This window comes from Schistocerca cancellata, chromosome 3 (genome assembly GCF_023864275.1).
Source record: "Schistocerca cancellata isolate TAMUIC-IGC-003103 chromosome 3, iqSchCanc2.1, whole genome shotgun sequence".
NCBI lineage: Eukaryota > Metazoa > Arthropoda > Insecta > Orthoptera > Acrididae > Schistocerca > Schistocerca cancellata.
Genome location: NC_064628.1, coordinates 125,947,469 through 126,019,557, shown reverse-complemented (window position 1 = coordinate 126,019,557; position 72,089 = coordinate 125,947,469).

The window sequence follows — 72,089 nt, the reverse complement described above, 5'->3', positions numbered from 1 at the left end:
TAAAGGTAGCCTCTGAATTATCTCCTTATTTAAGAAGTGTTCAGATATACCAATAATTTCAGAGTCAACATCTATAAGCAGTTCACTAACTTTATCTCTGATACCTTGTATATTTTGATGAAATATACTAATTCCCTCATTAATCGGATACCTAAGCTTTGTCGAAAGTGGTTTCTTTGTTAGAGAGACTTCCCTTAAGCAGGAATATCTATCAGCTGACTTCAGTCTAAAAAAGGTGCAGTTGTAACACCCACAACTACTGGAATTTTCCCATGAGTGCTCCCACCACCCCCACCTATGCTGTCACCTATAAGCTTTGCCAACCTCCCCTTTCCATACCTGTTGAGGTGCAGGCCATGTCTAGTGAAACCCATCCTGCTGATAGACTCCACCATCACCACTGAAATGTGACTCATGCCTTCTGTCATCAGCGCGCCCCCAAGTCTCATGTTATTATGCCTGACGGCTGTATTAAGATGAGGCCGATCGTGACGCTGAAACAGTTCCACAAAATGCAGATTCGTGTTGCCAGTCTGAGTGGCTATCTTTTCCAGGTCACCATCTATGTCATACTCCCCATCCCTGTCAATACTATTACCAGCCCCACCCACAATCACTACCTGATCCTCTTTAGTAAAATCCCTACATAACCTCCCTATGTTAACAGTCACCTGAGCCAATCCTGCATTAGGCTTCACAATTCTGGTGACCTGGTACTCACTCCCCAACACTTCCTGCAACTGCTGGCCCACACCTCTACCATGAGAACTACCTAACAGCAGAACCTTCTTCTTTCTCTTAGACTTTGCAACTGGCCTAGCCACTGTAACTGCTGAGGTCTGCTGCATACTTCCTACATCTAGAGCTACTAGAGATTCCTCTCCACTAGACTCTGACAGTTGGTCATATCTATTGCAAACACCAATAGTAAAACTATCTGCAAATCTCCTTCTCCTAGCATATCTCTTGCCAACAGCCAGCTCCCATTCCCCAACCCCCTTCTCCCTCCTCATCCTATCCAGCTCTTCCTGTGTGTTTTTCAACTGCACCTGAAGGGCACACATCTTACGCTCCTGCTCCTCTATTAATTTACTCTTGCTACATAACCTGCAGTTCCAGGAGAGGATCTCACCAGAATGACCACTGGCTTCCCCACTGCATTCCCCCCAGTGAAAGTACTTCGAACAAGTCTCACACCGCAATCCACTACTCACAAACCTACGGCAAAGCCCACACTTCTCACTCATGGTAAAATTTTACAGTTATTGAAACAAGAAAACAACTTCATCTAAGTTCCACTACTACAATAATAAGATGTTAAAAACTGATTACAATAATCACAAACTTGCTCTACAAGGGAAGTAACTACTATTATTGACAGTATTAATCAGCAACAAATGAGAATATAACAAAAGACTAACACAGAAAGAAAATCAAAAGTCTAATGACACAGTAATGAAACTGAAAGCAGTTCTCAAAAATTTCTTCTGAAATTATTTCACCAGAAAACACCAAGAACACCGTTTGAAGACTACTAAAGTTCCTAAGTAAATCACTATACACAAACAATTAATTATTACTTAGCTTTCGATGCGCCGCTACAGCTGCAACTGGTCAGCGCAGAATGTAAACACAGGTAAGAGGTTAAGTTGCTCGATACGAAACACTCACAAATATCAGGTCACAACACAAGAAAGGCAGAGGTGAATGAACAAACCACTAATAAGTCACTTATATAGTAAATATTATCACAAAAACCATTAAAATATATATATCTGAAACCTAAAAATATATGAAAACTTAGAGAGCAATCTCACACGCAGTCATGCGCTTATTTTAGCAAATAATTTGAAAACTATTGAGTTAATGTTTTTTATATGAAACTGAGGCTACATACAAATTTTCATCTTTCTGAGTTTAATATTTGGTGCCTTCAATTTTTCGTAAAAATACCAATTTCTACCAAAATATTGCACCGGTCAAGTTGAGCTTTTGATTGTGACATACATTTGCACATTCTGAACAATTTTTAGCTTTCTAGCTACATTATTTAGTGCCACCTATTTTTTTCTTAAAATCACATATTTAGAAACATTTATATATCTTATCATCCTGAAGTATATAAACTGAATAAACTGAAGCATATACTGACAAAGTTAGAAAAAGCTATTTCAATTTTTAATTTCACTCGTAGATTATGGTGCAATACTTTGTAGGCTATGCTCTGGCATGTTATGATGACATGGCACTAGTAAAAGTGAACTGGGTAAGTCCTGGCACACTTGCTTGCCTCTGTATCTCTCACAATGTTATAGCACTCGTTTCATCACAACGTAGCATACACCTTACGCCATGTGTTGCCAAACTGCTTTGGAACATCTTGAGATGTGTGCATATTTTTGATCTTAATACTTACATAATTACAATAGTATTTTTAGAGAAAAATATTTTTTACATATGTAAAACTGAGCCCTATTTACAGTACATTACTATTTGTTATACAGCTTTATAACGAACGCTGCTACTTGCTGTATATCTAACAGATATATATCTAATATCTAACAGATATTTTCAATCCCTGAATCTAGATTTCAGATAGATTCTCTATTCTTGCTTTGTGTCAGGTGGGAACTCATTGAATTTCTTACCACAAGAGCATATAACTCGAGACGTAAACCTGGACAAGGAGGCAATGTGTACATGAAAATTATTTTTGTATCTTGTATTTTGACTGTGCATAACACTGTTCAGCTGAAACTGATTTTTGTCATCAGCAACAATAACCAAGATGCAGTAAGTATATTGGTAAGTGAGTGCGAAAATTTCAGTGTCTTCGAAAAGGCTTAGATGCAAGGTGTTCAGTTACCTATTTATCACAGAATTCTTACTGCTTGCTTCCAATGAATAAATGGTTTGTTTACTTTAGGTGCAGTGCCCCAGAACTATCATGACATCAGATTTAGGTGAGAAACCATTACAGTTTTTACTGTACAATTACAGCTACCGAATGAACGTAAGCTGTATTTGCATAAATTGCCATCAGTTTAAACTTTGTGTTTCCACAATGCAGACATATTACAATGTATGAATCACAATCAGAAACCTACACTGCAAGCTATAAAGACTATCATTTAAGTAGCAGGTACTTTCAAAATAACATTATGACCATACTAAATATTAAACATGGTAAGGTTTCATCCTATATGTTCTAAAATGACACCCACAAAGTTATGGCATCTGGTAGAGGCTCACTATTCCTTCTAAAGCAATGTTTACATAGCAGGATCTTCAGCCATTGTAAAACTGTATGTCATCAATTTCAGACTTTTGGTACAATATGTGACCGATTAGCAAGGTTACCATTTCATCTGATAAAACAACTATACATTATGTGAGTTTTCAGTGGAGCCACATGAGATCAACCATACACAATTAGCAAAGTGCTGACACCCTACAGTTGCATGAAATCTTTCAACTGCACACACCTTTTGACACATCCAAATCTTCTGTCAAGTGATGTCTCTCTTTCAATAGAAAATTAAATGAGCTGCACTTGTTGCCAACAAGTCAACTTATTCTTCCACCCACATTTGATGACTGTTAGTTCTTAGTTTGTGACAATGTTATGAAAAGGATAGTTGCTACTCACCATATAGCAGAGATGCTGAGTCGCAGATAGGTACAACAAAAAGTCCGTCAGAAAATTAGTGTCTCTCTCTCTCTCTCTCTCTCTCTCTCTCTCTCTCTCTCTGATGCAAACGCAACTCACACGCACATGACCACAGTCTCTCGCTGCTGAGGCCTGTCTGTCTACCTGTGACTCAGCATCTCCAGTATATGGTGAGTAGCAACTGTCCTTTTCATAATATTGTTACATTCATCCCGGATTTTCCTTAGTTCTTAGTTTGTTATCTCAATGTGCAACCAATTACAAATTACTATAATCTGACACTATAAACAGAAACCAAAGACATGCAATTACTCACCAGTAGATAACTGATTTGTGGTCCACAAGTATACAGTGGAAATATCTGATGTCACAAGCTTTTAAGCTATTGTAGCATATAAGTCCTAGATGAGACTGACACTTGCACACCTCAACTGAAACATGAAACTGTTTGTTTTGTGTGACAAAAGCAGGAACTGTGTCTCAAGTACTATAACATTAATTTTTCTTTTTCTTTCTTTACATTAAATCCCAGAATGGGTGACTGAGGGTGTAAAAGACAACATTACACAGCAAAGATAAGTTATCTGAAGAAGGATGGCACAGACTGTGGAGCTGTGGATACTTTTGATATACCGGGTGATCAAAAAGTCAGTATAAATTTGAAAACTGAATGAATCACGGAATAATGTAGATAGAGTGGTACAAATTGACACACATGCTTGGAATTACATGGGGTTTTATTAGAACAAAAAAAATACTAAAGTTCAAAAATGTCCGACAGATGGCACTTCATCTGATCAGAATAGCAATAATTAGCATAACAAAGTAAGACAAAGCAAAGATGATGTTCTTTACAGGAAATGCTCAATATATCCACAATTATTCCTCAACAATAGCTGTAGTCAAGGAATAATGTTGTGAACAGCAATGTAAAGCATGTTCGGAGTTATGGTGAGGCATTGGCGTCGGATGTTGTCTTTCAGCATCCCTAGAGATGTCGGTCAATCACGATACACTTGTGACTTCAGGTAACCCCAATGCCAATAATCGCACAAACTGAGGTCTGGGGACCTGGGAGGCCAAGCATGACGAACTTGGCGGCTGAGCACACGATCATCACCAAACGATGCATGCAAGAGATCTTTCACGCTTCTAGCAATATGGGGTGGAGCGTCATCCTGCATAAACATCGTACGTTCAAGGAGGTGTTTATCAGCCAGGCTGGGGACGATGCGATTCTGTAACATATCGGCGTACCTCTCACCTGTCACGGTAGCAGTTCCTGACATTTTGCTGTCCAGTGCCATCTGTCGAACATTTTGTAAACTTTGTTTTTCTCTTGTTCTAATAAAACCCCATGGCATTCGAAGCATGTGTGTCAATTTTTTCCTCTCTGTCTACATTATTCCGTGGTTTATTAAGTTTTCAAATGTATACTGACTTCTTGATCACCCGGTATAATTTATCCAGAAACTTGCTTAATGATTCTTGCCTACATATTGTGCCAGCTACAGAAACAGTTTAGACCTATAACCCAGGAATTCTCAATCATATATCTCATAAGACTCTTCTTGTTTTGCACACTCTGGCCAAGACTGGAGATTTTGTTACAGTACAGAGCTATAAAACAGCAAGAGCTGGACAGATAACTGGAACAATACAAAAACTTGGTATGCTAATGATAGGTGCTTACAGAAACACAAAACTTCATAATTGACACCATTGTTGCCCAAAATGCTACACCAAATATTGATAAATGTATTGTTACATCAAAAGTACATAAAATATTTGTGTTGTAGATCTCATGCCATCAGTGAACAATGCACCTTTTTGATGGCCAAATGTTAGCTCCTCATTTATTTGTTTTCGGATATGTAAAACACCTTTCTGTAATGAATAGATAGTACACACATTTCACAACCAGTTGTATTTATACCTGATGCACGATGTTTATCCTGTCACCATCCACAGATGGTAACTTTCACCAGTCACTTATGTCATATTCACACATTTAATGAATTCCACAGAAAACATTAACAAACAAACACAAAGTATTAAATGTCATGGAGAATCAAGGCTTTGTGGTGATATGAGCAGGTGCAAGTTGTGACTAGCACATCTCATGATGAGTATTTGTTTTCTCTACTGACTCATAAATGTTTTATAAATCTCAGAAGTGAATACCAGTCACTTTATGCCAAATGTTTTCATTGGTTGAGGGTAACACTATTCTCACTAGTTGACTGCACTGTTAGGATTTTTCTTTGGAATGGCATCTATTTTACATCCACAAAATAATCAATAATGGAAATAACTTTGTGTCAATGTTCCTGTCCTTTAAGATCGATAGACTGATACTACTTCATGTTGATTCGGTTGTACAGTTGCTCACACAGCACATTCAAAATGCTCAAGAAGTCTATAGCCCCAAGAAATGAGTAGGTATACCGGCTACAACACTGTGAAGCATAGAGCCATTGCACTTAAGGCCAAGGCTTAGGGCCCCAGGAAGAATGTTGAGAATGTGCCAGTGTTTAATAAGACAGAAAGCAGGAAGAAGTAGATCACAAACAGAAAAGGTGAAATTAGTACAGAAAAACTGTAAAGAAGAGTATAAAAGTGTTGTCTGAAGCAATGTGGATACACTAGTATAAATACATGTGGGGAAAAATTCTGTTTGATGTATGTCGGCAACCCTATACGTTGATTACAGAGTAAGCTCAGGGTCCAACAGCTCTGTCTGCCATGAGAAGAGCAGATCGTAGTATAACAACAGGTTCGACAGATTCAGAAGTGTTTCTGCTTGGCTTGCTTCTTCCTGATGAAGTTAATACTGCCAATGATGTAAGACTCAGGGAAGCATTAGTGCTGGATTATAATAGGCCAACTATGATAACACCATTAGCGCAAGATGTTGTAGCAAATACAAGCATGAAATTAAAGAACTCATGAAATTAAAAAACTGTAAGTCACCAGGTTCAGACAAAATATACCCTATTGTTAACCATTCCCTTCAATAAGGGCTTACTACAGGGAAGGATCCCCACAACCTGGAAAGTATGATAAGTGATAATACTAAGCAAGTATCCAGATAAGGATCTGCCTGCTCCTGAGAACTACAGACTGATATGCCTGTCGAACACTCTGGATAAGCTTCAGGAGCATCACCTATGCAATCGGTAGCAGATCCACAGGAGCCAATATGGCTTCTGAAAAGCAAGCAATAGAGCCCTTTAAATTGTGAAAATTGTCAGTGGTTCCAGAACTATGTACATAATAGGTATCATTCTTGACACCATGGGTACTTTCACAGAGGCGCCGACTTATAAAAAATATTGGGGGGGGGGTTCTTGCCCTGGGAAATTTCCTAAATTTTAGGTGAAAAATTGTGTTTTAAAGTTATTTTTAAGCATTTTAGAGTCATATGATCAACATTAGAACCCCAAAAACTGCATTCTTGATAACTCGACACTCCGGGAAACTCGACTAGTCCGACACATTTTTTGGCTTTGAAAAAAGAAACGAAACATAAACAAGCATAGTATTTTCATAAAAAGCTAATTTAATTTACAGTAATAATCATGCTTATAGGCTATTACAGAGCAGTGAATATATAGCTCTGAAAAGACTGAAATTATATTTAAATAAATCCTAAACTATCATTAAAAGAATAAAGTATTGCTGTCACACAGTAATAGCACTTTGATTAATAACTGAAATAGATAATTTAGCCCAGGGTTCATTAAATAAAAACAATATATCAAAGTTAATGCTTTAATACAGTGAATAAAGTTAATACAGTATGACTAATACTTTCAGTCAAAAAGTATGTAAATAGCGGGTTTTAATTGGGTCTTACACCATAAAAATATTTAATTTTTTGAAAATAACTAATACAGTATTATAGTAATATAAAATACAGTACTAAACTAGTACTAATATTTCGAAACTGAAAATTTAACATTATGTATGTATTTAATTCTGTATTTTATAAAGATTTTTAATATTGCCCTAAATTTATTTATTTATTTTATTTATTTATATACTTGTTCCATAGATCTGTACATGTGAGCAAGTCACTCAGATGTGGAACATGTCAATGTACATAATAAAATACATAGAATAACGACATTTTTATAGTATTAATAACAGTGCACAAAAGTCATACTTATTAGCTTAAAAACTAGTTAACATAAATGTGAAGATAGCAGTTTCATATTTAGGGCATTATTGCATCTATTTTAACCTTGAACAGTAATCAAAACTTCCCACTTTGGGTTTAAAAGTGACCCAAAAATGGAAATGAGCAAAACAGGAATTTTTACATTAGGGCATTATTACATTAGTTTAACAGTAAACAGTGTCAAAAAATTTAAAAACATCTTTCCAATCTGGGTTTTACTTATTTCTCTGAAAGAATTCCTCTAGTGAATAAAGTAAGGTCTCAAGTAAATAATTTTTCAAGCTACTACTCCTTATACTTTTGATGCTGTTGGGTAGGGAATTGAAAATTTTCGTTCCAGCTTACTTTACCCCTTTCTGAATAAGTGTCAAGTTCTTTAACTTACAGTGGAAATCCTCTTTTCTTCTGGTGTTATGTTCATGATGTAGGCAATTTGTTTCATACAGAGTGGGGTTATTTATTATGAAGCACATTAGTGAATATATGTACTGAGATGTTGCTGTCAGTATTTCAAGTCGTTTAAAAAGATTTCGACATGAGGTTCGTGGGGGTACACCACAAATGATTCTTATTGCTGTTTTTTGTGCTGTGAGGATTTTCTTTGCGGCAGGTGTATTGCCCCAGAAGATGATGCCATAACACATGACTGAATGAAAATAGCCAAAGTAAGCTGACTTTGAGATGGTAATGTCATTGAAGCGTGACAAAATTCGTAAAGCAAATGTTGCCGACGTCAGCCGTTTTAGTGTTTGTAGAACATGATGTTCCCAGTTCAGCCTACTGTCCACATATATGCCTAGGAATTTTGATAAGTACACTTGCTTTATCATCTGATCATTCTGTGTGATAACTATTTCTTTTGGGTTTTTGTGGGTTGTCTGGAACTGGATAAAATTGGTTTTTTTCAGGTTTATTGAAAGGGAGTTAATACTAAACCAACCCAGAACTTCTTTAAGGATATCATTGACCTCGGATTCTAAGTCAGTAGTTGACACATTATCCACCACAATGCTCGTATCATCAGCGAACATTGTAAATTTACACTGCTTATTGATGGATAAAGGCAGGTCATTAACATATATGAGAAACAGCAAGGGCCCAAGTACTGATCCCTGTGGCACTCCCTGCTGCACAATTCCCCACTCAGAGTCCTGCCATTAATAGGGCTAGAGTGTCTTTGGAAAGGTGCAAATGTCAGCCGTCTGAGTGGATTACTGAATATGAAGTTGTTGATGACTGGTTGGATATCCAGTTCATCCAAAACATCTTGGTGGGCATGAAGTAAAGCAAAGTTGTTCAGTCGCTCTGTCCCATTGTTGATCAGAGATATGACTTCAAACGTCTAAGGGTGCTAAATGACCATTCTACTGTTGCTGTCATGATTGGAACTACTCGGAGAAGCTTAATGCACTTCACTACTTCACATAACATTTCTCCAACTGCAGGCTCTTGTGTAATGCACTTTCTTACATCAAGCATGTTTTTTAGGATCAGTTGTTTTTTATTAGTGATATTGGCTAACATATTCAAGTGTAAGCGCAGTCTCTCAATGTCTAGGTCATTTTTTAAAAACTCAGTTGATTTTTCCAAATTTGTTTCACCTCTGTTTACTAAAAGCAAGCACACTTGTTCAACTGCAATGACCTGTGTGAATCCAGTTGAAGCAGACGGCTCAGTAATGGAAGATTGCACTGTTTCACAAACTTTAATGTAAATAGCTTTGTAGTATTCCTTTGAGGTTTTGAAAGTGTGTGGTGAGCTGCCTTCATTGTTTTCATACTTCTTTGGTATATTTTGAATCTGAGGAAGTGAAGGCTCATCAACTTGTGAAGGTTTATTTATTTATTTTTATTTTTTATTTTTTTTAAACAAAATTCCCAAAAGTTTCGAGACTATCACACCTTCCATTCAATATACAGATCAAGCCCTCATATATTTTTTTCCAGATCAGCGACACTTAGGTGAGGGCACTGAATTTTTTCTTTGACATCCTCTATTGGGTTCAATGCATGGCAATGAGGACGTAAAAAGAAATAAGTCTTGAATTGTAACATTGACTCAAGGTGGACTGCACATTTGTAACCTACCTCTGTTTTGTCCTCTGGAGAAAATGTTTCAAAAAACTCTAGAAGTTCTTCAAAGTTTTTCAATATTCTCAAGATACTAGAAGCTCTTGTAGCCCATAGAGTTGGGCAAAGGGGTCATAGACCAGCTTGGTCATTGGCGCTCTCACAGTGTGTGCTTCTGGTGTTTATTAAGTCCTTGTCTAAAGCCATAATATCCCTCATAGACGTAAGATGGCGGAGAGTATCTACAACTGCCAAGTCTAAACTGTGAGCAGTGCAGCGCACATAACGTGCTTTTGGTTCTATATCTAAAACAAACTTTTTTAGTCCTTTGAACTTACCTCTCATATTCGAGGCACCATCATAGCACTGTCCTCTTAAGTTATCTATTGACAAATCAAGATAAACAAAAACATCTTTTAAAATACTAAACAGAACTTATGAGTCAGTGTTGGGGGTCTCATATAAGCAAATAAAGTCTTCATTGATGATTAAGGAATCATTGACAGTATGAATACAAAAGACACTTATTCATGAATCGAAGAATCACTTATAATTTCTTAGACTTTCCCGGCAATTTTGTGACATCTCGTTGAATCGGATGTACTGCCAGTGGTCTGTGTTTATCTGACACAATATTTCGACATCGTACCTCGGTGTCTTCATCAGGTTCTTCCTGTGACTGAATAACAGGCTGACCGTGTCCCGTATTCATGTCTGGATGGTGTCTGGCATTCCCTATGCCACCCAATCCTGCTGCGACCATGTCAGTTGGTCAGCAGATGTTCCATCTGTCCATGCCCGCTTCTGCTGTTTTCCCCGGTGGCGGCCGTTTCATGGCTGTTGTGTACATAGTTCCGCGTAGTCAGCGCGTACACAACTTTCCCACTAGAGCGCGCCCCGCTAGCACAACAGCGCAGGTGCAGCGCTCGTCCGTCTCTGCACTATGAGATGGCGCTGTCTTAGAGACAAGACCAAATTCTGCTTCCGCCGATCGGCATATTAATATGTAACGCAGCCAATGAGATTGCTGCTAATGTAGAACCTTTTCTCCTCGCAGATCACACTCGCGCAGTGATACCTGAACGCGTGAGGTATTGTAACAAGTGTACAGTCCTCTGATTAGTCAGTCTGCATTAGTCTGTAGTCAAGTTTCAGTCGGCGCCAAATAAGATTATCGTATTCCTGTACGTAGCCATGAAAATAAATGAATAGACACTTTGTCAAGTATCAGAGATATGTGAGAACAGGATTAACGTACCAAGACCAAAGGAACCTCAGATTGTCAATTGTAAACAGCACCCAGAATCAAGTTACGTAATGTCTATGATTTTTATTATTTCAATAAACGTGTGTGAAAATTAATCAAGTTCTGTTTAAAGTTGGTCACCGTCAATCTGCTACTCTAAGCATGCAAGTGGTATTTCTATCATCTGACCTAACGGCAGAAGATAAACACGCCACGATAAGATCACGAGACATATTGCTGACACTCGCCTACTTCATTAGAGTGACAAGTCAAATAATCTGATGGTGTGGGTACCGAAGGTCTTACAGTACACACACCACAATGGCATTCCCTACTAGGACCCCACCCACCAGGCGCATACTTCGCAGTGTCGACAGGCTGCATTTGCTGTTGATGACTGTTCCGACTTTCTCCAGCACCCTTGTCATTCTCCTGGTCTTGTGTTTTCTTCCATTGTTTTTTGTAATAGTTCCAAAGCTGGGTTCCACGCCATGCTGAGTTGCTATCCAGCTTCCTGGTTTATCAAGTTCTCTGTCATCCTCATTTTGATCGATTCAGTCATGATGCTGTCCCAAAATTTGGGGGTGTGAGATAAGATCCTCATTTTATCATAATTCATGGTGTGCTCAAGTTCCAAGCAATGTTCTGCTATTGCCAATTTATTGGCTTGTCATAGCCTGGTATGCCTTTGGTACTCTTTACATCTTAAATCAATGGTCCTGGTGGTTTGGCCTATGTAAGACATACTGCATTCACATGGTATATGGTAGATACCAGGTTCTCTCAATCCCAGATCATCCTGAATCATTCCAAGAAGTGCCCTGATCTTATTAGGTGGGCAGAACACACTCTTGATGTTGTGATTTTTCAGTACTCTGCTGATCTTAGCAGATATAGGTCCTGCATACGGTAGAAAGGCTACCCTCCTGGTCTCTTCTTCTTGTTCTTCTCCCTCAGTATCAGGTAGTCTGGAGGGATGTAGCACCTTGCAGATGTCCCTTGTTGAGTATCCGTTGTCTGCAAACACTTGCTGCAGGTGTTCTAACTCTGCCGCCAAGCTGTCTGAGTCAGACAGAGTTTTGGCTCGGTAAACAAGTATTCTCAGCACCCCATTCTTCTGTGCTGGATGATGGCAGCTGTCAGCCTGAAGGTATAAGTCAGTGTGTGTAGGCTTTCTATACACACTATGGCCTAATGTGCCATCTGTCTTCCTTTGCACCAGGACATCCAGGAAAGGAAGTTGACCATTATTTTCTAGTTCCATTGTGAACTTAATGCTGGGGTGTCTCGAATTCAGATAGTCAAGAAACTCATGCAGTTTTTCTCGACCATGTGGCCAGATGACAAGCATGTCATCAACCTACCTATAGAAACAGGTCGGCTTGTAGGCAGCAGTTGTAAGTGTCTCATCCTCGAATATCTCCATAAACAGATTTGCCACTGCCGGAGATAAGGGACTACCCATCGCCACTCCTTCAGTCTGTTCATAAAATTGGCCTCTACATAGGAAATAAGTCGATGATAAGAAATACTTGAAAAGGTCCAACACAGTTCCACCAAATTTTTCACTGATTAAATCGAGTGTGTCCTGAAGTGGTATCCTAGTGAACAGAGACACAACATCGAAGCTGACAATGATGTCTTTGTTAGAGATTCATAGGTTTTTGAGACATTCCACAAAGTCTGATGAGTTGCGTATGTGGTGGACACACTTTCCCACATACGGTGCTAACATCTTCTTAAGGTACCTGGCTGTAGGACAGGTGGCTGCTCCAATATTGCTTATGGTAGGATGCAATGGTATACGCTCTTTATGGACCTTGGGCAATCCATGTAATCTAGGTGGTACTGGTGCCTTAGCTTTCAGTTGCTTGACAACATTCTCAGGCCATCCTGTCTTCTTGAGCAGAGGTCTGGTTTTCCTGTCCACTCTATTGGTGGGGTCATTCTCTAGTGGAGCAGGGTCCTCTAAAAGCTGACTGATCTTCTGGTCATAGTCAGTCTTCAACAGTACGACAATAGAGTTCCCCTTGTCTGCCGGTAACACTATACTTTCTTGCAAACTCTTGAGAACAAGAAGAAGAGACCAGGAGGGTAGCCTTTCTACCATATGCAGGACCTGTATCTGCTAAGATCAGCAGAGTACTGAAATAGCACAACATCAAGAGTGTGTTCTGCCCACCGAATAAGATCAGGGCGCTTCTAAGAATGGCTAAGAATGATCTGGGACTCAGAAAACCTGGTATCTACCATATACCACGTGAATGCAGTATGTCTTACATTGGCCAGGCCACCAGGACTGTTGATATAACATGTAAAGAACACCAAAGGCATACTAGACTATGACAAGCCACTAAATCGGCAATAGCAGAACATTGCTTGGAACTTGAGCACACCATGAATTATGATAAAATGAGGATCTTATCTCAGACCCCCAAATTTTGGGACAGGGTCATCACTGATTGATCAAAATCAAGATGACAGAGAACTTGATAAACCAGAAAGCTGGATACCAACTGAGCATGGCGTGGAACCTGGCTTTGGACCTATTACAAAAACAACGGAAGAAAACACAAGACCGGGAGAATGACAGAGGCACTGGATAAAGTCAGAACGGTCACAAACAGCAAACGCAGCCTGTCTGACAGTGTGAGGAATGTGCCTGGCAGGTGCAGTCCTATTGGGAATGCCATGAAACAGCTGCCACTGGGGAAAACAGCGGAAGCGGACGGAAGACGGAACATCTGGTGACCAACCGACACGGTCGCAGCAGGAGCGGATGGCATAGGGAATGCCAAACACTGTCCAGACATAAATACGGGACACAGTCAGCCTGTCGTTCAGTCACAGGAAGCACCTGATGAAGACGCCGAGGTACGACTTCGAAATATTGTGTTGGATAAATGCAGACCACCGGCAGTACACCCGATTCAATGAGATGAAAAATCACATGTTTCGCCAATCACAATAGAAAAAAAATGTTCAGTCTTCTTGACTGAAGCCAATACCTTTCTCAACACAGACTTTCCTAGTAGATCAACAATCTTGTTTTGAATATTGTGGAATGTCCACTTACACCCCGAACACCCTTAGCGATCTTTAAAATCAGGTATGTCATTCTTTCAGAGTTCCAGCTACTGAAAAAAATTTGAGTTTACATCTTTGTGCCATCTAATTGCTAGTCCTTGTAAGCATAGAAATTGCACAGTAGTAAAAATTGTCTCAAGAGCTAAACAGCCTTTCTTCATATCACTATCTAACTGTTCATGCTATTGGGAGGCCACGCTTCAGGTAGGGATAGAATTTAGTTTCAGGACATCTTTATGCATAAATGTATGTTCATGAAGACAGAATTTTTCTAAAGCCTTTTTCCAGTGAGAAAACTGTACAGAAATAAATGCATCTTCTTTTTTTGAAGAAAATTGTAATAGATTTTTAGATCTGCCTCTTTCCAGGTTGTGCAAAAAAAAATTTTTTGGTAGATGCTTCATATTCTAGCCATGTATATTTGATCAACCAAGAATTCTGAAATCACCTTCCCTTACCAGAATGTCTAAGTTTCAGCTGTGAACGTTTCTCACCTGAAGACAATGAAGCAATTGATGACACAATAATTGTTGGATGTTGACTTGCAGTATCAACTTCCAAGCACGCCCTTTTGGTAACAAATTTATCCATTGCAAACTTAATTCACAATATACTAAGAGACTAAAATAAGTGAATAAAATATAGTCATACAAAATAGTCCACTAGACACTAAAGTCGGAACACTAGACACAGCTGCAACGTGCACAGAACGAAACTATCCACACTGAATGACTGCCACAGTAGAGTGGGCTTTATTATAGCTGTAGCATTGTAATGTGTCAAGGAACAAGGCGATGCAAAGCAGAGGGTTCCAGGTGCTTCTGCTCCAGTCCTTTTGATGTCACCGCAGCCGCAGCACTGGCCCACCGGTGCCAGACTTTACCCGAAGGCTCATGCACCAGGACAAATTCTAAGTGTGCCCGCAGCACCGTAACACTACCATGATTCTCATCACTCGTTTTCAGTTAACCTGCATACTACCATAACTATGTCCGCAGCCCGTGGTCTTGCGGTAGCGTTCTCGCTTCCTGCGCACGGGGTCCCAGGTTCGATTCCCGGCGGGGTCAGGGGTTTTCTCTGCCTCGTGATGACTGGGTGCCATACAATCATTTCATTTCATTCACCATAACAATTATTTGTTTTAACTCATTACTGAATGTATTTTAAAAGGTAACTATCATCAAACAAGGAAAATAAAAAATTCCAACATTATTTTGTGATTTTACAAAGCATAATATTAATAATAAATTTCTTAAATTATTGGTGGGCTCCCACCCCCCAAAACAAATTTTTGAGGAGGCTCAGACCCCCTCAGGCCCCATGGAGTCGGTGCCTGAGTACTTTCGGCATCCGGTGTTTAAGAAATTTTTGGGTCCTAAGCATGGGCTGCAATAGAAATTTATTCAAGAGGTGTCAAGCTTCTAAAATTGCTAATGATTTTATTTCATTATTTTCATGACTTCAGTTTTGTAATGTTGACTGCCATAATAAAATCGCAACAAACTGTGTTTTGAAAGCTATAGTTTTTGGGTTGTTTAGGTGAAATGTAACTCGCTGCTTGCTTTCAGTGAAATTAATGTGAGAAATCTTCCAAAACATCCCTCCAATTGACTGGTAGCACCAGTTCTTAACAATCTAGGACTGAAAGAATACAGGCTTCATCTCCTCAGTTTGACTTGTTATGCAGTTCTATCAAATGGACTGAACAATTGGTAATATAATGGCTGCATAAGAAACTGAGGTGGAAAGATTAGTGACTATGCTGGCAATGTTTTCTAAAGGCCTGCATCCATATTGATTGAGAAACAGCACAGAAGCTGTCACAGTCCAAAGTAAACAGTACTGTAATTTCCCATGAAAAGCCTGACAACCAAGCAAATACAAGTAACATAGTGCTTGTTAAAGCTACAATATTTTCCACTGCATTTGGAATTGCTAAATCTTGTTTTTAGTAGCATCACAGACAATCATTTCTTGGAATGCGTGAGAATCCTATAATGAATAAAGAGTCTGTGATCCAGATTCCAGGAAGGGCTAGTGACGCCTCTTGTCGCCCCATTGCAGATGACTGTAGTCTCAACTTGTCTTCACAAAATCTGCTAAGATTATTATTATGGAAATACTGTTCAGTGATGTGCAGGGAAAAAAGAAGTTGTTAAAAATTAGGCTGGATTCCATTGGAACCATTGTGCACAGTGACCGTGATGTAATTCAGACAGGAAGAAGTCAGCACCCACTCACAATTCAATGCATACTTTATTGCATGTCTAGACTTCAGCTACAATACAGCTATCATTAGTGGTAGAAAATACAAGAAATACAAAGGAATCAGACACTGAATGGTATAAAAAGTCACCTATGAGTCTGTTCCAAAAATTCCAATAATTGCCCATAAATTTTTTCTGTGCTTACCTTTCACTTATTGTGCATGGTCTCTTTCGAAATACTCTCCTCCATAATTGATACATAGCTACCATATGCCATTTCCCCTTCCAGAAGCAGTCTTGTACACATCCTGCTGGATCGCTCAAAGCATTGTCTGCATATTTTCTTTTAGCTTGTTTGACATTGCGTATCTTCATCCTTTCAGTGGGGTTTTCAACTTTGGAAATAAAAAAAGTCTGCAGGGGCCAGGTCTGGAGAGTACAGACGATGAGGCAGCAAAGTGATTTTGTTTTCTGTGCAATAGTCATGCACCAACAGGGATGAATGTGCGGCTTCATTATTGTGATGTAAGAGCTGTTAATTGTCTCGCCACATTTCAGGCTGTTTCCTTCTCACATTATCCAGCTGAAATGTTACATTCTTCTACAATCTCTCAAGCAGTCAGTCTTCAATTGGCAGGCACAATTTCATTGACGTTCCTTACACGAGCATCGTTGGTAGACGTCGAAGGGTCCTGAATGAGGTTCATCTTTAACTTCCATCTGGCCATTTTTAAACCATGTGAACCATTCATAACACTGAGTATGGCAGAATTGCTCATCGCCACAGGCTTTCTGCATCATTGGGCATGTCCCTGTAAAGGTTTTCTTCAGATTCACACAAAATTCAATGCAGATATTATGACGTTCACCTGCTTTATTCCTTTGTTGATTGTCCTCGGTGTTGATGTACTGTGTTGCTATACTGGCTGAAAAATGGGGGGGGGGGGGGGGGGGGAAGAGGGGGGGGGGAATTCAACAATGATATAGCCGACAGGTGCACATTTGCATTTCACAGTTCTTTACTTTCACTGTTCACATCACCCCCCCCCCCCCCCCCCCCCCCCAATATACACATTTAATATGGCCAGTGCACTATTGTTTAACTTTTTGATAAACTTCATGTACATTTTGCAGGCAAACATCAACAACTGCTACAATAGTTCGCTGTTGAACATCTAGGAGCAGTAAAAAACCTAATCACACATTTCACAGTTCTTGTAGAATAATACGGTACATTCTGAACAGACACTGTCATTCTTTTAACACATGGCCTATTTGAGTTACACTTCTTTCACAGTTAAGTTGATGCATTGTTGCTGAGCTGACCAATAGGAGTTCCTCGTCTGAAACTTGGCTGTGGAATGACTGTGTCAGGATCAAAAATTGGGTGCTTATATATCATCAAAATAATAGGCACTGAAACTACACATTGTTTGATGTTTAATTTACAGATATTACAATTAAAACTTATTTCATTAAATTAACTAAATACATCGAAAAATTGTGTCTTTTTAACAGTTTCTTCTACTACAAGAGTTAGGCCGAATTATTTGTTTAAATGATGAAATTAACAGATATAGTTATTCAAACAATACTTTTGACATAACTGGTAATTACTTTGGAATTAATGAACTGCTGGCTTTGCTAACATGTTTTCAAATAGAGTCAAATAGATCCTTTAAGAATACTTTTAGTTGTTCCTCCAAATGTTTATAATTAGTGCAGAGTTTATATTTGTTTATAAGTCAACAACAGAATTTAAGTTATAAAACAATTACTAATTTCACCCTATAACAAAAGTATTAAACAGAAATAGTTGGAATAAATTAGAAAATCAATTACATATATAAAACTAAGCCCAAAATTAGATCTGGTGTTATATTCTGTAAAACTAAGGGCCAACCTTTCTGTTTTATGAAAATGCAGATTATACTTATGTATGTTAATGATAATTAGTTAAAAGTAAAAAAAATGCAGTTGGAAAAACAAGTGGGGGAGTAAAAATATCCCAGCTTGCTTTGTCACAGTGTGTTTCTTCTCTAACTCTGCCATCTCAAAATTCGCAAACTGTGCAACACAATGTTCTATTCCATACAGCACTGAACAATAGCTAACAGACATACAACAATGAAACTTCTGGCAGTTACACATTAAATACAGGCGTGTGTAGTGATATCAACCGCATTTTGCTCCAACACACCATTGGCACCAAATTACGAATCTTCTGGTATTTTTTGAACAGACCTCATATATTGCTGTTATACAGAACTGGAGACTCTATAGCGAGTAACATACTGTATGTAATGAGCCTTGTAGATTTAACATACTTGTAAATGCACTTATTATTACATGAACTTAGCACATACATAGCTTAATTCAAACTGAGGCTGCTGTTTACAGACCTATACAACCAGCCGCAGTACATGTCATAGAGAGTGAACAATGTCCTCTATACCAATGAAATCTATGTAAGACTATCAATTGAAACACATTTTGTATTAAAATAAAAAACACAAACAACAATTATAGTAACATAACAGTTTCACATTAAACAAATGACAAAGTGACTTTGTGGAACAATCCACTGACCGTGATGTGAAACATATTAGAAAATGAAACTATAATTTTATACTTTTTAAAACTTGTGCCATTCTCACACTAATTTCACTGTAACAAGGCAAACAAATGTATTTCTTTCTACTGCCTTTTAATTTATTACTCATGACAGGTGTCCTTCTTGCTGAATTTTAGTTGCAGTTCATTGTAAATATTACTCACATGATACAATGAATAGTTATTCACTTTTGCAATGTATTTAATGGTATCTAGCTGTATTTTCTGCTCAAACCGTGAATCTTAAATAATCAATTAATAGAAAAATTAAAAAAAAGTTTTTTTAATGCTGACTTGGATGGTATGAATGGAGGTCTACAACACTGCCAGTTCAAACATTTTTATGGAAAATTTAAGAACATTCTACCCATTGTCACTCTTAAATGTTTATAGAACCATTAATTTCTACTTCATAGGTAAATTTGATTTTTTCGTGTTAACCGTTAAACTTTGTGACAATTGTATTGATATTTACATCATTACCATTAATTAACCACAATGTTTCATCAATGTACCAGAAGCAATACACTATTTTTTTCTGCCAATCTGCAATTTTCAAGAAAAAACTTGTTTTTGAGGTAATTAACAAAATACTGTTGGCTATCTGACCAGAAATGGAACTTCCCATACTCAGTCCATAATTTTGGAGGTTATTTCATCATTAAATTTAAAGTAATTATATTTAGCATGAAAGACAATAAACCAATAAACTCATTCATCTCATCACTAGGTAGTCTATTCTTCTTGGTTAAATTTCTCCTGTTAATTTCATAATAAAATATAAGAGGACTTCTAAGTAAAGTAAATGAAATTTCTGTTATCTTAGGGGATCCACAAGCAGTAAAAGCTGCTGATGTATTATGTTTTGGTGAACATCATATGAGAGATATGGTTATTGTCTAGCAACATGTTACTCTGGAACTATCTTGGAGAATGGTGGCATGGTAATTTATTTAAAAAGTAACATATCGTACAGAAAATTAGATTAAGGAGTCACTTTATAGAACAACATATTGAAATATGTGGAGATGGGTTACTGTAAATGACTTGACAGTTGTACTACTCACACTTCAAACAGCTCCTACAGGGAATTTGATGTGTCCCTGAGCCACTTAGATTCTCATTTATCCCAACTGACCTCCAAGGCCAAGAATTTAATACTTGCAGGTGATTTTAATGTAAATATTCTAAATGAGAGCAACAGTAAAGTAAATTTAGAACATTTATTTGTATCTTCAACCTGGTGATGGCAGTGGATTTTAGGGTTGCTGTTGTTGTTGTGATCTTCAGTCCTGAGACTGGTTTGATGCAGCTCTCCATGCTACTCTATCCTGTGCAAGCTTCTTCATCTCCCAGTATCTACTGCAGCCAACATCCTTCTGAATCTGCTTAGTGAATTCATCTCTTGGTCTCTCTCTATGATTTTTACCCTCCAAGCTGCCCTCCAATACTAAATTTGTGATCCCTTGATGCCTCAGAACATGTCCTACCAACCGATCCCTTCTTCTAGTCAAGCTGTGCCACAAACTCCTCTTCTCCCCAATTCTATTCAATACCTCCTCATTAGTTATGTGATCTACCCATCTAATCTTCAGCATTTTTCTGCAGCACCACATTTTGAAAGCTTCTATTCTCTTCTTGTCCAAACTATTTATTGTCCATGTTTCACTTCCATACATGGCTACACTCCATACAAAGACTTTCGGAAACAACTTCCTGGCACTTAAATCTATACTCGATGTTAACAAATTTTTCTTCTTCAGAAACACTTTCCTACATTTTATATCCTCTCTACTTTGACCATCATCAGTTATTTTGCTCCCCAAATAGCAAAACTCCTTTACACTTGAAGTGTCTCATTTCCTAATCTAATTCCCTCAGCATCACCTGACTTAATTCGACTACATTCCATTATTCTTGTTTTGCTTTTGTTGATGTTCATCTTATAACCTCCTTTTAAGACATTGTCCATTCCGTTCAATTGCTCTTCCAAGTCCTTTGCTGTCTCTGCACAATTACAATGTCATCGGCAAACCTCAAAGTTTTTATTTCTTCTCCATGGATTTTAATACCTACTCCAAACTTTTCTTTTGTTTCCTTTACAGCTTGCTCAATACACAGATTGAATAACATCGGGGACAGGCTACAACCCTGTCTCACTCCCTTCCCAACCACTGCTTCCCTTTCATGCCCCTCGACTCTTATAACTGCCATCTGCTTTCTGTACAAATTGTGAATAGCCATTCACTCCCTATATTTTACCCCTGCCACTTTCAGAACTTGAAAGAGAGTATTCCAGTCAACATTGTCAAAAGCTTTCTCTAAGTTTACAAATGCTAGAAACATAGGTTTGCCTTTCCTTAATCTTTCTTCTAAGATAAGTCGTAAGGTAAGCATTGCCCCACGTGTTCCAACATTTCTATGGAATCCAAACTGATCTTCCCCAAGGTTGGCTTCTACCAGTTTTTCCATTTGTCTGTATAGAATTCGCATTAGTATTTTGCAGGTGTGACTTATTAAACTGATAGTTCAGTAATTTTCACATCTGTCATAATCTGCTTTCTTTGGGATTGGAATTATTATATTCTTCTTGAAGTCTGAGGGAATTTCACCTGTCTCATACATCTTCCTCACCAGATGGTAAGAGTTTTGACAGGACTGGCTTTCCCAAGGCTGTCAGTCGTTCTAATGGAATGTTGTCTACTCCTGGGGCCTTGTTTCAACTCAGGTCTTTCAGTGCTCTGTCAAACTCCCCACGCAGTATCATATCTCCCATTTCATCTTCATCTACATCCTCTTCCATTTCCATAATACTGTCCTCAAGTACATCGCCCCTGTATAGACCCTCTATATACTCCTTCCACCTTTCTCCTTTCCCTTCTTTGCTTAGAACTGGATTTCCATCAGAGCTCTTGATATTCATACAAGTGGTTCTCTTTTCTCCAAAACTCTCTTTTTAATTTTCCTGTAGGCAGTATCCATCTTACCCCTAGTGAGATAAGCCTCTACATCCTTACTTTGTCCTCTAGCCATCCCTGCTTAGCCATTTTGCACTTCCTGTCGATCCTATTTTTGAGACATTTGTATTCCTTTTTGCCTGCTTCATTTACTGCATTTTTGTATTTTCCCCTTTCATCAATAAAACTCATTATCTCTTCTGTTACCCAAGGATTTCTACTAGCCCTCGTCTTTCTATCTACTTGATCCTCTGCTGCCTTCACTATTTCATCCCTCAAAACTACACACTCTTCTTTTACAGTATTTCTTTCCCCCATTCCTGTTAATTGTTCCCTTATGCTCTCCATGAAACTTTGTACAACCTCTGGTTCTTTCAGGTTATCCAGGTCTGATCTCCTTAAATTCCCACCTTTTTGCAGTTTCTTCAGTTTTAATCTATAGTTCATAAGCAATAGATTGTGGTCAGAGTCCACATCTGCCCCTGGAAATGTCTTACAATTTAAAATCTGGTTCCCAAATCTCTGTCTTACCATTATATAATCTATCTGAAACCTTCTAGTATCTCCAGGGTTCTTCCATGTATACAACTTTCTTTCATGATTCTTGAACCAAGTGTTAGTTATGATTAAGTTATGCTCTGTGTAAAATTCTACCAGGCGGCTTCCTCTTTCGTTTCTTAGCCCCAATCCATATTCACCTACTATGTTTCCTTCTCTCTCTTTTCCTACTGTCCAATTCCAGTCACCCACAACTATTAAATTTTCATCTCCCTTCACTACCTGAATAATTTCTTTTATCTCATCATACATTTCATCAATTTCTTCGTCATCTGCAGAGCTAGTTGGCATATAAACTTGCACTACTGTAGTAGGCATGGGCTTTGTGTCTATTTTGGCCACAATAATGCGTTTATTATGCTGTTGGTAGTAGCTTACCCGCATTCCTAGTTTTTTAATTCATTATTAAACCTACTCCTGCATTACCCCTATTTGATTTTGTATTTATAACCCTGTATTCACATGACCAAAAGTCTTTTTCCTCCCACCACTGAACTTCACTAATTCCCACTATATCTAACTTTAACCTGTCCATTTCCCTTTTTAAATTTTCTAACCTACCTGCCTGATTAAGGGATCTGACATTCCATGCCCCGATCCGTAGAACGTGTTTTCTTTCTCCGGATAATGACATCCTCTTGAGTAGTCCCCGCCTGGAGATCCGAATGGGGGACTATTTTACCTCTGGAATATTTTATCAAAGAGGACACCATCATCATTTAATCATACAGTAAAACTGCATGCCCTCAGGAAAAATTACGGCTGTAGTTTCCCCTTGCTTTCAACCGTTTGCATTACCAGAACAGCAAGGCCGTTTTGGTTAGTGTTACAAGGCCAGATCAATCAATCATCTAGACTGTTGCCCCTGCAACTACTGAAAAGGCTGCTGCCCCTCTTCAGGAACCACACATTTGTCTGGCCTCTCAACAGGGTTGGTAAGAACTGTCAAAGCCTGATCGATAATATATTTATAGAGTGTCAAGAGTGAACAGCATCAGTGTATGTCCAGTTGTTAATGGCCTTTCTGACCATGATGGTCAATTGCTTACACTCACTGACATCAATCTGTGTAACAGTTCTCTGCATTCCTAGAAATCTTTTAGGACAATCGATGATGAGACCCTTGAAAATTTAAACTTCTGCTTGCAAGAGACAGATTGGAGTCCAGTTGTCAATGAAACAGATATAAATAAAAAGTATAATACATTTTTATATATGATCAATATTTCTAGCAAAATACTGAAATATTGTTGTAAATATAGAAGTCCAGGGTTAAGCAACATATTCAATACATCTCTGCAAGAAGGAATTGCCCCTTCATAATTTCATTAAAAATGTGATAAAAGTAGTGTGACAACCTATTACCCAATCTCTCTTTTAACCATATCTTCAAAAATTTTTGAAAAACTCATGTACAGATCATTTATTGATCATCACAACTTCCACAGTATTCTCAGCAAATGACACTTTGGGTTCCATGCTGGTCATTGTACTGAACAATCAATATTCTCTTTTAACAATCAAGTTTTGGAAGGTACTAATAAAAAATGCTTTGGTGGGGATGTCTTGTAATCTTTCAGAACCCTTCGATTGTGTAAACTGTCAAATTTCTTTGAGGAACACAGACTGGTATGGTTTAGGTGATACTGTCAGTTTGTGTCTTTAGTGGCACGTAAAGGACTGAAAGTAGACCATAATGCTGAATGACTCACCTGTACCACATGCCTCATCTGAGTGGGGCACCTTAAGTTTCAGTGTGTCACAAGGATCTGTTTTAGATCCACTGTTGTTTCTTGTATACATTAGCTACCTCCCTCTTTGTTCTGATAGAAAGAGCAAAGTCACACTTTTTGTAGATAATGCTATGATTCTCACTGATGAATTATCAGATAACAATCTTGAACAAACTGTGGAGAAGGTTTTCAGGGAAATCCTGAACTGATTTTCTTCAAATTGTCTCTCAGACAGAGCAGATTAAACCCATTATGTGAGATTTCATACACCACAAAGACATCTCAAAGAAATTAATATAAAGTGTAGATATCAAACAATACAAAAAGATGTAAGTGCCTGGGTGCTTATACAGGCAGCAAGCATAATTGGTCAGTCCAGGTTGCTGCTTCAGTGGCAGAAGTAGATACTTCCTATTTTGGATACTTTCATTCATTCATCTTATCACTTCTTCATAGTTCATTTTTTCCTTGTTGATGTTGTCTTTTTAACAACTTTTCTCTCTACAAAGGCAAGAGCATATATCATGACTACGGCACATGAACCAAAAACAACCCGCACATTAATTTGAAAAGTCTTAAAATGGCTCAAAAAGGGGTTTACCACTCTAGCACTAAGTTGTTTAATGTGCTCCCACCACATATAATATATTTTCATTAAAAAATTGTCAAAATTCAAACAAATTCTCAAACAGTACCTACAGAGAAAACTTTGTACATGATCAATGAATTTCTGAGAGAAAATGAATATCATCACTAAACTTACAAGTGTTTTAAAAATAGTTTTCATTAATAACACTATCATAGACATGTAAAAATTGGATTTTTAGTGTTAATACATTTATTTATTGCAATGTGTAGCTTAACTTTGTTTCCTGTAGAAGTGCCACCAGTCCTCAATACCGCAAGCTCTGAGCATGGTTCAACGACCACCGTAAGGCGTGACGGTGGAATGTTGTATGGTACAGATCAGATCCTGGGGATCTTGGCTTAACTGCCTGGGTCGCGAGGATGGTATAAACCTCTATAAAAAAAAAAAAAACCCTCAATCTCAAGGTGTGTTGTGTGCCAAAGAGACGCATGGCTGTTGAGGTAGAACAGTTGCTAGCAGCGACCTCTGGGGAACCTGCCGCCCCTTGGTTGTATTAGGCTTATCCAGGCAAGCAGGGCTCTGCCTGGGTGGACATTCCTTTCTCTAGCTGCTCGTGGGACCACCATGAAAAGAAATATGAATAGTGCACGAGTCTCTAAGAAAGGAAAGTTCAATGTTTTAACGTATGACCCCCAATCATTCCCTTCCCTGTCCACACCAGGGGAGGAATGGCAGTCTAAATTACCTGGTGAGACTTATACTCCTCGATTTCTGGTTTGCAGCCGAACAGATGGGAACTCATTTCTGACCACAAAGCCTCAGTTTTTTGTGGAAAATTTAGAGGACAAGTTTGGAGAAGTTAAGGGCATATCTAAAATGAGGTCCTCATACAGACAGCATCCCCAGCACAGTCATGGGCATTGCTTGCTTGTGACAAGCTCGGTGATGTTGCAGTCTCCATTACGCCTCATAAGAGCCTCAATATGGTTCAGGGACTTATTTTTCATCGTGACCTGTTGTTGCAGTCTGATGACAAGCTCCATGCAAATCTGGAATGCCACAGTGTCCACTTTGTATGACGTTTCTTCAGGGGACCTAAAGATAGTAGGGTCGTCACCAGCGTCTTCATCTTGGATCTGGGCTTTCGAGGGTGACACCCTGCCCGAGAAGGTCAAGGTGATGATATATCGATGTGATGTTAAGCCTTACATCCCTCCTCCCATGCGCTGCTTTAAGTGCTGGAGGTTTGGGCATACGTCATCGAGATGTGACACCAACCCCACCTGTTGGGATTGTGGACGTGCCTCCCACCCCAACGTTCCATGTTCGCTGCCCCCTGTTTGTGTCAACTGCAGACAGAAACATTCACTTTGCTCGTCAGACTGCACAGTTTATCAAAAAGAATGGAAGATTATGGAGTATAAGACCTTTGACAGGCTCACTTACACAGAGGCTAAACGCAAGTACGACTGACTTCACCCTGTGCGCATTTCATTGACGTTTGCTGCAGCAGCTTCGATGTTGCCATCCCTGGCAATGAGCCCCAAAGCTCAGCCACTTTTTGTGGGCCCTCCAGCCCGGCCTTCTATTCCTGCCCACCTGGTAGTTGGGGGAACACCCTCTTCCATTGCTCCCCTGTTTTCAACATCGGGAGTAACAAACCCTCCTTCTTTGGGGACTTCAGTCCCCACCTCTGAGCCGGAGAAGTGCCCGCCTCCTCCGGCTCCCCTTGCGCGGAAGGGATTGCTTGGTGCCCTCCCTTCCACAGTTACTGCCACTCCAGATGTCAGCCAGTGGTTGAGAAAGCCACAACCTGAGGGCCGTAGGGCTTCCAGGTCTTCCTCGATCCATGGGACTGGGTCGGAAAAGCCCACCCACTCTGATAAACCGAAGGACAAATGGGACCCTACCAAAAAAAAGAAAAAGCAAAAGGAGAAGGACATAGAGACAGAAAAGGAGTTCACCGCTGCACCTGAAGATGATGTGGAGCATCTAGCGTCCACTCAGGAGCTAGATGTTGCTCGACCCGCAACTCCTATGGAAGTTGATCAGGCTACTTCGCAATCGGTGGCGGCGAGCGCTTCTAAGGCGTGACCTATCCCGCCTAGGTTCTTTCATGTCTTCGCAGTTGGATACCATTATCCTTCAAAGGAATTGCTGTGGTTTCTTCCACCACCTTGCTGAGTTGAAACAGCTTTTGTGCCACTTCCCTGCCATTTGTCTGGCCCTACAGGAAACCTGGTTTCCTGTTCAGCGGACCCCCTCCCTCTGTGGCTACTGGGGTTACTATAAGAACCACGTAGAATATGACAGGGTGTCTGGCGGTGTCTGTGTTTATGTTCTTGCCACTGATCCTAGTGCCCCAGTGCCACTTCACACGGCTCTCTAGGCTGTGGCTGTTAGAATCCAGGCAGGAATGGAGCTTACGATCTGTTCCCTCTACCTTCCCCCAGATGAGGTTTTCCCTCTTGCTGACCTAACTGCCTCGTTCACCCAGCTCCCCCCGCTATTCTTCCTTTTGGGGGACTTTAATGCCCACCACCCTTTATGGGGTGGGGCCCAGATCTCGGGCCAGGGTAGGAACGTTGAGGCTCTCTTGGCACAGCAGGACATTTGCCTCCTTAACATTGGTGCTGCCACATGTTTTAGCTTGACTCATGGCACATACTCGGCTATCTCTCTCTTAGTAGCCCAGGTCTTCTTCCATACCTCATCTAGGAGGGTCCACGACGACCTCTGTGGTAGCGACCACTTTCCTATCCTGGTTTCTCTTCTTCAATCCCAACCCCCTCACTAGCTGCCACGATGGTCTCTTTGTGGAGCTGATTGGGCAGCGTACACCTCAGCTACTATGGCCATTGTTCTGCTTCCTGGTGACATTGATTTGGCAGTGGACGAGGTCACTACGGCCATTGTTTCTGCTCCTGCGGCAACTGTCCCCTGTTCTTCAAGTACCCTAAGGCGTAAGTCAGTCCCTTGGTGGATGCCAGAGATTGCAGAAGTTATCCGGGACTGCCGGTGAGCCTTTCAACAACACTGGCGTCATTCCTCCCTAGAGAATCTGGTTGCCTTTAAACGGCTGTGGGCCTGGGCTCGGCGGTTAATCTGACGGAGCAAACAGGACTGCTGGGAATGATATGTTGCCACCATAGGTTCTCGCACTTCCTCATCTCAGGTGTGGTTGCGGGTTCAGCCCATTTTTGTCTTTTGCCCTCATGCGTTTGTCCCTTGCCTTTCTCTTCTGGGTACACTTTGTACTGACCCAATCGCCATCGCCGAACATCTGGCAAAGTACTTCACTCGTATTTCCATGACAGCAGGCTACAGCGCAGAATTCTGTGCCATTAAAGAGCAGACTGAGCGTACGCAGTTGTCATTTCACATGCACTGTTGGGAATGACACAATGCCCCATTTAGTGAATGTGAGTTCCAATGTGGCCTTACAGCTTGCCCCGATACCTCTCCAGGTCCAGACCGAATTCCCAACCAGTTTCTTCGCCATCTCTCGGCACACTGTCAGGGTGAATTACTCACCCTATTTAACAACACCTGGATGGAGGGCAATTTCCCAACTCGTTGGCAGGATAGCGTTACCATCCCGGTGCTGAAACCTGGTGCAGATCCGCTGGTGATTGATAGCTATTGCCCTGTCAGCCTTACCAACTTATGCGCAATCTCCTGGAACAGATGGTGAGTCAGTGGCTCATGTGGATCCTCGAAGCTCAGGGCCTTCTGGCCCAGCAACAGGGGGGCTTCCATCAGGGCCGCTCAGTGATCAACAATTTAGTCTCGCTAGAGTCAGCTATTCGTTCAGCTTTTACTCAGCGAGAACATCTAGTTGTTGTTTTCTTTGATCTTCAGAAGGCATGCAGTACCACCTGGTGCCATCATATCCTTGCTACGCTGCACAAATGGGGCTTAATGGGTCCACTTCCGATTTTTATATGGGATTTCTCTCCAATCACTCCTTTTAGGTTAGAGTTGGCACTTATTTTAGCTCTGCTCACATTCAGGAGAACGTTGTCCTGCAGGGCTCAGTTCTCACTGTTCCCTTCTTTTTGGTGGTGATTAATGGTCTTGCGGCTGCGGTGGGATCATCCGTCTGTTCCTCTCTATATGCTGATGGCTTTTGTCTTTATTACAGTTCCCCAAGCATCAGTGTTGCTGAACGGCGGCTTAAGGGAGCTATCCGTAAGGCACATTTTTGGGCATCCAACCATGGTTTTCAGTTCTCAGCCCCTAAGACCTGAGTGATGCATTTCTGTCATCATCAAACAGTCCACTTCCATCCAGAGCTCTACCTTGCCAATGAACTCCCTCATATTGAGGAGACGCATAGATTTCTTGGCATGCTGTTTGATGCTCAGCTCACTTGGACACCTCATCTTCACGAGCTTAAACAATGGTGCTGGCGGCACCTCAACATCCTTCGCTGCCTCAGCCACACCGTTTGGGGGTCTGCATGAACAACCCTCCAACAGCTCTATAAGGCCATAGTCCAGTCCTGTCTCGACTACGGGAGTGTGCTGTACGACTCAGCAGCACCTTCAACCTTGCAGATCCTCGACCCAATTCTCCATTGTGGCGTCAGACTGGCGACAGGTGCCTTCTGCACTAGTCCGGTGACTAGCCTTCTTGTAGAAGCTGGCATCCCTCCCTTACGATTCCGCTGACAACAGTTGCTTGCGTCATACATCTCCTGCGTCCATGCCTCACCCGACCACCAAAACCGCAGGCTCCTTTTTCCATCTTCTGCACTCCCCTCCCCATGACGGCAGCCTAGGTCGGGTCTCCTGATTGTGGTCTGCGTTCGTTCCCTTCTCTCATCACTCAAGTCCTTTCCCCTTCCTCCATCCTTCCGGCCCTCTTCTTCTACCCCTCCTTGGTCCCTCCCTCACTTGCGGCTTTGCTTGGATTTGTCCTGCGACTCCAAGTCCTCCATTCCACCTGCCAGTCTTTGTCAACATTTCATGGCTCTTCTTGCCTCGTTTCATGATGCAGATGTAGTCTACACCAATGGTTCTGTGGTCGATGCACGCACTGGGTTTGCTTTCATCCATGGCGACTATGTTGAGCAGCATTCCCTGCCTTGTGGGAGCAGTGTTTTCACTGCGGAGCTGGTTGCTCTTTATCGTGCACTATCTCACCTTTCCTCCTGCCCTGGGGAGTCATTTGTCATATGCAGTGACTCCCTGAGTGTATTGCAAGCACTCGACTAGTGTTTTCCTCGGGACCCTTTGGTGCGCGGTATTCAAGATGCTGTTTTTGCTCTCGCCAAGTGTGGTCGTGCAGCGACGTTTGTGTGGACCCCAGGCCACATCGGCATTCCAGGAAATGAATGTGTCGATCGGATGGCCAAGCAGGCTACCACTTCACCACCCCTGGAGCTTGGTCTTGTGGAAAGAGACCTCCGGTCAGCCCTACATCGCAAGGTCCACAATGTCTGGAGCTCTGAATGGTCTGTCTTGAACACGCCAAATAAGCTCTGCATGGTAAAGTCGTCCACGGCCATATGGAACTCATCCTTGAGGGGCACATGTAGGGACTCAGTTGTTCTCTGCTGTCTCCGAATTGGACATGCACGGTTGACCCACAGCTATCTCCTTCGTCGTGAGAACCTGCCCAAGTGTCGCTGTGATGCAGGGCTGACAGTGGTCCATCTTCTGATGGACTGCCCCCTTTTAGCCCCCTTGTGACAGTCCTTTAATTTACCAGCTACGCTTCCTTTAATTCTAGATGACGATGTCTCTATAGCTGACTCAGTTTTACGTTTTCTCCGTGCAGCTGGGTTTTATCACTCACTCTAGTGTGGGCGCTCTCGCATGGTTTCTCCGCCTACACCCACTCCTGTGACTTTTAATTGTGACGTGGATACCAAAATAGTGTATTTTATGGTAACAAGTTGTGTTGGTACCTCTATCAATGCTTTCCAGCTGGAGGCTCTTCGTTTGTAGTTGAGTGGTTGACTTTTTACCTGATCCATCAACCACTGTAGTCTGTTTTACTCTAGTCAACTATTTGCTCTGCTCCTTTTAAGTGTCCTCTATTTTGTGATATTGTGGTGTTCATTTTAGCTCTGTACCCCTTGGTGTTCCCTCCCTCTGGGTGAAGAGGTTATGCTTTTACTGTATAGGCCTTTTACAAGTATGTCTGTTTGGAACAGGGGACTGATGATCTCGATGTTTAGCCCCCATCAAACCACAAAACCAACCAACCAAACAAACTATACAGGTCATCCTTCCATAGTGTAATACAACTTACTGTAATCCAGATATACACTCTTAGTTGATATCTTTCTTGCATTGTATCATTTATTGTATTTTGTAAGAAAGGGATCAAGTCCACTTTTACAAACTTTAGAGGATAGATGAAGAACTGCATAATACAAAAACTCTAAAGAAAAATTATTCTATACTTTTTCAAAAATATATGGCCATACAGTGCTTTAGATTATGTAATATTTATCCAGTACGTAACAATTTTTTCCCAACTGAACATGTTCCATTTTTTCAGTAAACAATGCAGAATATAAATTAAAAACCTTATATTTTGAAGATACAATTTTTCATATTTTTCTCAAACTAAATATTTTTTAACAACAAAAATAACCAATTATTGACTATATAATGTAAATGGATACATAAAAAAATCTACTCATCAAGCAGTGGCAGGGGAATACACATACACAAAAAGGTTTAACTTTTACAAGTTTTCGCAGACGGTGGCTCCTTCTTCTGGTGGAAGAGTTGAAAGGGAAGGAAGCATTGGTTGGTTGGTTGGTTTAAAGTTTAAAGGGACCAAACTACAAAGGTCATCGGTCCCGAAAAAGGATTGGAGAGGTTTAGGAAAAGGGGCACAGTTCAGAAAAGTCATCCAGAACCCCTGGTCAGGGGAGACTTACTGGACAGGATGAGAAGGAAAGCTTTGCTTCTCACCCGTTCGGTACATCTCTCCTGACCCAGGTTTCTGAGTGACTTTTCTGAACTGTATCCCTGTCCCTAAACGTCTCCAGTCCTTTTCCTGCACCCCTCTTCCTTCCCTTTCAACTCTTCTGCCAGAAGAAGAAGCCACTGGCTACGAAAGCTTATAAAAGTTAAACCTTTTTGTGTGTGTGTGTTCACCTGCCACCACTTAGAGCTTATCTATCCTTTTACATTAAATATATCTAAAAACAAAGATGATGAGACTTACCAAACAAAAGTGCTGGCAGGTCGATAGACACACAAACAAACACAAACATACACACAAAATTCTAGCTTTTGCAACCAACGGCTGCTTCGTCAGGAAAGAGGGAAGGCCAGGGAAAGACGAAAGGATGTGGGTTTTAAGGGAGAGGGTAAGGAGTCATTCCAATCCTGGGAGTGGAAAGACTTACCTTAGGGGGAAAAAAGGACGGTTATACACTAGCACACACACACATATCCATCCACACATATACAGACACAAGCAGACACATTAAAAGGCAAAGAGTTTGGGCAGAGATGTCAGTCGAGGCAGAAGTGCAGAGGCAAAGATGTTGTTGAATGACAGGTGAGGTATGAGTGGCGGCAACTTGAAATTAGCGGAGATTGAGGCCTGGTGGATAACGGGAAGAGAGGATATATTGAAGGGCAAGTTCCCATCTCCGGAGTTCAGATAGGTTGGTGTTAGTGATGTTTTAAACATTATAACATCAAAATAATTTCATGAGCTTACATATTCTCTTCAGTTTCATCTCTTTTTGCTATTAGATATGTCAAAATTTCATTTCAAAATTGCAGCTTTTCTTCCAGAACATATAATAAATTATTTTTTAAGATAATCAGTTTTTAAGATTTTTGTGGGTAGTTTGACTTAATAGGCAGGATCTTTAGGAATTTCTAGATTTAGCTGAGCAGTCCTTAAACAAAAGCTATTAGCTCACAGGCCATTGATGTTTATCTTACATTGAGCTGCCTGTCGTGTATCTTTGCTCAAACTAAATTCTTGATACTTTGATAGCACAAAAGATACAATTTACTCCTTTGGAAGACTTTTTCCTTAAGGCAAGTTTTTTGTAGAACTTGGGCCACCAAATTTTGTAATCTGTAAAGTCTCGTGTTTTCATGAGAACAATACTGAATTTCTCTTTCTTCTGTGAAGAATCCAAAAGAAGACCTACCACTTCACAAACAGTGTAATACTGTTCCTGCTTTCAGTTTTCTCCTGATGATGCCAAAATCACTATACTGTTTACATATGAAAAGAAACACATTTAGGACTTGTTGCTTTCTGCAGCAAGTGGTGAATTATACTTGTTGTTAGAGGTGTTTTATTGGCTGAGAACAACTTCCATATCTGCAGTAAATGATACACATAATCAGCTGGACTTCTTTGGTGAAATAAAACGAATTTTGAAAATTTTGGGCATGTGGGCCTTCTGCAGTTAGCTATGCATGTGAATTATGTATGATTTAACTCATTCCATATCCTTGTGATCCACTCTCTACCTGGATCTATGGAATATGAAATAAATAAATAAATAAATAAATAAAATAAATCAATACTGCTGTCAACTGGTATGTTGGTGTGGTGAGTGCAGTAGTCAGTGACCAAGAAGTTGAACATTATATTGTGTGTTATATCTTTTGTTTGATTATCTTTTGTACCTTCTTTGTACAATTATCTATCTGTGAAACTGTGGCTGTGTTGTTTGCTTTTGTTGGGAAGTAACTTGTGGTAAATAAAAAAGGATTCATTGAAGTGCATACTGTGTACACTTTTTACCTATGGTGTTGACCCCAACATGATCTGTTGTGTAATTCCTTTTTTATTCTGAGCCATAATTATGTTCCGACATATGATGACACCATCCACCACCATCATGACAGAAGATCAAGGATTGCCAGCAACTGGTTGTTCCCTATACTGTCATACTTTTCCTAAATTACGTACTGTCTTTTCTGGTAACACCTCAAGATGGGGTAACGAAAAGCTACCACCACCTTTTTGGCATATGAGGCCACAGTTATGGTTGGCACAAGTGGACACCATATTTCAACAGCACAACATTACTCCAGATGTGAGCCAATTTGCTGTTCATGTTTTGCAGCTGGACTTAAACATTTTTGAGCAAGTGGAGGATGTTGTGGCTGTGCCCTCTTGTAATGTTTTATGGTTCCTGGCTGGATGAGGAGAGAGTGGTATGAAAGGTGGGTGGCCAGTTTCCTCTCACTACAACACAAAATGCACACATGGTTAAAATTCACTTTATTACAGGAAGAGCAGGGCAAGATGGCGTCTCATATAGAAGTACTTATGAACCACTCTGTAAAAAGTAAATTTTGTGCATCTGTAATATATTGTGCAATGGAATTGTTTGTAAAGGGATCAGAATTTGTTCTACATTCCAAAAATGATACCATACAGAATGTTTCGCCATTAGTACCTTTAATAACTCTATTTGTGAGTGTGGTGTGTTGTCATGCAACGGTCTTCAGGCGGCAGTCAAAATGTTAACGAGGGACAAAATGTAAGTGTTTGGACTTCTCTGCAACGTGATATGGAAATGTGTGAACGGTATTCAGATATATTAAAAAAATATGAAGAAAACCCTTCATAGTAATTACGACAATATGAGAGACGATAAAAACTGTGAATATGTTAATACAAACGACACCAACAACTGTGACTATGTAATGCATCGTAAACCGTGTGAAAACATGTTCCATACAGTAGTAAACAGTCATCTTGGTGCACGTGAAATTGAAATAAGTGCACGGAAGACTGAAACATATACTGAAAGCACTACAAACATACATGCACAAGTGACCACAATGTTAAGTACGCAGAATGTGAAGAAGACAATAACACCGAAAGGTACTGTGAACTGTATACATAAACAGACTTAAATAACTTTGCAAGCTCCCAGATATAATGTGACTATACACTCTGATAGCCATGGACATGGACTTGCCAAAATCTTACACGATGATTATTGTGTAAACGCTTCTTCCATTGTAAAATCAAGGGCACCTATGGCGAAAATCACACGGAACATAAATTATGAAAAATTCTCCAATTCGAGTCAAAACGCAGTCATAATTGGGGGCGCTAATGATGTGTACATGGATGAGTTATCCAAAGCCACTAAAAATTTGAAAAAAAAAAACTGCAAGAAGAATACCAGCAATTATTGTTGTTGGAATTCCACATAGGCACAACCTTATGAATGCTTCTATTGTGAATAAAGAGATCACTAAGGCCAATCGACAGTTTGGGAAGATCTGCAAAGCATTACAGATTTCACATTTCCTGTCTATAGATTCCCTGGAGAGAGAACATTTCACACAGCATGATCTACATCTTAACAGCAAGGGAAAAACACTACTAGGATGGAAAATTCAAAACTTATTTCACTCATTAAACAGCTGCATGAACAGTGAACCTCTGGCTGTTCTGCCTCTGATAGACCAGTCCACCGTATCATCTGCAACACAAAAATTGTCATCAGAAATGGAACAGGCTATACCAGCAGTATCAGCAACGACAGTATCTACTACACCTCCACCGAGCGAGGTGGCGCAGTGGTTAGCACACTGGACTCGCATTCGGGAGGACGACGGTTCAATCCCGTCTCCGGCCATCCTGATTTAGGTTTTCCGTGATTTCCCTAAATCGCTTCAGGCAAATGCCGGGATGGTTCCTTTGAAAGGGCACGGCCGATTTCCTTCCCCATCCTTCCCTCACCCGAGCTTGTGCTCCGTCTCTAATGACCTCGTTGTCGACAGGACGTTAAACACTAATCTCCTCCTCCTCCTACTACACCTCCAAAAGCTTTAGAAACCACCCACCCCTTGAGCAAAAGAAGAATGTCTCCACCAGGCCATCTGAAGGATTTTTTATTCAAGACAGACAGCAACCAAACAATGAGGTGAGCAGTGTGAGGGATTCAAAAGACAACATGTCATTAGCTATATTATACCAAAATGTTCAGGGTCTAATTAATAAGATTGCTGAACTAGATGTGCTTTTCATGGATCAATTAAAGGATATTTCAGTTTTATGTATAAGTGAGCACTGGCTAAAAGAAAACCAAGCTTGTACAGCCAGAATAACAGGATTCGAAATGATCAGTAGCTCTTGTAGAGAGAATTTTAAAGGGGGAGGAACATGTATATATGTGAAACAACAAATTGAATGTAAAGAAATTAAACTCAATAAGATAAAACACATTGAAAAAGCGTTCAAATACAGTATGTGCAAACTTATAGAACCCAAAATAGTTATTGTGTGCATATATCGTTACCCATCAGGGAACTTTATGATGTTTTTAGACAGATAGTGAATTTAGACATTTTACAGAGAGCATTATTGTACTTGGTGATTTCAATGTCAACTTTAAAATGAACTGTCAAAAAGTATCAAAACTAAAAAATTTGTTATATTCACCTAATTATGACCATCTGTCCATGAATGCACTAGATATGGGAAACACTCTGAAATGATAATAGGTCAAATATTTTTTGATTTGCAAAAGCTAGATCATGTTATTGAAGTAACTAACACAGGGTTCTCGGACCACAAAGCAATAAAACTCTATATAAATAATGTACTGGGCACAAATTCTAGAGTACATGAGATATATATCTACAGAAGATGTATCAATGAGGACAATATTAGGGTTTTTAATTATTTAGAAAAAAACTCAGACTGGGATTTAGACAAACTTGACACCGTGGATATGAAATTTGAGTCATTTTTAACTTCTTATGAACATAACTATGAAATTGCATTCCCTCTTAAGAAAATTAAAATAAAAAGCAAGCCTGATACTTGGGTAACACAGGGGATACGGAAATCTGGAGAGCGACTTAGAAAGCTAAGTAAATCAGCCAGGCTAAATCCAGCTCTGAAACAGTATGTCACCTGTTACAGAAAATTGTACAGGAAAGTCATTAATGCAGCAAAAAAGTTACATAATGACGACCCATACATCAGTAGAAGCAAGGGTAACAAGAAAATGAAATCAGTTTGGAAAGTGGTAAATACAACTGTAGACAGAAGTAAAGTAAGAGACAGCAGCTTTGTTATTAAAAGTGAGGACAAAACAATAAGTGATCCTTTATGTGCCAATATATTCAACCTTCATTATGCAAGTATTGTACAAAGCCTTATAAAAATCCAAAGACAAACAAAGATTAAACATTACATTTCCACAAATCTTAAAACTACATTCTATTACCCTGTAAGTGTACAAGAAGTACAGAATGCAATCAACAAACTAAAAAATAAATTGTCTTGTGGCACTGATGGAATTCCAGATAAAGTACTTAAACACAGCATAAATATTGCTCGTCCCCTTGTAGGCATAATTAATGCCTCTTTCAGCACTGGAACTTTCTCTAAAGAACTAAAGCAGTCAATAATAAAATCATTATATAAAAATGGTGATCCTCATGATTTAAAAAACTTCAGACCCATATCCTTGATATCCTGCTTCTCAAAAGTTATTGAAAGAATAATGCATGAAAGACTCTCTGCGTTCCTGAACACAAGTAGAATATTAGTCAGTGAGCAAAATGGCTTCAGAAAAAATAGGTCAACTGAAACAGCTCTTTATAATTTCCTAAAACTTCTCCTGATCTCTATAGATCATAACGAAGTAAACTGTGGGGTGTTTTTAGATTTATCAAAGGCATTTGATGTTATTGATCATGAATTATTGTTTGAGAAACTATATTGCTATGGTGTACGTGGTACTGTTGACAACTGGTTTAAATCATACCTGTCAGACAGATACCAAAAAGTAGAAATAGTTCACGAAGGAACCTCTTACTTTTCAGAATATAAGAATGTTAGTAATGGAGTGCCACAAGGTTCTGTGCTGGGACCCCTCTTGTTCTTGATTTTCATAAATGATCTGCCAAACTGTTTAACAGTTTTGTATGCAGTTTTGTATGCAGACGATACAAGTCTTTTTATTAAAGCTCAAAATGAGACTGACTTGCAACACAAAGTAGAAATAACAAAAGAAGAAGCAGGAAAATGGTTTAGAGATAACTGTTTATTTGTTAATGAGAAAAAAACAGTATGGATGAATTTCAGCCACGTATTGAATAAAGTAAAGCCCAATATAGTTTTGAAACTTGGTGAACAGAAGATTTTACAAACTTCAAACACAAAAATGTTAGGTATCTGGTTATATGAGCATCTAAAGTGGGATAAACATGTTGAAATGCTCAATAAAAAGCGAAGTAAATGCTGCTACATATTCAGAACGCTGAAAAACTGCTGCTGTGAAAAAACAGTAATATGTGCTTATGCATAGTCTATTGCGGTATGGTGCCTTATTTTGGGGTAATTCAAGTCTGGCAAACCGGTCATTCATTATTCAAAAACGAGCATTAAGAATAATGAAAGGGGCTGCACCAAGAGAGCCCTGCAGGGAAATTTTCAAAGAATTTCAAATACTGTTGCTTCCATCTTTATATATTTACGAAAGTATCTGCTTTTTCAAATCTCACCCCCAATTTTCTTCTTTAAATAGTGAGTGCCATGACTACCCAACAAGACACAGGAATGATTTCCACAGAGGAACACACAAAACAGCCCAATATCACAAAAGTGCAATATATCACCCCAAAATTCTTTTTAGTGCTCTTCCCTTAAGCATCAAAAAGATAGAAAAGTTTTACATTTTTAAAAATGAGCTTAAAAAATGTTATTAAGAGAATGTTTTTACAGTGTTACAGAGTACATGGATTTTCAGAACATAGTGACATAGTAGTCAATGATAATGATTATTCATATTTGAACAAATGTATGAAACTAGTCTGCCTGTACACACTATAATTAATTAATTATTGTTTGTTCTGTTATTTTCTACTACAGTGGTCAATGATAATGATAAGTCATATCTGAAAAACAAATGTATGAAAATAGTATGCACTATAAATAATTAATTATTGTTTGTTTAGTTATTCTCTACTATACACTGCACAAGATATATATTTATATACGTTTTACCACTGTAGGCCTATATTATTAATTTACTGTATAATTACAAACTCATAAAATGTAACATGGCAACTCCTTATCATTGTATATGATAAAATGGATGCTCAATAAATAACAATAACAATTTGAGAACTTAACTTCAATTGTGTCCAGTTTGAAGTTCTGTTGTTAACAGTAACCAAATACTGTGTACTAATTCTTGAATCTTGTCTATGTCCATATCACAACTATATTCAATGACTAACATTCCCTCACAGCTAGCTAAGGTTCGAGGTGATGACTATCACTGTGGAAAACTAGAGCAAAGTGCAACATATTGAGGTGCAGTGTGAACTGAGTCCCGATGTGACATACTGAGGTACTGAGAGAGAGAGATTGCTCAGTCAGCAGCAGTGTTCTATATGCATATTGCCCAGGGGGCATTATTGGCGTGTAGCATGGGAGCGTGTCTTGGTCTTCTCTAGTCATAAGTGCACATAGTTCAGTGCCTGCTGTACAATTTTTCCTACTGTCAACCAGTGTGCTGTCTATAGCATGGGGCAGGGGAGGGGGGGATGGGAGGCAGCAGGAAGTTGGATGTAGAGATGAGCCAGAGCTGTGGAGGAGGGTGTACTCCCGGCCATACCCCACCCTCTGACTTGTTAGAACAGAGGAACGTCTTCCCAAACACTGCTCAGGACACACATCCATTCCTGAGTGCATCTCCTGGGGTGATGATGGCGACACCAGGTCTAGGTCCATCAGAAAAAGAGCTGAGGAAATTCCTTAAGTAAATTAGCCACACTGTCATTTGGATTAAAAGCAGTCACTGAAAGTATATTGTCTTTGACGCTAAGGGCAAACAAGTCGAAAGAATCTAAGCCAAAAATATTTTCAGTGTTTCTTGATTGCAATGTAGTAAATTTCCCTGTCCCAGTGCGAAATTTCTAAGTAGCAGGCAAACTACAATGTCGAAGTACTGGGATTTCCTGTCCATTGCATGCTAGATTTTGACAGGCGTGATGAGCCTAACTGTTCATACATGGCATGATTAAGCAAAGTTACAGAAGTACCTGTGTTCAATTGAGAGTCAACAAGATGGCCAGCAATCTGTAGTGTTAAAAATGTTTGTTGGAATGGTGTCACACTGACTGAGGCGAGATGAGGGCACAACCTTACTTGAATTACTGGTAGAATCTGTAGTCAGTTTTGAAAACATAGTCACAGAATGTGCATGAGGCCTGTTGGTGTGAAAGTAGCCAGAATTGGCATTTGTTTGCCATTGCAAGCAAACTGCCTGGACATGGCCTTTGTTTCAACATGAGAAACATGTTACATTGCGTGACAGGCAACCTTGCCACTTATGGTGAGGAAAACCGTGAGGGGAAGACTTCAGTAGATTTACAGGTCTGGCTACTTGTTTACTAGGCTGTCTGTGCATCTGTTGTGAGCTCGTTGTGGTGGCTGATTGTGGCGGTTGCGGGCAAGAGGTGACTCGACCCTACAAATCAGGACCTGAACAGATTTATCGGTGGCTATGGCACCAGAATAGAATTGTTTCAATATTTGCACCACTTGATGGGGCGAAGGATCTGAGTACCTGAGGATCTGTTTTCTAATTCTGCTATCAGGGACACTGTATGGAATCGCATCACAGATCATCGTGTCACTATAAAAGTTGCCACAACTACACTTCAAGTTACACTTCCTAGTGTGCTCCCTGCCGCCGTTGGATAAGCAGCTGCAGCAGCAAGTCGTATACCCCTAGCTCACTCATTTGTTACATAGTTAATTCTTAATTTCTTTGCGTGTTTTTGGTACTTGCATTGTTTAATTCATAAATTTCGGGCGTATTATAGTATTTGAGAGTTGTAGCATCGCGTTTTAGTACCTAAATAGTGTAAATTCGCGTAGTCGTCTGTCATCTGTTTTTGTTTTGAACGGCCAGTGTCGGTTGGTCAGTCAGTGTGCTCCCTGCCGCCGTTGGATAAGCAGCTGCAGCAGCAAGTCGTATACTCCTAGCTCACTCATTTGTTACATAGTTTAATTCTTAATTTCTTTGCGTGTTTTTGGTACTTGCATTGTTTAATTCATAAATTTCGGGCGTATTATAGTATTTGAGAGTTGTAGCATCGCGTTTTAGTACCTAAATAGTGTAAATTCGCGTAGTCGTTTGTCATCTGTTTTTGTTTTGAACGGCCAGTGTCGGATGGTCAGTCAGTGTGCTCCCTGCCGCCGTTGGATAAGCAGCTGCAGCAGCAAGTCGTATACTCCTAGCTCACTCATTTGTTACATAGTTTAATTCTTAATTTCTTTGCGTGTTTTTGGTACTTGCATTGTTTAATTCATAAATTTCGGGCGTATTATAGTATTTGAGAGTTGTAGCATCGCGTTTTAGTACTCGAATAGTGTTAAATCGCGTAGTCTCCTTCCGCCGCCGAGCAGTGTGTCAGCAGTGCACAAGTGGCAGCATTACTGCATTTACTAGGCAATCTCGTATTTTAATAACCGTTTCAATTTTGTGTCGTTTTGTTTGCGCTCTCTGTAGATTAGTTCAGACGTTCTTTGCACAACAGTTTTTAGCATGGATAGGGACTGCAACTGCTGTGTTCGGATGCAGGCTGAGTTGGCATCCCTTCGCTCCCAGCTTCAGGCAGTGTTGGCTTCGGTCACACAGCTTGAGGCTGTTGCCAATGGGCATCACTGTGGGGGTCCGGATGGGGGTTTGTCGGGGACGGCCAGCTCGTCCCACGCATCCCCCGATCAGACAACGACTGTGGTTGCCCGGGATACTGCCCGCATTGAGGCTGATTCCTCACCTGTGGTAGAGTGGGAGGTCGTCTAGGGTGTGGCAGGGGGCGAAAGACATTCCGGAGGGCTGAACGGAAGGCCTCTCCAGTTTGTCTGACGGACCGGTTTCAGGCTCTGTCTCAGGCCGATACTGATCTTCGGCCTGACATGGCTGCTTGTCCTGTTCCAGAGGTTGCCCCTCAGTCTGCAAGATCCGGGCAGTCGCAGAGGGTGGGCTTACTGGTAGTTGGGAGCTCCAATGTCAGGCGCGTAATGGGGCCCCTTAGGGATATGGCAGCAAGGGAGGGGAAGAAAACCAAAGTGCACTCCGTGTGCATACGGGGGGGGAGTCATTCCAGATGTGGAAAGGGTCCTTCCGGATGCCATGAAGGGTACAGGGTGCACCCATCTGCAGGTGGTCGCTCATGTCGGCACCAATGATGTGTGTCGCTATGGATCGGAGGAAATCCTCTCTGGCTTCCGGCGGCTATCTGATTTGGTGAAGACTGCCAGTCTCGCTAGCGGGATGAAAACAGAGCTCACCATCTGCAGCATTGTCGACAGGACTGACTGCGGACCTTTGGTACAGAGCCGAGTGGAGGGTCTGAATCAGAGGCTGAGACGGTTCTGCGACCGTGTGGGCTGCAGATTCCTCGACTTGCGCCATAGGGTGGTGGGGTTTCGGGTTCCGCTGGATAGGTCAGGAGTCCACTACACGCAACAAGCGGCTACACGGGTAGCAGGGGTTGTGTGGCATGGGCTGGGCGGTTTTTTAGGTTAGATGGCCTCGGGCAAGTGCAGAAAGGGCAACAGCCTCAACGGGTGCGGGGCAAAGTCAAGACATGCGGGGACCAAGCAGCAATCGGTATTGTAATTGTAAACTGTCGAAGCTGAGTTGGTAAAGTACCGGAACTTCAAGCGCTGATAGAAAGCACCGAAGCTGAAATCATTATAGGTACAGAAAGCTGGCTGAAGCCAGAGATAAATTCTGCCGAAATTTTTACAAAGGCACAGACGGTGTTTAGAAAGGATAGATTGCATGCAACCGGTGGTGGAGTGTTCGTCGCTGTTAGTAGTAGTTTATCCTGTAGTGAAGTAGAAGTGGATAGTTCCTGTGAATTATTATGGGTGGAGGTTACACTCAACAACCGAGCTAGGTTAATAATTGGCTCCTTTTACTGACCCCCCGACTCAGCAGCATTAGTGGCAGAACAACTGAGAGAAAATTTGGAATACATTTCACATAAATTTTCTCAGCATGTTATGGTCTTAGGTGGAGATTTCAATTTACCAGATGTAGACTGGGACACTCAGATGTTTAGGACGGGTGGTAGGGACAGAGCATCGAGTGACATTATACTGAGTGCACTATCCGAAAATTACCTCGAGCAATTAAACAGAGAACCGACTCGTGGAGATAACATCTTGGACCTACTAATAACAAACAACCCGAACTTTTCGACTCTGTAAGTGCAGAACAGGGAATCAGTGATCATAAGGCCGTTGCAGAATCCCTCAATATGGAAGTTAATAGAAATATAAAAAAAGGGAGAAAGGTTTATCTGTTTAGCAAGAGTAATAGAAGGCAGATTTCAGGCTACCTAACAGATCAAAACGAAAATTTCTGTTCCGACACTGACAATGTTGAGTGTTTATGGAAAAAGTTCAAGGCAATCGTAAAATGCGTTTTAGACAGGTACGTGCCGAGTAAAACTGTGAGGGACGGGAAAAACCCACCGTGGTACAACAACAAAGTTAGGAAACTACTGCGAAAGCAAAGAGAGCTTCACTCCAAGTTTAAACGCAGCCAAAACCTCTCAGACAAACAGAAGCTAAACGATGTCAAAGTTAGCGTAAGGAGGGCTATGCGTGAAGCGTTCAGTGAATTCGAAAGTAAAATACTAGGTACTGACTTGACAGAAAATCCTAGGAAGTTCTGGTCTTACGTTAAATCAGTAAGTGGCTCGAAACATCATGTCCAGACACTCCGGGATGATGATGGCATTGAAACAGAGGATGACAAGCGTAAAGCTGAAATACTAAACACCTTTTTCCAAAGCTGTTTCACAGAGGAAGACCGCACTGCAGTTCCTTCTCTAAATCCTCGCACCAACGAAAAAATGGCTGACATCGAAATAAGTGTCCAAGGAACAGAAAAGCAACTGGAATCACTCAACAGAGGAAAGTCCACTGGACCTGACGGGATACCAATTCGATTCTACACAGAGTACGCGAAAGAACTTGCCCCCCTTCTAACAGCCGTGTACCGCAAGTCTCTAGAGGAACGGAAGGTTCCAAATGATTGGAAAAGAGCACAGGTAGTCCCAGTCTTCAAGAAGGGTCATCGAGCAGATGCGCAAAACTATAGACCTATATCTCTGACGTCGATCTGTTGTAGAATTTTAGAACATGTGTTTTGCTCGAGTATCATGTCGTTTTTGGAAACTCAGAATCTACTATGTAGGAATCAACATGGATTCCGGAAACAGCGATCGTGTGAAACCCAACTCGCTTTATTTGTTCATGAGACCCAGAAAATATTAGATACAGGCTCCCAGGTAGATGCTATTTTTCTTGACTTCCGGAAGGCGTTCGATACAGTTCCGCACTGTCGCCTGATAAACAAAGTAAGAGCCTACGGAATATCAGACCAGCTGTGTGGCTGGATTGAAGAGTTTTTAGCAAACAGAACACAGCATGTTGTTATCAACGGAGAGACGTCTACAGACATTAAAGTAACCTCTGGCGTGCCACAGGGGAGTGTTATGGGACCATTGCTTTTCACAATATATATAAATGACCTAGTAGATAGTGTCGGAAGTTCCATGCGGCTTTTCGCGGATGATGCTGTAGTATACAGAGAAGTTGCAGCATTAGAAAATTGTAGCGAAATGCAGGAAGATCTGCAGCGGATAGGCACTTGGTGCAGGGAGTGGCAACTGACCCTCAACATAGACAAATGTAATGTATTGCGAATACATAGAAAGAAGGATCCTTTATTGTATGATTATATGATAGTGGAACAAACACTGGTAGCAGTTACTTCTGTAAAATATCTGGGAGTATGCGTGTGGAACGATTTGAAGTGGAATGATCATATAAAATTAATTGTTGGTAAGGCGGGTACCAGGTTGAGATTCATTGGGAGAGTCCTTAGAAAATGTAGTCCATCAACAAAGGAGGTGGCTTACAAAACACTCGTTCAACCTATACTTGAGTATTGCTCATCAGTGTGGGATCCGTACCAGATCGGGTTGACGGAGGAGATAGAGAAGATCCAAAGGAGAGCGGCGCGTTTCGTCACAGGGTTATTTGGTAACCGTGATAGCGTTACGGAGATGTTTAACAAACTCAAGTGGCAGACTCTGCAAGAGAGGTGCTCTGCATCGCGGTGTAGCTTGCTCGCCAGGTTTCGAGAGGGTGCGTTTCTGGATGAGGTATCAAATATATTGCTTCCCCCTACTTATACCTCCCGAGGAGATCACGAATGTAAAGTTAGAGAGATTAGAGCGCACACAGAGGCTTTCAGACAGTCGTTCTTCCCGCGAACCATACGCGACTGGAACAGGAAAGGGAGATAATGACAGTGGCACGTAAAGTGCCCTCCGCCACACACCGTTGGGTGGCTTGCGGAGTATAAATGTAGATGTAGATGTAGAAACCCTGTAAGTTGGTGTACCACTGACAGTACATCTGTTCCAGCTTCTTCTTAATGTGAAAGAGCTGAGATCTGGCTGCCTCAACCTGAATCTGCTGTTTGTAATACTGACTTAATGCATCTACTACTTCATCATAGGAGAGAGTATCGGGAGACAATGTAGTTTTTGAATTAAGTGAAACACAGGGATTCCCATGACAGACAAGAAATAATGAGATTTCACAGAACTTGACAATCGGCATGGAACTGGTTGAGATATTAGAGCTATTCCTCTTCTTTTTCATCAAAGTGCTGAAACGGTGGCATGTTGTTCGGGGGCTCTTGTTGGATCAGTTGGTTGGCTGATTGAGCAGCTAATGCAGCATGTGCAGAAAGCTATTGCTGTACAGTAGATAATTCTTGAATTTTGTCCATGTCCTTATCACAACTATATACAATGACTAACATTCCCACTTAGCTAGCTGAGGTTTGAGGCAACGACTACCATTGTGGAAGACTAGAGCACAGTGCAATGTATTGAGGCGCAATGCAAACTGAGTCGCAATGCAACATACTAAGGTACTGAGTGAGAGATTGCTCAGCTGGCGGTTTTGGCCTATATGCACACTGCCCAGGGGCATTATTGGTGCATAGCCTGGGGGCAGCAAGCAGTGAAGGAAACAAAAGAAAAATTCGGAGTAGGTATTAAAATCCATGGAGAAGAAATAAAAACTTTGAGGTTCGCCGATGACATTGTAATTCTGTCAGAGACTGCTAAGGACCTAGTAGAGCATATGAACAGAATGGACAGTGTCTTGAAAGGAAGATATAAGATGAACATCAACAAAAGCAAAACGGGGATAATGGAATGTAATCAAATTAAGTCGGGTGATGCTGAGGGAATTAGATCATGAAATGAGACACTTAAAGTAGTAAAGGAGTTTTGCTATTTGGGGAGCAAAATAACTGATGATGGTCGAAGTAGAGAGGATATAAAATGTAGACTGGCAATGGCAAAGAAAGCCTTTCTGAAGAAGAGAAATTTGTTAACATGGAGTATAGATTTAAGTGTCAAGAAGTTGTTTTTGAAAGTATTTGTATGGAGTGTGGCCATGTATGGAAGTGAAACATGGATGATAACTAGTTTGGACAAGAAGAGAATAGAAGCTTTTGAAATGTGGTGCTACAGAAGAATGCTGAAGATTAGATGGGTAGATCATATAACTAATGAGGAGGTATTGAATAGGATTGGGAAGAAGAGAAGTTTGTGGCACAACTTGACTAGAAGAAGGGATCAGTTGGTAGGACATGTTCTGAGGCATCAAGGGATCACCAATTTAGTATTGGAGGGCAGCGTGGAGGGTAAAAATCGTAGAGGGAGACCAAGAGATGAATGCACTAAACAGATACAGAAGGATATAGGTTGCAGTAGGTACTGGGAGATGAAGAAGCTTGCACAGGATAGAGTAGCATGGAGAGCTGCATCAAACCAGTCTTAGGACTGAAGACCACAACAACAACAACAACAACAACAACAGCCTGGGGGCATATCTTGGTCTTCTCTTGTCAGAGGTGTACCTAGTTCAACACCTGCTATACAATGTTTCCTAGTGCTGACTGGTAAGCTGGTGAAGGTGTATGCCAGAACAGAGGATTTTCTGCCTCATTGTTTTCTTGCAGTGTTCAGAGAAACTGTTTTGCAGTGTTTCTTGTGTTGCCAGAATCTCATTTGCAAAAGATTGTGAACAGTAATTTTGGAACTGGTGAACTGTCCTTCCAACTACTATATTCACTTTGTACTTTGGCAGGTTTGGAACTCCTTTCAGAAGAGTCAATGAAATTATTTTGGTTGTGTTGCCTCCCACAGGCTGTTTGGGAGTTTTGTCTGCATTTCCTGACCTAACTGTGGATGAATTGGCTTTAAAGACAGTCTCTGTGACACTTGCATGTGATGAAATTGTTAATTCATGCACAGCAATTGATGAAGTTATGGACCCCCCAGCCCTGAACTGTATGCATCTGGCATTCCAAGTTATGTTTTGAGCATTGGGCCCTCAGTTGAGCAACACCAGAGCCACCTGTGTAATGAATCCTCACTGAACAGGCAAGCCTCAATGCCACACTGGAAGATGGCAGCCCAAAGAGCATATGTTGTGCTGATGAGCAGCTGCCATGTAAATTCAAGTGGTTTTGGTTCCATGGACACATCAGGCGTAATGCTAGATGATGTTCACAACCATGTGGGTACCCAAATGAGAATGATGGATGTGTATGGGCATGTGTATCCATTCTACAACTAGTAAGCACCTACCTGAAATGCACAATGTCACAATTTCTGTTAAGTGTGAATCTTTACAATTATTCATCCTGGATAAGATTTCTGGTATGGAATTTTTGGTTGACACAGGCTTGAGTGAAGGACAAGCCTCAGTTTTGTGGCATCTCTATAGTAATGGCTGCCAATCAATCTTCAATTCAGACATATGGCTGGAGGTATGTGACAGGATGAATCCACAGGATGATTTCTCACCTTTATGGCATTTCTTTGTGGGCAACGTGTCTGACCCAACATTGAGTGCCAATTTTCTTCAGTTTTTTTCCCCTATATACAGACCTCCTAATCATCTTCTCGTGCAGACTCCAGCTGTAGCCACACTCCCATCTGCATCAGGCACCAAATGCTGTTCTGCTGGATTGAAGGCATGAGGAGTTCTAGGTCTCCACATCTCCAATGTCATGGCAACTTCTGCCCATTCCATGCATGCCTCACTGCGGAGCACACACATGCAAGAAGACTGTGTTACATCTCCCACATGACTGTATGGAGCAGGCTTCACTTCAACAGCAGTGCACTTCAGTACAGCAGGAGATTACTCATCTCAATGAACTTTTCCTCAAAGAAGAATCTGTAAGAAGCCTAACTGAAAGCAATGATGAAGTACATCGCTGACATGGAGAAGGCTCCATATGAGGCACAAGCAGCATTACTAGGTTTAATGACAGTGCCCATTTACACAACCCAACCAGCCAATTTCATTGCGCAGCAGTTACTACAAAATTTCCCTGCGATTATGGATCTGCTATCGGCACATAGCCAGCGGCAACATTCCACCATCCACCACATTCATGCAACACTGGGACAGTCTGTCACTTTCTGCCCACACTGGCTGCCTCTGGAGAAGGAGAACAGTGTCTGACTCTAATAGTACAAGGGCCACCCCATTACAGATAGTTCTCAAAATGGCGTTTCTGCAGTGATTATAGGGGGATGAACTCCTGCACTATGCTAGACTAGTACCCAATGCCAAGCAGTTTAGGAGGTGCCTCTGTGTTCAACATCATAGACTGCACAATGGGTTTTGCACAAATTCCAATGACAGAGAGAGAGACAAGAACAAAACCATTGTCACGATGCATTTCATGCTATTCCTTGGTAAAGCTGCTTGGGTATAGCAGCATTTTATGGATGAGGTTCTACAAGTTTTAAGCCACATTTTTGCTATGTGGATGATATGTTGGTTTTTGCTGATGATATGAGTGGCCACATTTCCCATTTGAACTTGGTTTTCTTTCATCTTGATGCATACAGAATCAAAATTAACAAGGACAAGTGTGTATTTGCTATGGACAAAGTATGATTCTTGGGTTACGTTGTATGAAGAGATGGCATTTCTCCTACTCCTCAGAGGATCTCAGATATTTTGCAGATGCCCCTTCCCATCACATTCAAATAGTTATGCAAATTTCTAAGTATGGACAGTTATTAGTAGTGACACCTCCTGAAGTTTGCAGAGATTATAGTACCTATCAATGACCTGCTAAAGGGCAAACACACTACAGTGTCAGAAAAGCCTCCCTATGGGTCCGGCCATGAGGCTTTCAAGTCCAATGAAATTGTCTTTAGCAAATTCTGTCTAATAGGTCCACCCTATTTCTGGTGCACAGTGTAATGGTTGCCTGGTCGTAGATATTGCTAATTGGTATAATCACACTATTTCACTCCCATTTACGGAGCTTGTTAGCACTTGATGTTAGGTTGGTGCCATTAAAGTGCATTGTGTTGTAGTAATCGCTGCTACTTGCTGGATCGCTGCTGTCTCTCGATGTTGATGCTGGCTCTACATCTGGTTGTCTAGGGTTAAAAACATGAGGTTCCGTGTTTTTTATGTGCTTTTGATGATAAAGAACGAGCGAAACCAACAAATATGTAAACTTCAAATATTTATTATTCTGGTGGCCATCTTAATTCCACTGTCCACCAAAGACCATGACTCAACACAAAGTAGTACTTCCGTTACATGTTCTTTGCATTGTTTATCCACTTCAAACAATAACACACAAACACACTTTACCAAAGTGACATTCCGACTGCCTCTCGACCCTTCTTGCTGCTCGTATTTATAACATTGTCAAAGAACTACTAAAAAGATATATAGTTTATAAGTCACATGTACATCTGTTATCATAATTTGTGCAGAAAAGTTATTAATTTGCATCGAGTGACATAATTTAACATGTTATTAAAATGACAGACAGATTTGTTGACTTGACAGAATAATTCTTTGTTACAAAAAGGCCGTTTTTTAGAAGTTTGTCAATTGACTTCTCTAATTTGCATAAATAAGTAAATAACATGAATTATTAAGAATTACATTGGTTTTTGTCTAAAATAGGATTGCTTACGTGAATACTGAGTGAAAACGCTCCTAGTGAACAAATAGGTTTCACTGGGTGATTTTTATTTAAGGAGATCCAAAATACCTAAGTTGGCCACTATTTTTCGTATTTCATATTAATTATTTAAGATGAACTTAGTGTTTTTACATGATGACATTTGCTGTATCAGTGATCAAGTGATATAAACTTTTGTGTGGGTCAGTTACTCAGTATAATTTAATGGGTTGACTGTTTATGCAGACACATTACGCAATCATTGTTAACATACACAATACCTTTGCTATAATCATAAATACTCATTAAACTGGTTGAATTTGGAGGGTATCGCATACTTCGGTAAAGTAAAGCCTTTAATATGTTCCATTACAACAGGTAGCACTTTTGTTGAAGAAAGCCAGTCAGCTGTGAGTGCATTTGACAGAGAGCTCCTTGCTATATATCTATCAAATGATTTTGACAGTATCTGGGAGGTGTGGGATTCAAAATTTACACATACCACAAACTCTTAACTTCAGTTTTTCAGTGGGTGCCTTAACTGAACTTCTTACAACAAATCCTTTATGTGAAATTTATTGCCCAATACTCTGCTGGTGTCAACCACATCTCTGGGTCTGACAACATTGTTTCAGACTGCTTACATCACAATTGTACATCTATGACATGTATTGATTGGACAGATATCACAAAAAACCAAGATTCTGATGCATTTTTACAGCAGCATCAGCTTGATCCTGCATCCAGTAGTCTCAATCTTGGATATGTGCCAGGGTTCCCAATCCCTCCTATGGTGTGACACTTCTCAGAATGTTTTACACCTGTTTTTTCCATTTTGTTGGTGGCGCACCATCTTTGATGTTTTGCATGTCTTGTCACATACTGGCATTAAAACATTTGCTAAGTCTGTGGCTTCTAAAATGGTGTGGCTGGAAATGTGGAAAGTTTGCCAGCTCTGGGCACATAATTGCATACTATGTCAGAAAAACGAGATTGCTCACCACATGACCTCTCCTGTGGATGCATTCATCACCTCTAAAGGCCTGTTTCCTCACATTCAAGTTGACATCGTGGGACCCTTTCCTTGCTTGGAATGTTTTTTTTTTTTTTTTAATGTCACCACCATAATTTATAGGTTTACAAGGTGGCTGGAGGCATTCCCAATGTCTGATGTTTCTGCTTGCTCCGTTGCTCGAGCTATCATCTCCACATGATTTGCTCAGTTCGGTATCCCCACACCATTACATCTGACAGAGGCTGTTAATTTTATTCCCCATTATTTAATGAATTGCTACATATGACAGGTTGCAAACACCTACAAACTATGAGCTACCACCCTGTAGCAATGAGATGGTAGAAAGTATGTACCATACTCTGTAGGGTGCCTTGGCATGCAATGGTGGGGCATGGACAGTTGCCTTGCCTATGGTTTTGTTAGGACTATATAGCATTTTAAAGGACAATATTAGGTGTTCTTCAGCTCATATAGTCTACGGTGAAGCATTGGAGGTGCCCGGTGAATTTTTTGCTTCATCCCTTTTGAGATACTGGGGAATAGGTGAGTATCTCTAATTACTGCATCAGCTGCAGGTTGCAATGCACTTACCACACCCTCCTCCCACATTCCGGCATGGTTCTTTACCATTCTTTTTCCCCAAAGACCACTTCAGTGCCAAGAGATTTGGATCAAGGATGACACTATCAGGTGGCCATCAGCTGCTATTTATTTAAGACCATTCACTGTGATTTCCCATAACACCAAGACCTTCATAGTTGAGAAAAATGGAAAACAATTCACAGTCTCAGTTGACTGCCTAAAACTAGCATTTACCAAGTAACCCCCCCCCCCCCCCCCTCCGTTGTGTGGATACTCTGGCCAATGCTCTGCAGCCTCTCATGCTGGATATCCCTCCCCCTCCAGCCCCTCAGGCCTATTCTGGCAGATGTATCAAATGCATCTACCCTGAAGTCCGTGGTGGACCAGGAACCAGAGTGACAGTGTCTCATTTGTTTGAGCATAGCTCTCCAAAATGGGGAGAGGGGAAGGGGGGGGCTAATGTGGCATGTGCAATAGTCAACAACTAAGAAGTCACACATTATATTGTGTGTTATATCTTTTGTTTGATTATCTTTTGTATCTTCTTACGGAGGATGTTACAGAGGTTGGGGGGTGACGAAAGGCAACTCTGGGTGGTGTGGGGAGAATTTTGTCAAGGGATGATCTCATTTCAGGGCTTGACTTGAGAAAGTCATATCTCTGGTGGAGAAATTTGTTGATGTATTCGAGGCCAGGATAATATTGGGTGACAAGGGGGATGCTTCTGTGTGGTCTGGGGTTAGGAACATCGTTGTTGGACGGGGTTGAATGTATTGCTCGGGAGATCTGTTTGTGGATGAGTTCTGCAGGATAATTGCAGGAGAGGAAAGCACTGGTCAGGTTATTGGTGTAATTGTTGAGGGATTCATCACTGGAGCAGATATATTTGCCATGAACACCTAGGCTGTAGGAAAGGGAGCATTTGATGGGGAATGGATGGCAGCTATCAAAGTGAAGGTACTGTTGTTTGTTTGTGGGTTTGATATGGACAGAAGTGTGGATGTGAGCTTCAACAAGATGAAGGTCAACATCCAGGAAGGTGGCTTGGGTTTAGGAGAAGGACCAGGTGAAATTCAGCTTTGAAAAGGAGTTGAGGTTATGGAGGAAATTAAGGAGTGTTTCTTCACCATGAGTCCAGATCACAAAGATGTCATCTATAAACCTATATCAAGCCAGGGGAAGCAGCTGTTGGGTCTTCAGGAATGCCTCCTCCATGTAGCCCATGAAGAGGTTGGCATAGGACGGAGCCATCCTGGTTCCCATGGCCATTCCCCTGATTTGTTTGTAGGTCTGGCCTTCAAAAGTGAAGTAATTATGGGTGAGGATGAAGTTGGTAAGTGTGATAAGGAACAAGGTTTCTGGAAGATCTTCGGGTGGGCATTGGGAGAGGTAGTGTTCAAGGGCAGAGAGACCATGGGTATGTGGGATGTTTGTGTAAAGGGATGTAGCATCTATGGTGACAAGAAAGGTTTCAGGTGGGAGAGGAGTGGGAATGGATTTGAGGCATTCTAGGAAGTGGTTTGTGTCTTTGATGAAGTATGGGAGCCTGCGGGTGATAGGTTGGAGGTGTTGGTTTACCAGAGCTGAGATACATTCTGTTGGGTCTTTGAAGCCTGCCACAATGCGATGGCCAGGATGGTTCTCTTTGTGGATTTTGGGTAATAGGTAGAAGGTAGGGGTACGTGGCTCAGGTGGAGTGAGTAGGTCTATGGAAGCCGTTGTGAGGCCTTGTGAGGGACCTTGGATTTTTAGGATTTTCTGCAGCTCAGTCTGGATGGAGGGAATGGGATCCTGGGTAACAGCTTTGTAGGTTGAGGTGTTGGAGAGTTGATGCAGTCCTTCTGCCACGTACTCCCCACAGTCAAGTACCACATTTGTGGAGCCTTTATCCGCCGGGAGGAAGACAATAGAGCAGTCTGTTTTCAGCTCCTTAATGGCACGGGATTCAGCTGGGGTGATGTTGGGGGTTGTCGGATTGTTCTTCAAGAAGGACTGGGAAGCAACACTGGATGTAAGGAATTCCTGAAATGTCTGCAAGGGATGGTTTTGGGAGAGGGGAGGAGGATCCCTTTGAGAAGGCGGTCGGAACTGTTCTAGACAGGGTTCAACACTGGGTCTAGTATTTGGGGGCTGTGTTTGGGTAGTGAAATGATATTGCCAGTTGAGGTTCCGGGTGAATGAGAGGAGATCTTTGACCAGGCAGTGTGGTTGAATTTAGGTGTGGGGCTAAAGGTTAAACCTTTAGATAGAACAGAGGTCTCTGGAGGAGAGAGGGATCTGGATGAGAGGTTTAGCACTGAATTGGAACTGGTGATATGTGGCATTTGACTGTGGTTATAGTTGAGATTTGGTCTGTGGTGGGTATGTGCTGGGATTGAGAGATTGAATAGGGTGGCTAGGCTAGGTTTGTTGACTATGAGGGGGGTTTGTTAATGGTTCTGTTGTGGTTGGTGTTTGTGAGGGACAGGGAAAGGGACCCCCTTCTTAGGTGTTGCACTAGCACTGTGGATAGTTTTTTCAGGTGGTGTGTGGCATGGAACTCAAGTTTACAGCTGGCTTCTAGGATGATGTTCCTGAGTGTGTTCTCCAAGCAGGGGTTTGAGAGGTGCAGGACTTTGAAGAGAGATGGGAGCTGTTGGGATTGGTGGTTACACAAAGTAGTGTAGAGATTCAGGACAAGTTGGGTAAGGGCTAAGGATTGAAGGTTCTGGAAGTCCAGGAGAGAATGGTGGAAGGAGATGTGAACCTTTAAGGTAAGTCCTTTAGGGGTAATTCCACACCCACCCGAAGATCTTCCAAAAACCTCTTTCCTTATCACACTTACCAATTTCATCCTCACCCATAATTACTTCACTTTTGAAGGCCAGACCTACAAACAAATCAGGGGAATGGCCACGGAAACCAGGATGGCTCCATCCTATACCAACCTCTTCATGGGCCACATGGAGGAGGCTTTCCTGAAGATGCAACAGCTGCTCCCCCAGCCTGGTATAGGTTTATAGATGACATCTTTGTGGTCTGGACTCATGGTGAAGAAACATTCCTTAATTTCCTCCATACCGAGCGAGGTGGTGCAGTGGTTAAACACTGGACTCGCATTCAGGAGGATGACAGTTCAATCCCACGTCCAGTCATCCTGATTTAGGTTTTCCATGATTTCCCTAAATTGCTCTAGGCAAATGCTGGGATGGTTCCTTTCAAAGGGCATAGCCGTCTTCCTTCCCCGTCCTTCCCTAATCTGATGAGACCGATGACATCGCTGTCTGGTCTCCTTCCCCAAAACAACCCAACCCCAATTTCTTCCATAACCTTAACTCCTTTTCGAATCTGAATTTTACCTGGTCCTTCTCCAAAACCCAAGCCACCTTCCTGGATGTTGACCTTCGTCTTGTTGAAGCTCACATCCACACCTCTGTCCATATCAAACCCACAAACAAACAACAGTACCTTCACTTTGATAGCTGCCATCCATTCCCCATTAAATGCTCCCTTTCCTACAGCCTAGGTATTCGTGGCAAATATATCTGCTCCAGTGACCAATCCCTCAACAATTACACCAATAACCTGACCAGTGCTTTCCTCTCCCGCAACTATCCTGCAGACCTTGTCCACAAACAGATCTCCCGAGCAATATATTCCACCCCGTCCAACAATGATGTTCCTAGCCCCAGACCACACAGAGGCATCCCCCTTGTCACCCAATATTATCCTGGCCTCGAATACATCAACAAATTTCTCCACCAGGGATATGACTTTCTCAAGTCAAGCCCTGAAATGAGATCATCCCTTGACAAAATTCTCCCCACACCACCCAGAGTTGCCTTTCGTCACCCCCCCCCCCCCCCCAACCTCCATAACATCCTTGTTAAACCCTACAATATTCCCAGACTACCTTCTCTACCCAGCAGTTCCTACCCCTGTAACCGACCCCACTTCAAAACCTGCCCCATGCATCCCTCCACAACCACCTACTCCAGCCCCGCTACCGGTAGAATATACACAATTCAAGGCAGGGCCACATGTGAAACAACACATGTCATTTATCACCCGACATGCCTGCACTGCACAGCCTTTTACATCGATATGGCAACAACTAAACTGGCTGAGAGCATGAACGGACACAGACAAACTGTCCGCCTAGGAGATGTCCAATACCCAGCAGCAGAGCATGCCCTCCAGCATAATTCTAGGGACCTAGGAACCTGCTACACTGTATGTGCCATTTGGCTTCTCCCATCCAACACCAGTCCCTCGGAACTGCGGAGATGAGAACTTGCACTCCAACACATCCTTTCATCCCGCCATCCTCCTGGACTGAACCTACGTTAACCAACCTCACTCCCATTTACTCTTCAGTCTTCTCCTCTTTCCCTTTCCTCTTTAGCCATTCATGCATCTTTTCATCCTACATACTTGTGTTTATCTTTTCTTTATACTATATACCTCTTTACTTCTGTATGCATCCTCTTTGGTTTGAAGCTGGCACAGTACTTACAGTAGAATATCTTTGGCTTCCCTCTGACAACTATGCCTCCATCCTTGCTACCCTCCCTGTTTACCTTTCCCTGTTGCTTCATAACCTGGGTTGTGAGTAACTGAATCCACTTTTCCTTCTACCCTTACCCCCGCCCCCCGTCCCTCTCTCCTCCCTGATTAAGGAACAAAGTTCCGAAAGCTAGGAACGTAAATTTTCTGTTCTGTTCTGTGTATTTATCGGCTGTACTGAGTTGCAGTATAATATCTTGATCTTGGACAGTAAACAGTAAAAATAACATCAGATATCATCTAAAAGAAGAATGTAAGAAAACTGAACAAAAAAGGGAAGTTCAAGATTAGAGGCTACTTTCCTGTTGATAGCAACTCGGACAACAGTGGCAGATACTATTGTGTTAAATACAAATTAGACATGGAATTACAGTAAGAGATCATTGTTTGACTGCAAATATCTCCTGTCTTGGATTGGAGGATTACAACAGACTAAGCAGTCCACAGTGCCACTACAGCAGCTGACGATCGACGTGACTCGACATGACAACAGCTCCTCTCCACGCACCATCTGTATCACAACTCATCAACATGCCACATTGGCTACCTGTATCCTAATCACCAATATCACAGTTTAGTGAACTTTTTTCACATCCAGCGAGCTGTTCATGACGCAGAACTGATATTTTGTGTGCTTTGTTGTATTTAAAAACCCAAAGTATTAAATTGTTGTAGAGTAATAGATACAATGTGACATTATTTAAATATTTTTTAAGAACTAAATTTTTTTTGGTTAATATTGAATGCCTGTGGTCACAAAAAGCATGGAAGAGAATGTAACTGCCTTATTTTCTAAATTAGAGGAGTTGATGAATGAGATTAAAACCACTAAAACAGAATTAAATTCTAACAACAAAACACAGGGTGACAAGATTTCTAGGTTAGAAACAATAATTTCAAATTTGACTTAGGAGTTACAGAATGAAGTAAACAAACGTTGTGACCTAGTCTGAAAAAATAAATAAATGAGTGGTTTAAAGATTGTACACAGTGGATTAAAACATCAAATGATCAAATTTCATATTCGTAAGGATGGGTAGATGTATTAGAGCAGGGTAGAAAGTTTAATGATACACTCAGTGCTCAGAACACATTGAATAGTTTGGAGGAATGGCTACAGGAATTAGTGGAGCAGAAAGTACAAGAAAAAGTAGAATCTTGCTGTTTTACATCTAAATCTGTAGGTGTCATAGTAGAAAACAAAAAAACAGTTGCAAAAGTTGTGGGAAGAATAGAATGGGATTCCAAGTACCAGAACAATTTTAATACATTGGGTTAGTTCAGTGTAGCCTTTAAGAGAGAATTTAGGTGTCCAATTGAGATCACTAAAGTGTATGTTGGTCATAAAACTAAGTATGATGAATATTTAACTTATAATGAATACATAGATGAAGATTTGAGAAAGGAGTGTGAACTACTGTTGGCTAGAAGAATGAAGTTTCTCAGTAACAGATACTTTGTAATGACACACATTCTGCACTATGTAGGTAAATTGTATATACCATATTTGTCAGAAGTGAGTGGGATAGAGGAGAAGCAGGAAGAGAATTAAGGTGTATCTGTTCTCCTGACTCTGGAGGAGGCTGTTGTATATTGTGTTGAGGGCACCTAGAGGTCATTATGGATGCAGTGTGCCTCAAGTTAATCAGGCATTGCACTGGGGAGATGCCTAGCACTTATTTTAAAACTGTAAATTAATTTTTATGATTTTATTTATTTTTTTTATTTACTTGAGGCTTTATAGCCTATTACCAATTTATTTAATAATTTGTTAAAGACAAAGGAGAGGTTTTGAACTACACAACAAATAAAGTGAGCAGAGCCTTCAGTTGTCAGGAATCAGATCTTAGGCTAAGTAAGTTAAAGACAGTTGCTGGAACTTGACCATAACACCTGAGATCTACATCTACTTCTGCACCTATACTCTCCAAACTACCATGAAACACATGGCAGAGGATACATCCCATTGTACTAGTTATTAGCATTTCTTCCTGTTCCATTCATGTATGGAGTGTGGGTAGAATGATTGGGTAGAATGATTATTTGAATGTCTCCGTGTGTGCTGTAATTCTTGTAGTCTTATCCTCACAATCCCTATGTGAGTGATATGTTCCTAGAGTCATCATTTAAAGCCTGTTCTTGGAACTTTGTTAGTGGACTTCCTCAGAATAGTTTACATCTATCTTCAAGAGTCTGCCAGTTCAGTTTTTTTTATTATCTCTGTGACACTCTCCCATGGATAAAAAAAAAACTGTGACCCTTTGTGCTGCCCTTATCCATATGCATTCAATATCCTCTGTTAGTCCCATTTGAGCATTTAAAGCAAGTTGCCAATCTTTGCACCACTTTGAAACCTTATCTGTATCTGACTGAATATTTATAAACAATGTAGGAAAAGATAGATTGCTACTTACTGTAAAGAAGACACATCAAGTTTCAGACAGGTACAATTAAAAGACACAAGCTTTTGGCCACAGCCTGTATCAGTAAACACACACACACACACACACACACACACACACACACACACACACACACACACGCACACACACGTCTTGCAAACACGACTGCCAACTCCAGCATCTTAGGCCGGAATGCTGGAGTTGATGGTCACATGTGCATGAGGTGTGCTTCCTCATGTATGTGAATGGTGTGTGTCTCTCTTTTATTGATGAAGGCTGTGGCTAAAGGTTTATGTTAGTATCTTTTAATTGTGCCTGTCAGCAACTTGACGTGTCTCCTTTATGGTAAATAACAATCTGTCTTTTCCTATATTGTTGATATTCCTACCTGTAGTTTCCATTGTTTGAAAATTTATAAGACTTTTTCTTTCAGACAGTACTTCATTATAGATAGCTGTATCATCTGCAAACAGTCTGAAGTTACTATTAATATTGTCTGCTAGCTCATAAATGTACAATGTGAACGTAGAAGGTCCCAGCACAGTTCGCTGGGGCTCACCCAAAGTTATCTACATCTGACAATGACTCTCCATCTACGATACCATACTGTGTCCTCCCCACCAAAAAGTCCTCCATCCAGTCATAAATTACACTTAATATCCCGTATGATCATACTTTTGACAATAAGTACAGGTGTCTTACTGAGTCAAATGCTTTTCGGAACTCAAGAAATACTGCATCTACCTGCCTCGATCCAAAGTTTTTTGGAATGTTATGTGAGAAAAGTGCGAGTTGGGCTTCACATGGACTGTGTTTCCAGAATCCATGTTGGAAGAGACCTTTCTGTTGAAGGTACCTCATTATGTCTGAGCTCAGAACATGTTCTAAGATTCTACAACAAATAAGCATCAAGGATATTGGACAGTAGTCTTGTGGATCAATTGTAGTACCCTTCTTCTAGACAGGTGAGACCTGTGCTTTTTTACAAGAACTGGGCATAGTTTTTTATTCAAGGATTCTATGACAGACAATAATTAGAAGAGGAGCTAAGTCAGCTCCAAATTCAGTGTAGAATCTGATAGGCATTCTACCAGGCCCTGAAGCTTGTTCAATTTCAACAATTTCAGCTGCGCTTAACATCATTGTCACTAATACTTATTTTGTTCATCTTTTCAGTGGAATGAGGATTAACTTGGGGCAATTCTCCTGGGTTTTCCTTTTTGAAGGAATATTTGAAAATGGAGTTGAGCATTACAGCTTGTGCTTTGCTAATCTCAATTTCAGTTCTGTCTCATTCACTTAGGACTGGACACTAACTTTCGTGCTGCTAACAGCCTTTACACATGACCAGAATGTCTCTCGGTTTTTTGAAATATAAATTTGACAATATTCTGATATGGTTGTCATTAAGACATCTCACATTGCTCTCTCGACAGCCAAATGCATTTCATTCGACATCTCTCTATCTATAGCACTACACTTTGTTTTAGACCTGTTTCTTTAGAAGTTTCTTTACACTAACGGTATACCATGGAGGTTCCCTCCGATTTTAATATGAGTTCATATCTATCCAGTGCATAGTCAACTATTCTTTTAAAATTGAGACATAGTTCCTCTGCATGCTTCTGCCCTGTGCTGACAATTTCAAGTTCCTCACTGAGTAAGATAATACTGATTATTTATCTAGTTTACTGAACATACATATCTTTCAGCTTGTTTTTATTGTCCTTGGTACTTCGGTAATCATTGTTGCCACATTGTCATGGTCACTGATTCCATTTTTGGTGTGGATATCCTCAAAGAGGTCAGGTCTGTTTGTTGCCATTATATCCAATATATTTCCATCATGAGTGGGGTTCCAAACTATCTGTTCAAGGTAGTTTTCAAAGGAAACTTTTAGTAATGTTTGACAGGATGACTTATCATGCCTACCACTAACAGAACTGTAATTTCACAATTAACTGTTGGATGATTAGACTCTGCTGATGATTATAATATGATTTGAGAACTTGCATAAATGAACTGAGGTTTTCCCTAAAGTTTTTGGTTACATCAGGAGACGAGTCTGGTGACATAATTTTATGCCCACACATGATACTGAGTCTTGCCCAAACAATCACATGAAGCTTCAATTTCTAGCTTTGTGGATTTGAGTTTTTTGCCTACTGCGTCAAATTCACCACATCAATTTCACATTTGCCTATCCTTTTGGTATACACTTAAATTTTCTCCAAAATCTCAGTGCTCTCAATTTCAGGTTTCAACCAGCTTTCTGTACCTAGTATTATGTGTGCTCCACTGCTTTTCATGAGTGCTTACTGAGAGAGGTGGCGCCATGGTTAGTGCACTGGACTCACATTTGGTTGCACAACAGTCCAAACAATTCTTGTTTACAATGGAAGTGAAATTAAACATCAATGAGAAGGTACACCTGTTGTGACTAATAAATTAAAAGGCAGTAGAAATAAATACATTTGTTTGCTATGTTACAGTAAAATTAGTATGTTAGTGGCATCAGTTTTCAAAAAGCATAAAATTATAGTTTCATTTTCAATTACTAATGATCTTTGTTATACTTTTAAAAAATAGCATTGACAAGAGAAACGTTTATCATGAATCATATCTTGAAGTGTCACATGACATTTTTTTTATAAAAGGACATGTCCCACTTGCAAGCTTCCCTGATGAAAAAAGATGTTTGTGATGTTTAGTAGTGAGTAAGTGTTGGGACATCACACTGTGAAAAATATTATCACAATATACACAGATGAGATAATACCTTAAACCCATCCCTCTACAAGGCAGGACTGTGAGTGACCATCTCCACCTGCTGTGTGGGGTCTCTTGCTCCTTGGCATCATGGTTTGAAGGCATTCAGAAGACAAGGAGAAAAAGAAAAACCGCCCATGGCTATAATGGACACTATGACAAATTACTGTCAAATTGGCTTGTCTTGATCTTGCACAAGCAACATCAGTTTTTAAAAAATTCTGGTAACATGGACTGTGCACGAGGTTGTATATCAAGAGACAATGTTTTGTAAGAGAAAGTGCCAATTTAGAAGGTTTAAAGTTCAGTCATTCAAGTATCTTGGAAGACAATTGATGCTCTCTTTCAGCACACATCAGTGCACTAGAATATTAAGCTTGTGACAAATGCTGCAACATGTTTAAGAGGATCTGACTGGTAAAGCCACCTCAGCATGTGATGTTCGCTGATGACACTAGCATTTTTATAAAAGGATACATTGAGGATGATCTACAGCAGAGTGTCTCTAGGACAATAAATGAGACAGGAAAATAGTTGAGTGATAATGCTTTGATCATAAATAAGGATAAAACAGTATTGATAAATTTCAGTAATATTAAAAGTAAAGCTAGAAGAAGAGAAAAATCTCAGTTAGGGAACTATGTTATTGCAGAAGCTCCATACACAAAATTCCTCGGTTTATGGGTGGATGAACACTTGAGATGGGAAAAGCATATAGAAGTTTTGAGTAAAAAATTAAGTACATGCTGCTATGTGCTAAGAATGCTTAGGGAATGTTGCAACACTGAATCATTGCTGTGTGCCTCTTATGCTTACAAGAACAGTTTGCTTAGATATGGAGTGATCTTCTGGGGAAATACAGGTACAGCAAAACAAGCTTTCAAACTTCAAAAAAGGGCTATTAGACTAATGAAAGGGGTTCCCTGCAGAGTGTCATGCAGGGAAATATTTAAAGAATTTAAAATAATGATTCTTCCTAGCTCATACATCTATGAATGTGTATGCTTTCTGAAAACTCATCAGGAATTTTCAACATTAAATAATCAGGTTCATAACCATGAAACAAGTAACAGGGATGATTTTCACAGAAACACCCACAAAGGAGCACTCTACCAAAAAAGTGTAAACTACCAGCCCAAAATACTTTTCAGTGCATTGCCTTCTACAATAAAGAAAATTAAAGAATTTCATAAATTCAAGGTAGATCTTAAACAATTTTTACTAACACATAGTTTTATAGCATTGAAGAATATCTGAATATGGAAAAGTAATATTATTTATATATACTGATATAAAATATTTGTATTTATTATCCAAGTTTTTGAAACAAATTAAAGATAAGAAACTATATTGTAATTGACTACATCCATACAATGTACACTCCTGGAAATGGAAAAAAGAACACATTGACACCGGTGTGTCAGACCCACCATACTTGCTCCGGACACTGCGAGAGGGCTGTACAAGCAATGATCACACGCACGGCACAGCGGACACACCACGAACCGCGGTGTTGGCCGTCGAATGGCGCTAGCTGCGCAGCATTTGTGCACTGCCACCGTCAGTGTCAGCCAGTTTGCCGTGGCATACGGAGCTCCATCGCAGTCTTTAACACTGGTAGCATGCTGCGACAGCGTGGACGTGAACCGTATTTGCAGTTGATGGACTTTGAGCGAGGGCGTATAGTGGGCGTGCGGGAGGCCGGGTGGACGTACTGCCGAATTGCTCAACACGTGGGGCGTGAGGTCTCCACAGTACATCGATGTTGTCGCCAGTGGTTGGTGGAAGGTGCACGTGCCCGTCGACCTGGGACCGGACCGCAGCGATGCACGGATGCACGCCAAGACCGTAGGATCCTACGTAGTGCCGTAGGGGGCCGCACCGCCACTTCCCAGCAAATTAGGGACACTGTTGCTCGTGGGGTATCGGCGAGGACCTTTCGCAACCGTCTCCATGAAGCTGGGCTACGGTCCCGCACACTGTTAGGCCGTCTTCCGCTCACACCCCAATATCGTGCAGCCCGCCTCCAGTGGTGTCGCGACAGGCGTGAATGGAGGGACGAATGGAGACGTGTCGTCTTCAGCGATGAGAGTCGCTTCTGCCTTGGTGCCAATGATGGTCGTATGCGTGTTTGGCGCCGTGCAGGTGAGCGCCACAATCAGGACTGCATACGACCGAGGCACACAGGGCCAACACCCGGCATCATGGTGTGGGGAGCGATCTCCTACACTGGCCCTACACCACTGGTGATCGTCGAGGGGACACTGAATAGTGCACGGTACATCCAAACCGTCATCGAACCCATCGTTGTACCATTCCTAGACCGGCAAGGGAACTTGCTGTTCCAACAGGACAATGCACGTCCGCATGTATCCCGTGCCACCCAACGTGCTCTAGAAGGTGTAAGTCAACTACCCTGGCCAGCAAGATCTCCGGATCTGTCCCCCATTGAGCAAGTTTGGGACTGGATGAAGCGTCATCTCACGCGGTCTGCACGTCCAGCACGAACCCTGGTCCAACTGAGGCGCCAGGTGGAAATGGTATGGCAAGCCGTTCCACAGGACTACATCCAGCATCTCTACGATCGTCTCCATGGGAGAATAGCAGCCTGCATTGCTGCGAAAGGTGGATATACACTGTACTAGTGCCGACATTGTGCATGCTCTGTTGCCTGTGTCTATGTGCCTGTGGTTCTGTCAGTGTGATCATGTGATTTATCTGACCCCAGGTATGTGTCAATAAAGTTTCCCCTTCCTGGGACAATGAATTCACGGTGTTCTTATTTCAGTTTCCAGGAGTGTATATTGTTAATGGATGAATAAAGAGATGGATTGATTGATTTATCAAGAATGAAGAACAAGAGAAATTTTCTAAGTAAATGTACTGACATCAAATATAGGAGGATTACATATCTCACACAGGAAATGTAACATTGATATCATACCAAAAAACCAACAGTGTTCCATATCAGTGTTTATAACTTAGAATGTCCAGACTCTAATGTCAGTTATGTGGGCCAGGTGCATAGAGATGAAATGGGCAGATTTGAAGACCTCCTAGGGGAAAACAAAATTTTTGTCATCTGAAGTCTTCTGGCACTGCTCTGCTGAGTGATGAGTGGGTGGAGTGAAAACCACCTTCATGGTGGTAGAGGTAAGGCCACGGCATGCTCTTGTGATGTCATGAAAAGCAGACCAGGGCTGGTGTGGTGCTGAGCTGAAAGAATCGAGACACACAACCTGAAATCATTGTCAAATGGTTTTACAGAATCTGTTGTGTAAAAAATAATTTATTTCTGAAATACTTGTAACTTAATATGCCAGCCTCATGCTGAAGTGCCCTTCATTTTGATAATGGCCATAACTATTGTGATATTCCACATATGAGTATCAAATTCGAGAAAGTTGCAATTCAAAACAGGGGTTGCTATGAATTTGTTTTTGGTGCATATTATACCTTCTGAAATACAGATGAGATTTTGAAATTTTCTTAAAACATGCAATCAATATCTACCTCCAATCTTGAAAAAATTAAGCATTTGCAGCAAGTTCACTTACGATCACTGGCACATGGGAATAAGATATTCATAACTCCTCTCATGTCTCACAAACTGTTTGAGATATCGAAACAAGATTTTGGCAAATGATACCACCCAAAGAGAAGAGTATTTTGCCTTATGGCTAAAGTGTGGAACTTTATCTATGGTGATCTAGCACAAGTTGTTATTTATAATTTTTTTTACCCGTAATGTAATTGCTTAAGACTTATCAATAGCCAGTGAAAACTACATGTGCGGGGTGTAAATAATATTGCAATATACATGATAAAACAGGGTACATTTGTGAAATATACACTGTGGAAAACTTCAGTCTTTCTGGATCAGATGACTATTATTTGCACTCACTTGAAAAATTCTACAGCAGTACTGTGTATAATATTAAATTCATATCCATTCAGTATCCTAAATAAAATATTGTTTCATTTTGCAGATTTACATATGCAAGTTTAGTATAAGTTAGTATATAAAAGTTAGCATCGAAGCCTATGGACATAAAAATTTTATTGCTTAACATTTTGAGAATTGTTGCACTTAATTCCTTGTTACTACACTGTCTGTTTATGTGATAGCTGTTTATAGAACTCCCTCAGGAAAGCTGAGTACACTCCCCAAGCAAGCAATCACATTTAACTCACCTTTTCTCAGAAACAAAAATAGTCATGCTTAGTTCTTCTAATGTACATTTTCTTTCCTGGAAAAATACAGCAGATTTTGAGCATGTAATGAGCCGAGTGCAGTTGTTGACTTTCTCACAAGAGTTGCAAAGAACTTTACAAGCCTGATTGACAATACTGTGCAGATAAAAGAATTAGCAACATATGTGTAAGTGAAATTTTAGATGTCTTCCTGACCATGATGATCAACTGTTTAAAATGCATGCTGTAAGCTGTGCTAACAACAGTAATTTTATCATTAGAACCTATGTATAAGTTAACGATTAAAATCTGCAAACCATCAGCAAACACTTGCAGCAGTTGGAATGGGACAATGTATCATGCTAAAACATCAATAATAAATTTAACATATTTCTAAATAAATTTGTTGCATTGTTTCAAGTTATATTTTCTAAGAGTTCCTTTAAGTGTCAATGTAAGTGACTGCAGGAGACAGTGACTCACTAAGGGAATCAAGCTATCCTGTAAAACAAAGGGAATGCTCTATACAATACAAAGAATTCTTTTAAACTTCAGGACAAGGGACACTGCAATTCATACTGTCACGACCTAAGGAGCTGACAAAAAATTAATTCTGAAATTAACAGTTCATACAATAAAATGAATTTGGAAGAGAATAAAAAGTGAGGAAGCCAAAAGTTCAGAGGACAGTATCAAAGTGTGCCATATTGGCAACATGGTAGATGACGGTCACATTTTTGACAGAAACTAATCAAATTGGTTGTGAAGTGTGTCATGAACCATCCACAAATATCAGTGCAGCACAAAATTAAGCAGATGACTGTACCCTATTCCACTATATATGAGATTGAAAGGGAAGCACATGAAAAACAAAAATGTGACTGGTATGGACAATATATGAAAGTACTTAAGTCCTACAGTAAATTTATTCTTAAAATTCTCTATCACGTATTGAATGAGTCCCTAAATCAAGGTACTGTCCCTAATAGACTAAAATATGCTGTTGCCTAATAGGTGATAAACCTGTTTATTACTAACAAGTCTTTATAAAACCTGGAGAAGCTTATGTACAATAACTCTATGCAACATTTTAATGAACACAATATCTTCAATAAAAGTCAGTTTGGATTTCAAAAGTGAATTTCAATTTAACAGGCCACTTTCTCAACAACTCCTCAAATCCATAAATGATAAAACTTCATGAAATGGAATCTTTTATGATCTAAAGCATTTGACTGTAAATCACAAAATACTACTTATGAAGGTGGAGCACTATGGCTTAAAGGGTGAAGCAGGGATGTGGCTCCAATCACGTCTAGGTAACAGGAAGCGTAAGGTTGTGTTGAATAATTCTGCAGTGGCACTACCTATTCTGACTAGAACACAGTAAAATCTGGAGTACAAAAGGATACAGAGCTTGGTCCCCTACTACTCTTAATCTTCACGGGAAGCGTAAGGTTGTGTTGAATAATTCTGCAGTGCCACTACCTGTTCTGACTAGAACACAGTAAAATCTGGAGTACAAAAGGATACAGAGCTTGGTCCCCTACTATTCTTAATCTTCATCTATGAGCTTCCATGCTCTACAAGCCAAAAAGCTCACTTCAACCTGTTTGCAGATGACACAGTCACTATGTTCAAACCAACTCTAGACTGATTCACTTCGTATGGTTTGTCATACATTACTGAAAATACTCAGGTCATACTGTTTCGCTAGCGCACAAAAACAGGTTGATGTTAAAATAAAATGTAGTAACAAATAAGTATTGAGTAGAGTATTCCAAATTCCTGTTTGTGGCTTGGAAACAAGCACAGCTGCATACCTTGGATGTTTCTAGTCGCTTATTACATACGTCATTATGTTTTGGGAAAACAGTCACAGGCAAATGAAGCCTTTATGTAACAAAAGAGGGCCATCTGAATTAAGAGCAGAGTTAAATCTAGATGCACTTGCTGAAACTTATTTAAACAGGTTGGGAATCTCATCATGCCATGCGTGTACATTTTGTCACTAATGTGCTTTGCAAACAACAATCAGCTGATTTACAAAATAAAGGTTGACTCATGATCATGATACAAGAAGCAAACATGATCTTCACAGAGGTATTAAAAAAATTTGCAGCATGGTTCAGAAAGGAATATGTTATTCAAGTAAAAAAGTATGCAGCACTCTTCCAGTTCATGTATTATCACTCCTTGCAGATCTGAGTTAAAAAAAATAATAAATAAAAAAATAAAAAAAAAATAAAAAAAATAAACCAGCTGAAATTATCTTTTGGATAGCTCGTTCTATTCTTCATAGGAATATTTTGAGAGTGTGTAATAGTTCACGAACTGTGTTTAATTTTAGGCATATCTGTGTGAACTTAATATGTATTCCTAGTGTATCATTTACTGACAGTATGCTTTGTGTATAAATTGGTATGTAAGCCTTAAGATTTGTTTACGTGACTTACTACTACAACTTATTTGAGTTATCTGAGCACCTGGACCTCACTTTTCAAATATCTGTTTACATGTCATTTAGATTGTTAGCCCTATGACAGTTTACATAATATGTCTGTTACTGTAATACATACTCAGATAATTCTGAACCATTGCAATACACTCATGTCAAGAATCCACCGATTTGCACTTTAGTAACTTCAGGGATAGATCAGAAATCACTGCTGGTGACTAAAACAAGTTTAATTCTTTGTAATATGTAAACAAATTACTGTAACATGAGAATTGTGGTCCTCAGCATGCTTAAAATAATATAATTATTAATAGTTTATGTTAATGTAGGATGTATAAAATACCAGAAGTTATGAACAATAATTTATTTAAGTCAGACATATCTACACGTACTTTTTGAAAAAGCTGTTACAAAATCCAGGGCTCAATCTGGTTCCATTATGAAACTAGAAGTGTCACAATTTCCATCTTAAAAGGCAGCAAGCATTTTCTATTTTCAGTGGAATTACACAGAATGATTGATTTATTGTACACATTTGATATAGGGCCTATTGTCTTTTGTGAAAAAAACTATTTGTGGGATTAACTAAAGATGTTCCACATACATCAAAACTGTAATAATTTTACATTGATTCCAAATTAAACTGAATGGTGTACGATATAACATTCAAGTATTCTTGCAAACAGTAAGGAGTGTTATGTTGCTGCATAACACTCAATGTTTGCAAGAATACTCCCCATGTAAATAGATGGGAAGAACTTTACCTTGATTACTATATAAACACCACCTTAAGAAAAGAAATTGTAGCACTCTTTCACTTTATTCCTGCTGCATAAATCATACAATAAACTGTTTCAATTAAACTGTGTGTATGGAACACCTAATCTGTATTTTAATGCTGTGAAGGGACTGATCCAAAGTAATATTCTGTAACACATGATTACATAGGTAGTGGCAGAAACTACTTTCACTCCGCGTTCTAATAAAAAAGATTCTTTTAAACCTAAGAGAGTCATGAACTTTACACTAATATGAAAGTTCAAGAACAAACTTTTCACTCAGTGCCAAAGTGTGTGCTGTTATGAAATTTGATTAAATCCATGTGCCCTCCAAGTAAGGCACACAACCTCACTCTGCCAAGGGGTTTTATGACTAAAGTTTGAAAAAAATAATAAGATTAGTAACAAATTAAGGGCCACAGTCTGGATGAGATGCAAATTTGGATATGGAGACCAACTACTGTGTGTGATATTAAGCTATTCCAAACTGTGAGTGGAATAAGCAACTACTAGAATGTAGCTGTGTCTCAGTAAAATAATATAGGCAAAGCTGTTGTGAGAAGTAACTACATTAGGAAACACCCTGGTGCCATTCTGATTCAGGAAAATGGGAACAATCCTTCTTTTGGCTTTCCTTATGTAGTACTGTAACATGCTGCTGTAAGTTTTATATGTCTGCATTACATACATAGTTATAATGAACTACATGAGGTTTAATACAGGATTACTTTAACAGATTCCTACTTGTTGGGCACCACGGGCTCAACAAATTGATGGAAGAAACAAATATTTCTGCACAGAATAGCTGGAAGACATAAAGACTTCACTAGGAAAAACTAGCCAAGTTTCAACCTTAGGCCAATATCAAGTACACAGATGGATGTCTACACAATCTGATAACATTTGACAATGATGAAGTTGAAACTAGCCAGTAGTGCTGGACAAAGAATTTAGTTGATCTGAATAGCCTGCATGGAAACAGTTATGACTATGTAACTGAGCCGTGCTGTGGTTTGCATTGGTGCTGTTGCTAGGTTGGCATCATTTAATTGGTCTAGTTACAGTTGTTGTCTTCTGCTTGTGTTCATTGGCGTCACTCCGTTTGAAAGCATTGTCTGTCCGCTAATGGCAGCAGCGGCGGTTTTCGATATCTAGTAATGCTGGTACTATATTTGGGACGATGTTGTGGTGTTTCCATGTCATTCAGTCAGCAGTTTGGTTGGGGACGGACCAGCAGCCAGGTCTGCACAGCACGAGAACATGCTGGGACCACTGGTGGCACACATGCACTGTCAGATGGAAGGGCTGTAGTCACGAAGGGTACAACCTTGTTGTCAACCAGACCCAGGAAGTTTAAGTTAAGTGGGCCTTAATTCAAGTAGTGAAACCTCCACCATTTTGTGAGTGTACTTTTCCTCACCTTGCTGCTGCTGCCCAGTAAGGCGTATAGTTCGACAACTTCCTTGATTTGTGGGCCAGGTTCCCCCCCCCCCCCCCCCCCCTACTCTGTTAGTAGTGGTTCCTTTCTGCTTCCAGATGCTCTAAACACTGGTGTCTGAAGACTTAGTGCTCACTGCCGTTTCTGGCTTGAGTGTGTTATTCCGTTGTTGCACTGTCATCGCACATTAGGTAGATTCGGCAAATGATTATTGGTCATGCGTTTAAACTGCCACTAGTCCAAGTTACCATCTCGTGAAGTGAATGCAACTCTTGGCTGCCTGTCTCATCGCTTGCGAAGTTTTGAGGGACATTCCCAGGTTGATCCTTGTAGCAAAATCAGTTAACCACAAATTATTATTAGATAAACTGTGTTGCTATGGAATCAAACACTTGGAACTCTCACTAATCGAATCATGCCTCAGCAATAGAAAACAAATAGTAAAGCATAATGACCAACAATCACAGACTTTAAGTATAAAACGAGGTGTTCCTCAGGGTTCAGTGCTTGGCCCTCTACTATTTATATTGTTTGTAAATGACTTTCCGAATAACTTACCCTGTAAATCTATCCTCTATGCTGATGACACAACATTAGCTAATTCTGGAAAGGCTATAAACATATTGAAGGAGGAAAGTGAAGAGTGTCTCAAAATATCTAATATCTGGTTTAAAGCTAATGACTTATCTATGAACCATGAAAAGACTGTCAAGATAATCTTCAGTTTATCAAACAGTAACATGGAGTTATCATCTGTTAAACTACTAGGAATACACATTGACTCAAAATTAACTTGGGACACACATACAGATTATGTATGTCGAAAGCTATCACGAGTCATCTACCTACTAGCCAAACTACACACGTGTTACACAAGATTTATTGCTTCAGTCATACTATGCCTTCTTTCATTGCCATCTTCAATATGGCATTCTTTTATGGGGTAACTCTCCAGGAGCCAAAAAAATTTTCACTTGGCAGAAGAAAGCAATTAGACGTTTTTACGGAATCACTGACAACAAAACCTCATGTAGACCTTTTTTTAAAGACTTAAAAATTCTCACAGTCCCATCTCTTTACATATATTGTTGCCTATTAAACATAAAAGAAAACTTAAACCACTACACTATAAGGAAATCAGTTCATCAACACAATACTCGACAAACAAATATGATTGATATACCCACAACCAGCCTTAAGAAAACCCAATCTAGCTATGAATACATAGGCATAAAATTATTCAACACTTTACCCGTACAGGCTCAATTGGTTTCAATGGATATTTTCAAAACTAAAACCAAAGTGTGGATGAAGAAACTTTCTACAGTGTAGAAGAATTTCAGAATAGTTGTAAAGATGATCTAATTTATTGATAAACTAAGGCTTACTGTTATGTATAGTTATGGATGTAGAGGCAGCTAGCTACAAGCTAATAGGGTACAACACTGTCTTTTTTTTCCATGTAATATTTTTGTTATATGAAACATAATGTACAAATAGCTATAATACTTCTGACAACATTGATTGCATGTTAATGCTGATAAATTATGGCTTACTGTTATGTATGGATCTAGGTGTAGAGGCTGTTGTAAGCTAATAGTTTACAACATTGCTATATTTTTACTATGTAATATTTTGGTATGTAAAACATAATGTACAAATAGCTGTAACTCTTCTGACGACATCGATTGCATGTTAGTGCTGAAAGATGAATAAAATAAATAAATAAATAAACATCTGCGCCCCCCCCCCCTCCCCCTTGGTTTGGCCAGATTTGATGATTGTTTAAAAAAAATATTTTATTGACTGTAATTTCAAGTATGAAGATGTTTAATTGATTCTTAAAAGGATTGCTAGTCAGGCCTTCAGCCATGAAACAGTTTTAAATTATTACTATTGGAGCCTTCAGCCGAGAAGTAGTTTGAATCTGTTGTCATTAAG